General features: G+C 38.7%; 2 protein-coding genes across 2 annotated transcripts; both read left to right on the top strand.

Moving 5' to 3' along the window:
• Nucleotides 1-13,261: 13,261 nt before the first annotated feature.
• On the top strand, nucleotides 13,262-23,103 carry CLEC12A (C-type lectin domain family 12 member A). Its single transcript, XM_016221759.2, has 7 exons — nucleotides 13,262-13,302; nucleotides 13,434-13,553; nucleotides 17,467-17,565; nucleotides 18,104-18,292; nucleotides 19,176-19,327; nucleotides 20,621-20,727; nucleotides 22,857-23,103. Exons 2-7 carry the CDS (start codon nucleotides 13,463-13,465, stop codon nucleotides 23,023-23,025), a joined length of 807 nt encoding a protein of 268 aa, XP_016077245.2. The 5' UTR covers nucleotides 13,262-13,302; nucleotides 13,434-13,462; the 3' UTR covers nucleotides 23,026-23,103.
• A 7,079-nt stretch (nucleotides 23,104-30,182) lies between these two features.
• On the top strand, nucleotides 30,183-55,878 carry LOC107543995 (uncharacterized). Its single transcript, XM_087813789.1, has 7 exons — nucleotides 30,183-30,273; nucleotides 31,517-31,618; nucleotides 36,348-36,446; nucleotides 37,668-37,880; nucleotides 40,459-40,548; nucleotides 53,715-53,829; nucleotides 55,659-55,878. The coding sequence occupies exons 1-7, from the start codon at nucleotides 30,183-30,185 to the stop codon at nucleotides 55,876-55,878; spliced, it is 930 nt and encodes a 309-aa protein (XP_087669915.1).
• The last annotated feature ends 16,211 nt before the right edge of the window (nucleotides 55,879-72,089 follow it).

Here is a 72,089-nt window from a genome sequence, read left to right as displayed (position 1 = left end):
AATGCAAACAATTTTCAATAGTTTCTTTTTACTTTTTAAAATATGGTTTCTAAAATATAAATGACATTTCTGGCTAGCATTATACTTTCACTGGAAAATGTTGCTCTAGAAGGTTAAGGGTGGAAAAGGGAAAAACATTTAGTGGAAAGAGGATATTTTTTCCATTGATTTTTTTTTTTTTTTAGAGAGAGTGGGTGTTGACTAGGAATAGGGTGGTAGCAGTAGAGGTAGTGAAAGTACTCAGATTCTGGTTATATTTTGAAAGACCAGGCAGATTTGCTGATTACATTTGGGTTTGTGGGGGAGGGAGTCAAAGCTTGACTATAAGGATTTGGCTTTCAAAATTGGGAAGATAAAGCTGCTATTTCCTGAGATAAGGCAGACCACAGATAGAAGAGATTATGGGAAATACGTAGATTAAGATTTCATCTTGGACAGCATTAAATTTGAGATTTTTGACAGTCCAGTGGGTAGATTTAAAAATGTGGAATTCAGGGAAGAGACCCAGACTGGAGATGTCTATTTGGAGGTCATCATTGCTTATGTGACATATAAGGTTAAAAAGTCTGGCTCAGATGGCCAAGGCTGCAAGGGTAGATAAAGAGGGAACCTTTTCAGGGATTGACCCCTGGGGTACGCCAAAGTTAAGAGGTCAGGAAGAAAAGAAGGAACAAGCAAAGAAAATCTGGGAAGAGTTACACGCTAGATAGGAAGCAAGCTGCGAGAGAGCAGTGCCTTGGAAGCCAAAGGAAGAAATTATTTCCAGGAAGAGAGAGCACTGATTTCTGCAAACAAATCAGGTAACATGAAGACCGAGAATGGACCACAGGATTTAGCAATATGGAAGTTACTAATGAACTTGAAAAACAAACTGGACAGAAAAAAGGAAGTGGGACCCTGATCAGAATAGATATAACAAAAATGGGGAGATAGAAATTAGAAAAAAACTAGAAAAAATTTTTTTCAAGGCAGTTTTTATAGAGTAGAAAATAAATATATTGGTAGCTTATGTCTAATGATTTTTTTTTTTTTTTAAGGTAGGATATATACCACTATATTGTATTGCTGATGGGATGTTTCTGTTGAACATAAAAAAACACACACAAAAAAAACCCAACAACAACAACAATAAAAACCTGATGATGCAGGAGAGAGAATTATGAAAGTAGTATTACTGATCAGGTGAAAGGCTATAGGATTTAGTGTAGAACATGAATACTTCACCAACAGTCTAAACAGATAAGAGATAGGGGTAAGTAAGTAGGTGTGATGATGAAAGTATTTGAAAGTTTTCTACTAATTGTTATAATTTTTAAAGTAAAAGTGGAAGCAAAGATCTAGATTTGAGAATGAAGATGGGAAAAGAGAAATTAAAAGTTTGGAGAGAAAGGAGAAAGTATAAAATAAGTATCTGTGGGAGTAAGAGAGTTAATGCACTTGGGAAATATAATACAATTTCTAGTCCCCACCTCACTTCTTTTTAACTCTATCATAATTACACCTGGTGTGATTCTCTGACACTCATGTTCTTTCTTTCTTCTCTGAAGTGTTCTGATAAGTGCCTACTTGAACTTAAGATTCAGCACAAATGCTTCTCCCTTCATAAAGCCTTACTTGGCTACCAAAAGCAAACTTACAACCTCGTCTTCAAACTGGTCATATTTCTATTTGCAATTATTTGATTGTGTTACTACTGTTTGCTTATAAGCTTGTTTCTTAGGTATAGATGAGTTCCTTTGAGGCCAGAAATCCCATTTTTCCCTTTGGGTGTCATCACCACCTAGTACGAAGTTCAATCTATATACATTGAAAAAATGATTCTTCTAGAAGGCGGAGCAAGCGACTAAATTTGAAGAGAAATTAGACGCTCTGGGCAGGAGAATATTTTCTGTTCCAATTGTTAACAGTGTAGGGGAAGGAAATTATCATTAATATTTTTTAGCAGAAATTGTTGACTTACATTTTCTAGGAAATCCTAACATTGCCCAAAGAAGAAAGGCGATGCTTACACATATCATACTTGATATGATTAGCATTTTCTTTGTTATTATACCTAGGGAAAAGACACGTCATTGTTTACCTTCTACGGAAAAGCAAACAAAAAGCCCACGTTTTTCTTTTTCTCTGTCTTCTCTATGTTCTGTTCACAGCCCGGTAATTAATCTATTAGGAAGATGAGAAAGGATGCCAAGGTCTGCATTCTCAGCAGCAGCCTCCAAGTGCATTGGCTCCAATTTTGGTGCCCTCTCTGAGAACTATGTTAGCCTCCTGCCCTGCTTCCAGAACAGAAAGCCAAATATCCTCCCAGGACTTTTTAATAGAAGACTGTCTTTTCTAAAGGCGGTAGTGGTGGGAGTACGGGGGTTGTATTTAAGGGCCATATTATGGATGAACTATATGAAAAAATATATATCATATGTATTTATATATATGTCTATATATTAAAATGCGGAGGGTACAAACTGCAATCAAGAAAGGACGCCAGCCCGGCCGCTGTGGCTCAGTGGTGGAGCGTGGACCCGCGAGCCTAGAGGTCGCGGGTTTGATTCCCAGCCGGGGCGCAGGCGGGGCTGCGCTCTGATCCCCAGCGGGGCCGTGCAGGGGGCAGCCCAGCAGGTTTCGCTCTCATCCGTGTTTCCGCCTACCCCACTCCCTTCCTCTCTCTCTAACAATCAACAAACGACATATTTAAAAAAGAAAGGAAGGAAGGAGGCTAGGAGGCTGACCCGGGCGCAGCGCCCGCCCCCAGGCCGAGCTGCTCCCCGCTTACCCGGCCTCTTGGCCTCCTGCTCCGCGGCCTCCTTCCCGTCCCAGTTCTCGGTCCCTTTTCTCTCCATCTCTTTGCGCCCCCGGAGCTGACCCGCGGTCACAGCTGCTGGGGTGACCCTGAGGGTGAGTCGTGACTGCGGACTGGCTGCGTTTGGCGCAGCCCGGGAAGCCGAGCGCCCCCCGGCGTCCCTGCTCGGCCACGGCGGGACTCGGGCCAGATGCCGCGCGGGCGGCGCCCCCCAACTGCCGCTTCCTCTGCCGTTGTTAAGGGGCCGGGCAGTAGGCGCGGGGCCAGCAGCCCTCCCCGTGCCCAGGGCTGGGGCGCCGCCGGGCGGCTGGGGCGGGCGGGGCCCTGCTCCCACGCTGCAGGCCTTGGGGTCGCCGGCGTGAGCTCCAGGCTCAAACCGACACAATGTTCCCACCCGGGGAGGCGGCCTTGCACCCCGTGCAAACCCTCCAGCAGCACGGGGCGGCTCTGCCCATCCCCCACCGGGTAAAAAATCAATGTTCCCGTTCTCGCTTCTGAGTCCCAAGCTTGCCTTCCTGCGGGCGCTCGGGCCTCTGGGGAGGCGCGCGTTGCACTTGCACGATTCTGCAGCGCCCGGTGAGGCTGGTTCGTGGACGGGGAGCCAGTCCTCCCCTGGAGCCGGAACACGGGGCGACTGAAAATGACCGTGCGAGCTACACCCGTGTCATGTTATTTTCATCCAAGGGGAAATCGATGACTGGTCCTTGACCTGTAAAATTTTTTGTCGAAATGGCGAAAACTATCTTCCTCTCCTTCAAAAACATATAGGGGGTAGAAAACCAGTTCGATTAATATGTTTTTAGAACACTGTAATTTAAGACATTGAGAATTTCAAGTGCTTCGTTTTATTTGTAAAGAACAAAACAAAAACACTTATCAAGAGTAGCACTTTGAACAGGCAGACTTCTTGCATAATTACAATACTGAGCAGGCATCTTTTCTACGCTCTCTCAGAATTTGTACTTCTAAGTTTGAGTGGGCTTCCAACAGTGGCTCTTTTACATTTGAAATGTCATGAATTATCTTCAAGGATTCCTCTGATGTAAATATTTTTTGTGGCTGTGACTTCCTTGGGACACCTCCGTCCTCTTCGTGGCAGCCACTTTCCCTGCTTTTTGTTGATGCTGGCCTTCACTAAATTCCTCCGGCTGGTATGTAGCATCTCTCCAAAAGTGAAAGTGTCAATGTACCCATGATCAGCTATTTCCAATTAAGTCCATTTGCTTTCTATTTGATTTGCACTCTTAGCATTATCACTTTTTGTTTCTTTGCCGCATTTTAATCATTGTTGACCAACTCCTTTTTATTATCTGTTTTTGTAAAATGTTACATGAATTTATCACTGCGAGACAAAGAGGTAACAGACTATATTTAACTGTCTATGTGTTAACTGATGACAGGTGCACATTGATGTTTCTATCTCACATTAATGTCTCTCTCTTTCTCTCTTCCTCTTTCTAAAATCAATAAAAACATATCTTCGGGTGAAGATTTTAAAAAGGTGTGTGCGGGGGGCATTATTTACTGATTGAAAAACACAAAAGAAAAGGTAGCACCAATACTCCTCACACACACTATAACAAAGTCATAAAGAGAATCCCATTCTGCTCACTTTCAGCTGAGGTATCAAAGGTTAAGAATAAGTCAGAAGTACTAAGCTCCTTTGTAGCCAGATGCTCTATCACCTATGCAGGAGTTTCTAAGAGTGTAAAATCAAATTTACTTACATAAAACCAGAATTCTCCTTATGTTATGAGTACAAAGATATTTAAGTGAAAATGTACAAAAGGAAAATGTATTTGCAAAGAGTTGCCATTATGCTGTGCATCACCTCAGTGGTCCACGGTGAGGGAGGGAAACTGTTTTCCACTCATCTCCAAACAAGTGAGAAGAGCCCTGAACGGACCACCCAATGGACACAAATGGGTTCCCTGGAGTTTGAATGGAGTAAAGACCATTATCTGACCCTACATGAGGAAGTCTAAAGGCTACTTTAAGGAGTAACTTGAAGCTGGCAGAGAAAAGAGGACTTAACTTACTTCCACCAATCACACAGTGAAACCAAATGTGCATTCCACCCTGAGAAGAGGGGTTGGAGTGATTGTAAAATGTATCCAATACAGATTTAATTCAGTCCTTATCAAAATGCCACCAGTGTTTTGGGCAGAAATATGCATAACCCATGGACATAGACAATAGTGTGATGAAGGCTTGGGGCAGGGAGTGGGTACAGGGTATAAGGGGCAATGGGGAAAAAAGGGGGACATCTGTAATACTTTCAACAATAAAGATAAATTAAAAAAATAATTTTGAATAAGAATAGCAAAGTTGGATGGTTTATAGTTCTTGATTTCAAAAGCTATTACAAAGCTACTGTAATCAAAACAGTATGGTACTGGCATCAAGACAGACATATAGGCCAATAAAATAAGATAGAGAGCCCAGAAATCAATCTTCATCTATATGCTCAAGTGTTTTCAACAAGTGGGCCAAGACCAGTCACCAAGGAAACGAGGCTCTTTTCAACTAATGGTGTTGGGGAAACTGCATGTCTATATGCCAAAACATAAAGTTGAACTCTTACCTTACACCGTACACAAAAATTAATTAAAAATAGATCAAAGACCTAAATGGAAGAACTAAAACTATAAGACACTTGGGGGAAAGCTTTAGGAAGCTGGATTTGGCAATGATTTCTTGGATATGATATCAAAACCACAGGCAATGAAAGAAAAAATAGTTGAGATGAACTATGTCAAAAACTTTTTAAAATCCTGTGCATTAAACAACATAATCAACAGAATAAAAAGGCAACCTACAGAATGAGAGAGAATATTTGCAAACCATATATCTGATAAGGGATTAAAATTAAGAATATATAAAAAAACTCCTACATCTCAAAATAAATAAATAAACCTAATTTTTTTTTTTTTAAATGGTCAAAGGACTTGAACAGAAGTTTCTCCAAAGATGACATATAAGTGACCAAAACTACATGAAAATATTCTCAACATCGGTAATCATTAGGAAAATACAAATCAAAACCACATTGAGGTAAGACACCGTTCCAATAGCCATTAGGGTGGCTACTTTCAAAATATAGAAAAGCAGTGTTATGAGGATGTGGGTCAATTAGAAACCTTGTACACTGTTGATGGGAATGTAAATGGTACGGCTGCTGTGGAAAACAGTATGGTGTTTCGTCAAATAATTAAACACTGAATGTATTATATGATCTAGCAAATCTACTTCTAAGGATATATCCTCAATGAATTAAAGGCAGGGTTTTGAAGAAATATTTGTAAACCTTTGTTCATAACATTTCTGTTCACAATAGTTAAACGATGAAAGCAAACCAAGTTTCCATCAATTGAAAAATGGATAATAAAATATGGCATATACATACAATGGAACATTATTCAGACTTAAAAAGGAAGAAAGTTCTGACACACAACATGATGAACCTGAGGACATTATATTAAGTGAAAAAAAGAGCAAATACTGTATGATTTCATTTGTAGGAGGTACCTAGAGGAGTCAAGTTCATAGAGACAGAAAGTAGCGTGGTGGTTGGCAGGGACTGAGGGTAGTGGGGAAGTCGTTACTTAATGAGTACTGAGTTTCAGTTTGACATGAAAAGAATTCTGCAGATTGGATGCACAACAATGTAAAAGTACTTAACACCACTGAATTGTACACTTAGAAATGCTTAAGATGGGAAATTTCATGTCATGTATATTTTACCACAATTAAAAACAAAAAACATAGCCTAGGGGACTCAAGTCAATGAAACCCTAACAGTGAGTTTTGCTAGAACTCCAAAAGCTGAGAAAGAATCAGATCAAGAGAAGTAGCTCTGACAGGAAGGAGGTAGCAATTACTGAGGCGATCTCTGAAAAACCCACAAAATCATTCAGTAAGGAAGCCAGCAGCAGCACACAGCGGTGCTTCTCTTCCCACAGCTTGCAGCCATGTGGGGTCAGAAACAGTAGCTATTAAATAGATGGCTGGATGAAGCTAAGGAGAAAAGCAGAACAACCCGTCCTCTGACTGCTTTCAGGTCTGAAATTGTTCAAGTCAGAGGAGGGAAGAGGTTTTAAATAGAAGCTTCAGTTTGGATGGAAGAGCTTGCAGTTTTGATATCACACTAGACATAAAATTTCTGAGACGTCGTGTTCTTGTTACTGATAGGGACCACAAGAGTGATGGTACCCCAAGCTATCTAGATGTGTGAAAATATGTCTCAGAGTGAGTTTAATGCGATGAAAGAGTCAAGTTCATTTTCTGTGTGCACATAAAGAGCTGCAATTCTTTCAAAACATCAGATTCACTTGTTCTCTAGGCTCTGAGGCCTGTGTGTCCTGCCCTTTCAACATGGCTGAGGGTTATGGTTAATGGTTCTTCCTTGACCGTAATCTTGGTGATGTCAGCTACCAGGTGAGCAGGAAGGGAGGCAAAACCTTAAGAAATATCCCAATCACACAAATTATTTTAAAATATATACAATGTTTTCTGGAATCTCATGATTGTGTTGAGGTTTTCTTCTATTCATTTCACTAACTGTTTCATAAGGAAGTGTCTCCTCTGATTTCTCAGAATGTACTGCTGCTTCTTTTAAACCTTTAAACGACTGCACATACCTACTCTTTCTCCCCCCCCACATTTTTCCACTATTGGATTTTGAGATGAGTTACTATAGAAGGAGCTTTGAATGTATTGGACACAAAATAGAAAATGAAAAAAATTATATTATTGATAGCTAGATTTTGTGAAATTTGGAATCCAACTGCCTTGAAGTGCAGTAAGCAAGAATATGGAAGATAAGAGCCATCAGAGCCTGCAGTGTCTCCTGGGCAATGATCTGAAGATGGCCTGGGGTTCAGTTGGTTGCCTGGCAACATTCTCTTGATTCACCTCGCCTCCAGTGACTGCTGCACTGAACTTGTGGGTACTGCTCCCCACCAGATCTCCAGTGACCTCCATTCTGTTGTATAAGTACCTCTGCCTCATTTTGTGCTATTTCATTCCACTTGTGGCAGCCTGAGTTTAGAAGTTTGTGCTATGCGGTTTCATTTACTCGCTAACTGACTTTGCAGAAATCTCAGTAGCTACACTCCTGCTTCATTCAGCAAGTTTTCTGTGAGTTGTAAAGGTCAGAGCCTGACAGAGCAGGCAGCCGGTCCATAAAAAACACACAGTGACTTTACTGATGCCTTTCAGTGACTCAGAAAACATTAACTGGGCCCTAACACTTGATAAGTTCTATGCAAAAAGCATGGAATTGGGTAATGGATATATTGATTGATATATGCATGAAGAGGGAGGGAAAGTATACTTTTGGGTAAGTGATCAGAACAAATGTTTCTTCTCATTTAAAGAATTTTTTCTGCCTATACAAATTTGTCTTCATTTTTCTAGCCAATTCACTCACATGTATATATGGTGGACAGATTTAGAAAATTAAAATACAGAATTCCCAGTTAAATTAGAATTTCAGATCAACCAAAAATGTTGTAAATATAATAAATAAAAACATGGCATGAGAAATACACTAAAAATAAACCACTTTTTATCTGAAATTTAACTTTTACTGGATATTTTTTATCTTACCTGACAGCTCAGCTTAGCTCACAAGAGTTTTTCTTATCTTTTAAGTTGTTAAGTGCTCCATGGCTTGGTGTGGGGTTTTTCTCAATTTCCTGCTTATACCTCTCTGTGCAGCCTTAGGCAGTGATACAGCACAGGAACTGGGGACAGGAAGGGATTATACAACAAAGAAAACAGATTGCTGCCTCTGCAAGGGTGGAAAGTACAGGCAGGAAGGGGAAATAGCGAAGGACCACATGAGACACTTGGATGCAGGACCAGAGGCATCCTGTAAAAGCAGTTTATTTGGAAGGTAAAAAAAACACACTCAAGGAATGAAAATGGAGTCAGGGTGCAATATCAAGCCACTGAGGGTAACTAGCACTGAATTTAGCAGAAGCTAGTACAAATATTATCATGGTGGTTTTCTGTCTTTCCCCCAGGAGTATAAAGTTTCTATTTCACTTCCAGCTGTGGCTCAGAGGAGAGTTTGCTGCTCTGCCCCCAGTGGCTTCAGGCTTTCTCTCCTTAGGGAAGAAATTTCCAGGCCAGGCTTTGTGTCTTTTGTACAATGGCTACTGTTCATCTCCCCCAGGCCTGAAACATAAGGGAAACTTTCTTGAGTCTCCTAACTTGCTCTCAAACTTTCACATCCCGTAAAGTCTGTCAAGTGCCTTCAAGCAGGTATGATTTACTAAGTTCTATACTTTCATGTAAAACCACACTCTGCCTTCCGTAACTTCTTCAAAACCTAAGCTGAGTTTTTATAACAGCTTCTATGAGTTGTTATTTATAACCCCAGGTCAGCAAGTTTTCATGCCCTGTCTCTCCTTGAAGGTGCCTTTCCTTAGTTTTCAGTTTAGTTAACTGCCCTGTGGCCTCAGATTTCTGATGAGTTTAAGAAAAGTTATTAGTTTGCAAGTTATCCAGCTTTACTTAGTTGTTGTGAGAGCAGGAATGGCATCCTTTCCAGTTTTCTACATGAACCCGAGTCTTCCCCTCCGGTGGCTGTGCGCTCCAGAGATCCAGCCATGCAGCCCTTACCTGCTGAAATGTTGGCTCAGCCGGAGAGAGATAAATGTCAGCCACTCCTGACAGTCAAGACTAAAATGAGAAGGAAGAGCTAACTCACCCACCACCCATCTGCATCAGAGTTAGCTCCTGTAGGTTTCCAGAGTAACGGGATACCTTTGAGTGCTTACAACGGCCAGTGTGGAGTGTGTGCTTCAGGGAGGTCTCAGCTGACAGTTCTGACACATCCTACAGTTACAGACATAAGAAGTGGGGCTGGTGGTCTCTGTGGTGAAAATAGGAGGCAGCAGAATAGGGGAGATGCAAGATTTTCCCTGTGTTATAATGTCATCACCACAACACTTAGAATGCAACCTTTAATCCTGCCTGCAGAAGCTGCTGGTCCCCCAGCCATGCATCTAAAACACCCACCGCAGCATCAGAATTCCTCCCTGGCGTCTGACATCCTGACCTGCCAGATTGCTGGGCATTGCCCCAGAGTGTGAAAAGTGAGAGGACAGCTAAGCAGCTACTATTACTTCTGCATCTGTGATATTTTCTCCTAGTAAATGCTGTCCCAGAAAAACTGATGTGAATGTATTGTTTGACCATTAGGTCTTATATATGCTCAGTAGGTTTTATACAATGAGCAGTAAAGAGATCTCCAGTTCTGGCCATTGATCTGTGGCTTATATTGCATGAAACTTCCTATAAAGAGATCATTATAAAAGTTGGAAAAAAATTCTAAAATAACTATGAAGACAAAACCTGAGGCACTCCAATTGATCGTGACTTACTGTGTATATTTTACCTGCAAGCAAAAAAAAAAAAAAAAAAATCTCTCTATAGAAAGGTATCATTCATAATCTCCACTATTTTTATATACAATGCCTGGCATTTAATAAAAAATTATGAGGCAGCCTAAAAAAGAAAAAGAAAAAGAGTCCAGCCAGTGTGGCTCAGAGGTTGAACATTGACCTGTGAACCAGGAGGTCACAGTTGGATTCCTAGTCAGGGCACATGCCCGGGGTGCAGGCTCAATCCCCAGTCAGGGGCATGCAGGAGGCAGCCAACCGGATTCTCTTTCATCGTTGATGTTTCTATCTCTCTCCCTTCCTCTCTCTGAAATCAATTTTTTTAAAAAGAAAAGAAAAAGAAAAAGATTAAATGGCAAAGCACCAATTGACAAGCCAAATGTTTCAGACACTGATAATTTCGGACAGAAAATTTAAAATAAAAATGATTTTTGTGTTCAAATAAAGACAGAAAAGTATAAAGAATTTCAACAACATGGAAATAATTCAAGAGTCAAATAAGAATTCTGAACTGAGATAAAAAATGAAATTAAAAATAATTTCATTAAGTGATGGCAAGATGGAATCCAAGAGGTAACACTGTTTAAGAAGGAAGGAGTAGCCACTGGCATCAAATACCTCTGAGCGAGAACAGCTAAGCAGATGCTATTGCTTCTGTATCTGTGTTGCTCTCCCCAACTAAATGTCCCAGAAAAGCTACTTACCTGTAAGTTTAGATAATATACAAGAAATATTCAAATGGATATAGTGAAAACATAGTCTTTCTTGGATTTGGTTAGGCTCATTTTGTTAAATTAGAGAGAAGAATTCCGATTGGACTGCAATGATGATGAGACTCTATCTAGCTAGGGAGACTGTGTGTGTGTGTGTGTGTGTGTGTGTGTGTGTGTGTGTGTGTGTGTGTGTGTGTGATATTTGCAAAACAGGAGAAAATGAAGCTTTAAACAATAATTGGGACACTGATCCAGACACGAATTTGTCTTCTTTACTTACAACGCATCTGACAGCACCCTTAGTCTTGGATTTACAGGGCCATTCGTTCATCTCCATGGTATTCCTTACAGCATGCCTTCTGACAAAGAAATTCATTTCAAGGCAAAGGAAGTGGGGCAATGAATAATTCACTGGACATGCCCCACCACCATCTCTGCTTGGTAGAGCAGAGGAATCACTTGAATGTTTTTTAAGACTCAAATGTGGTATAATCTTGGAGACAGTACTGTAGAAATACATAACATATATAATTTTGTTCAATTTGCCATGGATATTTTTACTGTATTATAGCTTGTCATATAAACAAATTTAGCTTTTATATTGTCAATTGTGTCAGTCTTTTGAATGGCTCTTCTTGTCTTGTTTCTAAGGGTCCTTCCCACTCAAAGGTAATAATAAAAAAATCCACCAATGTGTATTTTCTTCTAAAATGCTAATGTTTTCATTCTTTATATACAAATATCTGATCCACCAAGGAGGATAGAAGGACTAGTCTATTCCCCCAATGAGAGCCTTTTTATTTATTTTTTTATGTGAGGCATCTTGCCAATGGGGGTATTGCGCTAGGCAGCCAGGACGGCTGGGTCAGGTCTCAACACTATCACTTTTCACCTGTGTGATGTTGGGTAAGGACATAACCTCTTGCTCAGTTCCCCATCCGTAAAATAAGGGTAATATTAATGGTAGTTGACAGAGCTGTAAAGATGAAACCAGCCTTAGCAAAGTGCTTAGGATGAGATAGATCACCATTATATATTTTGCATATTCTTTAAATGTGGCTGACAAGATGTTCACTGTTATATTTTTTAGATACATTTTGATAGCTTTTCTTCAAGTACCGGGACAGAGGGTGGGGTTTGGGAGGGGATCTATCAGTATTTTAATTACGTTGACACTGAATATTTAGATGCATTTAGGAGAAGTGACTTTTTTTCTTTCATATTGATACTTTTAACCCAAAAGCATGTTTCCCTATTTTTTATTTTTTGTTCAAGAGTTTTAAAGTTTTGTTCATTTTTGGTTGCACATATTTCTAATTATTTCGTATCTGTGATTTTTTTTTTAATTCTTTAATAGCTCTTGTGAAAGGGACCTAATATTTTATTTTATTTTTACTGTCTATTCCAACATATAATAAAGCAGTTAATTTTTTTATTAAATACTTTAAAAAATCTTCCCATATTCTCTTTAGTAAACACACAAGCACAAACAAACAAAACGCCTATCCATTGTACGGTATGTATGTGTGGCAGGCAGTACCAATACACATTTTAAAGTAAGATTTACTAATGAAATTAGAAAGAACTTACTCAGAAACAATCATTCCACAATCCCCACCTTGCACGCCTGATCAAGAAATGAAAGACCCTCTACCTCTTGGGAATGCTGCATCTAACATCAGAATAACCCTGGTAACTCAGTTCCTTCCTCCTTTTGGTGGCTTAGCTGAGAGCTGGCTCAGGCTGACCGGGCCACTCTGCAGGGAGACAGCAAGGCTGATCTCCGCTTTCCTGGCCTGCAGAGTTGCTTCTAGGGCCTTTACTATACCAGCCTTGGCTATCAGTGTGCAGGCTCCCTAATGAGGTCCCCGGGCCCCAGATCCCTTAGCATATTTCTTGTTACCGGAGAAACTAGGTATTCTATCTCATCTTAGGTAACATGTAACGAGGTGGCCATGTAGAGCTCACACTGTCCCTTTCCCTGGGAGTGCCCTTTGTGCACGTGCAGTCTCCTGACTATGGCAACCCCCCTCCATCAGAACCTTTGCCGTGACATGTGCAGAACATCTTTGCCAGGCCATTTCTGTAGAGGAGCGAGTGTTGGAGAACTGTGTCTTTTTTTATCATTTCTCTGCTTGAAAGTTTGTCTCCAATAAATTCTTTTATATCTGCATCGTGTTGCACTGGTGATTCATACCCCCTTGCACAGCACTGATAATATCCAGGCACAATTTTACAAACTGCTCTGTAGTTGGTAGACATAGAGAAATGGAAAAAAAGGAAGAGAGAAGCGGAAGAAGGGTGTTAAGATATTTCCTCTCATACAAATTCTCTATTCTCGTTTCAGGCCACAGTAGGATTGCAGCTCATTTGTCAACTTGTGGGTGGTTGCCATAGTAGATTTAAAAATAAAAGCTTAACCTTTGGGTTACAAACAGAATTCAAAATCATAGCTTCTGCTTAATATTCAACGGTTAGCTTACCTTCATCTTTTTCTTTTGTTTTTTTAAGTTCGTCAAGCTTTCTTTTCAAAGCCATCAATGTCTGAAGAAGTTACTTATGCAGATCTAAAATTCCAGGACTCCACCAGGATAGAAAATATTCAGGAGTTTGACCAAGTTGGTGTAAAAGGTAAGATTCTAAGCTATGCATGTTTTGTAAGATGGTAGAAATATTGACGGTGATAGAAGTGTAAGTGTAGCAGCCCTGCGCCTTAGATAGTAGTGAACTGACAATGATTTTTCAAATAGAAATTTTAATTAAATCTCCCATTTTCAAAAAAGGTACCAAAAGTGTTCATATACAATTATTACAAAGGGTTTTTAAAGGCATTGATCAGTGTCTTGGATACTCAATCTTTTACAAATTTCCTATTTTTTAATATCACACTGAAGATAATTAAGATAAGATAGTATTTTCCTGTGGCTGGATTGTGAAATGTTTTTCCCCCATGAAAGGAAGCCATGGAACAAGGAACATATGTTGTCCAGAAAAGTCATATTTTTTATGTTCCTTTTTATGAGAAAATGCTTGTGTGTGTGTGTGTAAGAGAGAGACAGAAACAGACACACAGATAGAGATACCTTTAAAGAATTTAATTTGATTTTCTACCAAGTCAGGCATATGTTACCCTACTACTTTTCCAACTTCTCTTGAAGATCTTCTTCCAAGTTATGAAAACACAGAAGAGTTTCAGTTAAATAAAAGGATACGTCAAGGACTAAAGGAAGGAAAGAGACAAGGATATATTGGGGCATAAAACATTCAAAACCACACTTTACCTGGAAGCTTTGTGTTCTTCCAGCCTAATTGAAATCGTAATAGAAACGGACTACCTGTGCGGACCTCCAGCTTATACTTCAGTAAAATATACTTTAATCTCCATCCTACTTATAATCCTACATTCCTCTTATTATATATAGCTCCTACCTCCTGGCTCCTGGCCTTCTGGGTGAAATCTGCCCAAGCGCACCCATGCTTGAACTCAATGTATTTGACTTAAAAACAGCATAAACAGTAGTTATGGAGAACTCAGGAAGTTTATAGAAACAGTGACATTATGAGCGGGGAGTGATAGAAGATTTCTCACGTATTAGTTTTAACTTCTCACTTTCCCCCCAAGTTGGCATGTTCTTTGAAATGCTAACTTTACCACAAATACAATTTTTTGTTAGATCTTGGATGTATTTATCATCATCATGGTGAATCTTGAGAAAGAAAACAGCTCAATTCTGTGAGATTTTCCTTTCATACAGACTTCTTTTAAAGAAGGAGCAACTAAGGGTTTTGCAATATTTTCTGTCTTATTTCCGCGTGTTTCTCTTTCTTTGCAGTGCAACAGGATGAGAACATTCACTTAATATACCTACAATTGTCTTTTTTATGTCCTATCACATTCCAACTCCTCTCCTGTCCTACTAATTCATCTTATCCTAAATTTCAACTTCAGAAATTTTTTGACTCTCTAGAAATCTTGAAACCATGCTTTACTCATGTCTGAATTTTGTGTAATTTTTTTACTATCCAGCTTAAAGTCTGTATTATGTAATGTGAACATTATATTATGTAATATCTGCCCTCACTATCTTGTCTATATCCCTTTGATGCACTGTGTTTTTTCCTTGAAAAACTTCCATTGTGCTTTGAAACCAGACAGTGTGATGTCTCTAGATTTGTTCTTCTTTCTTAAGATTGCTTTGGCTATTTGAGGTCTCCTATGGTTCTATCCAAATTTTAGCATTGTTTGTTCAACTTTTGTGAAAACTGTCATTAGCATTTTGATAAGGATTGCGCTGATTCTGCATCTTGCTTGAGTAGCCTGGACGTTTTGACAATATTCGTTATTTCAATCCATGAACGCAAAACATCTTTCCACTTATTTGTGTTCTCTTCGACTCTTTCTGTAATATCTTGTAGTCCTCAACACACAGGTTTTCACCTCCTTGGTTGAATTTGGTCCTAGGTACTTAGTTCTTTTTTTGCCGTTGTAAATGGGATTGTTATCTTAATATTTCTTCCTGATAGTTCATTATTAGTGTATAGAAATGCAACAGATTTTCGTGTATTGAATTTGTATCCTGGAGCTTTCCTGAATTTGTTTGTCAGTTCTAACAGCTTTTTTAATGGTGAAGGCTTTCTCTATATAATATCACATCTGCAGACAGTGACGGTTGTGCTTCTTCCTTTCCAATTTGGGCAGCTCAGGCTTCCAGTACTATGTCGAATAAGAGTGGCGAGAGTGCACAGCTTTGTCTTGTTCCTGATTTTAAAAGAAAAGTCTTTAGCTTTTCACCATTAAGTGTGATGTTCGCTATGGGCTTATCATATATATATATATATATATATGGTCTTTATTATGTAGGTACATTCCCTCCATACCCACTATGTTGAGTTTTTATCAAAAATCAATGTTGAATTTTGTACTACGCTTGTTCTGCATCTATTGAGATGATCATGTGATTTTCACCCTTTTTTGGTTAATGTGCCTTATCACATTGTCTGATGTGTAGAAGTTGAACGAACCATCTTTGCCTCCTTGGAATAAATCTCACTTGATTGTGGTGTATGTTTTTTTAAATTATTGTTGAATTCAGTTTGCTAATATTTTGTTCAGGATTTTTTGCATCTATGGTCATCAGGAGTATTGGCTTGTAATTTTCTTTTCTTGTAGTATCTTTGTCTGCTTTTGGTATCAGCAGACAAAGTGAGTTTGGAATTGTTCCTCTTGTCTGATTTTTTTTGGAAGAGTCTGAGAAGGATTGGTGTTGACTTTTCATTTTATATTTGGTAAAATTCTCCAGGAAAGTTGTCTGGTCCTGGACTTTTGTTTGTTGGGAGATTTTTTTTTTTATTACTAACTCAATCTCCTTACTAGTAATAAATCTGTTCAAATTTTCTGTTTTGTTATGATTAAGTCTTGGTAGGTTGTATGTTTCTAGGAATTTATCCATTTTTCTAGTTTGTCCAACTTGTTTACATGTAATTGTTCACAGTCGTCACTTACGACTCTTTGTATTTCTGTGGTATTAGTTCTAACATCTCTTTCCTTTCTGATTTTATTGATGTACAATAATTAATTTATAATGTAAAATTCATAAATCATGTTTTCTTAAATGGGGAAATTGTCTGCGTTGGACTTTACTCTTCAGTAAAAAGAAAGCATTCAATGAAAGTCTGTTGCTTTATAAGACATTAAAACACTTTAAGGATGAAATGATGTAGATTTGGCCTAAGATCTGGCTGATGTGAGGACACCCAGAGACATTACAAAGAGACAACCTCTCATTTACATTCCACAGCCATGATTTTCTGGGGAGAGCATGGATACCTGAAATTTTCTTTGATATCCCACAATTGTCCACTCAAGGAAGGAATACCCAGATAGACCTCTCCGTTAACTGCCAGCTTCTCCAATTTTTACAGAAAAAAATATATTGTATCCAGATTAATTGGTTTACTCCCTTCTCTCTTTCAAATTCCATTTTGCCTCTGTCTCTTGAATCAGCCTACCAATTAACAACCTCTCCTCGAAAACTGGTTTGCATGCAAAACAGCTAACAAAATGTTTTTTACTGTTTCTTGACATGTTCTCGTTTTTGTTTTTTTGGTTTTCTTTAATCCTCACCGGAGGATATTTTTTCCAGTGCTTTTCAGAGAGAGTGGAAAGGAGAGAGAGAAACATCGATGTGAGAGAGACACATCAATTGGTTGCCTCCTGCACCCACCCCAACCAGGGCTGGGGACCGAGCCTGCAACCGAGGTACATGCTCTTGGTGGAAATTGAACCCAGGATCCTTCGGCGGGCCGACACTCCAACCACTGAGCCAAACCAGCTAGGGCCTGACATATTCTTTTAAAAAGGTATATAAAAATGTCCTTGAGTTTCATTCCTTTACCAGAGACATGTTAGGAAAAAAAAAAAAAGCAAAATGAATGAATGAATGAATGAATGAATGAATGAATGAATGAATGAATGAATGAATCGATCGATCAAATTAAGATATATACCATTTCCAAGCCTCTTTGCTAATTTTGCTTTCCACAGCACCTCCTAGTCCCTCCAATGTATGGCATCCAAGAACCTTGGCTGTGACTCTTCTGTGTCTTCTGCTGCTGATTGGAATGGGAGTCTTAGGAACAATATGTATGTATTACCCATGGTTTTCTGTTTGTTGGTTTTTTAGTCCTCACCTGAGGGTATGTTTATTGATTTTAGAGAGAGAGGAAGTGAGAGAGATAGAGAGACAGAGGGAGAGACAGAGAAACGTTGATGTGAAAGAGAAACATCGATCGGTCGCCTCCAGCACTCACCCTGACCAGGGATTGAACCCACAAATTAGGTATGTGCCCTGAGTGGGAATTGAACCCGAAACCTTTGGTGTGTAGGACGATGCTCCAGCCGACCCACCCATGTTTTGATTGAATGGAAAGACATCTAGAATTGCATGAGTTTCACAAGGAAATTTACTGTTTGAATTGAGGCTTTGGAATGATTATAAGTGAGATATAAACAAAAAGGGGACTTATAACTAAGTCATTACAGGAAGAAACTTACTCTCCCTCACTCTTGTGAAATGAATGCTTCCCTAGAACTTTAATATTCTTAATACTATTTCAGCAAAAAGGAAGTGATGGATATATCTTGAGATTAAATTTTTTAATCTTTTTTTTTTAATCTGGAGATTACCGAACTTCAAAAATACAAATGGAAAAATTGAAAGAGCTACAAAATTTCAATGATGAACTTCAGAGGAACGTTTCTCTACAACTAACAAATAATGCGGATAGTTTCAAGAAGATCGGGAACCTCTCTGTCACACTGAAAGAAATGGCCACCAAATTATGTTTTGAACTATATAGGAAAAAACCAGGTAATCTTAGATTCCTGTCTGAGTTATTTATTAGATAAACATAGGAATCACTTGAGAATCAGTCTTTCCTTAGGAAGACATTACTTGGAGGAAGGAATTAAATGTGATTGACAGAGTACTTGATATTTCTTGCAGTTAAAAGAAAAACAGAAAAAGTAGTAATAATATAGGCCCCAAAATTACAGAGGATGATAGTAACTTAATGAATATTAAACAATATACAGTTTCTCTAATCTGACATATAGTAGGTTTTTCTGGGTACCAAGTCAATACAAGCTAGGAAGAAAGGATATCTTTTTATAGGTGACCTCATTCCTAAATTTTAGTGAATTTTTAGTGAGTCAAGAGAAAATAAAGTTAGGCCTTACCCTTGGAATTTGGAGGAATTGGCCTTTTAATATCTCTAACATTTTCTATAGCTATTATAACAAAATTATGTTATTTGTGCCCTTGCAAAGTCTCCCAAATATTCAACAAGTCAGAGCTAGAAATAGTGTAGTTGAAAGCAGGATTGATATAGGTTTGTGGGGTTGATTCTTACCACCCAATGCTTCTTGTGATTAGCCTTTATTACCATGTAGTAATACAAAAAATGACAAAGAGAGAAGGAAATAATCAGTCATTATTTAGGGCCCCCGTGGTAGAAAAATATACTGGAATATACACGTTTGATTTGAAATGTGCTGTTCAATGTGATTTGAAATGAAATGTGTGTTTTAGACACATTGTAGTGGTATATGGGGCCCTGGAACACAAGATTCATTTTCTTCACCCTTGATGTACAAAGAAACAGGACAAGTAAATTTGGGTAATTTAACATAGAGGACAATGGGAATGATGAAGATTATCAAACACACCAAATGAAATGACCTCCCTCTTCCAGAACACAAATGTAAACCTTGTCCAAAGGAATGGATGTGGCATGAGAACAGCTGTTATGTGGTACTTCAGAAGTATGAGAATTGGCAAGAGAGTGTCACGACATGTTCTACTTACAATGCCAGCCTGGTGAAAATTAAGAACAAAAGCATATTGGTAAGGTCTTATGGATCTCTGCTTGTGGGGAGGGAAGTCACTTTCTCCAAGATCCAAGATAGAAGTAGGAGTGAGACATGTTAGGGAAGATCTGTGTTCATCCAGATCTGTGTTCATCCATTCTGGAGTATGAGGTGACTGAGACTTGGCGCATTTATCTCAGATAGCCAAGGTAAAGCACATAAAACTTTAGCTTAGGACCTTAGCATCAATAGAATCTGAGAGTCTGGGCAGATGCCGTAGATATGGGGCACTCAGATTTGGGTCCATAAGCTTTTCCAAACTAGGATCAACTTTCAGGACACAATTTATGAACATTTATCTAAAAACAGAAGATCTGGAAATTATTCCTGAGGTTTACCAATTCCAGAAAGTGTACAAAGGAAGAGATTCTTCATTTGCAATATTTTGTATTTTTTTTTTTTTAACTAAGAGAAAAAGCCAGCATACACTAGTATAAGAAGATAGTTTGGACAAAATGTATATAAGAAAGCAGAATTAAGATGGGGTGGCAAAGGCAAGTGCCAAGCAGATGTATTACACAGAGTTCCTGGGTCCAAGAAAAAGTGAGTTTTCCAGATTTGTTTATATATTTATTTTTTCTTAATATCTAAATAGTATCTCCATATTTAATTTATTACTCAACATTTCTGGCCTCTCAAATGGTAATCACATATTTATTTTTGAAGCCAAAAATTCATTTTCCCAAGAGTCTCAGCTTCCCTAGTCAAACACCTTTCTCCTCCATAAAACGGGGAAATCAATCCATAACTCTTCCTCATGTGATCTTCCTCAAACAATCCATTCATGGTTATTTATTCAAAAAATGTCTGGAAAAAAATGCTACGCTGGCTACAAAACTCTGGACTGGTTTTAAGTTCTATCCTATAATCACTCTCATCTGACTTTGCTACATTTTTCTCTTTGCTACATTTTACTTTTTCTGTTTCTATTAACATATGTTTATAGTGATTAGCCACCTCTTTGCCCCTAGGCTGAATATTTACTGCTCAGTACTTGAATCCTGAAGTTTGTGAACTTCATTGACCCGAAATTAAGGTTATGAATGGATTGGCAGATCCTTCTTCATGTGAGACAGTAACTCATGTATAAATGCTGGAAGAAACCTTATCATGGAAAATACTGCCTCAATTTTCTTTAATGACATTGAAAACTAGTAGTATAATGTTAAAAGTGTTACTTTAAGGCAGTTATTTATAAGAAATTATGTTGTGTGGTAATATTCGGAAATAGGAGACCGTTATTTTAACAAACCATCTCTATTTCCTGTAGAAATTTATAAGGTCCCAGGAGTTACATGACTATTGGCTAGGATTATCTCCCGGAAAAGATGGCATGTATTACAAGAAGTTGGATGAAACAATTTTCTCCTCTGACTGGTAAGTCTTTAGGCTTATTGAATGTTTCTAGATGATTTGATTAAGGAGTTTTCCTCAGGAGCATTGTAGGTTACAATTAAAACTGGCTTCAATTGAAATTGCATCCGTAAAGCATTCTTTTCCATAAGTCTTCTTTAATGTATCTAATAATGCAAGAAGTGTCACAAATGTCTTCCCATTATCTTGACGAGTCACTAACAAACTTATAGTAGCCAAATAAGGGAGAATTTCTATGAATAGTGCTTTTATCTAAGAGATTCTAGAAGCCAACAAAATTCAGTGGGCTCTAACATGTACTTAAAATGATGCTAAATGCTGGGATTCATAAATGAATGAACGATTGATTCTGTCCGTAGTTACTTAACCATTAATGGTATGATTAGACTAACTTTTAAAATCTACAGATAAAAAGAATAGGACATGAAAATGCTTCAGTCAGGATAACAGAATATAAATTTTAGCTTTGAAATTTGTGTTATAACTGACATTTGAAATGGCCATTTTTGAATGGAAATTCTAGAGACAGACTAGAAGAGCATTTCTAGTAAAGAGAATAAAATGAACTTGGTCTTGGTATATTGCATACATGCTATATATAAAATATTTTGTTGTGTAATGTATTAAAAATGTGATTATAAATGGATCCATATGTTGTATTTGTTGTGCTTGTAATGGGGGAAAAACTTACATGAAAGTAATGTCAAAATTTTACTTGTAGTTTATAAACCCTTCCATCTGGGAAGCAGACAAGATTAGACTAAAGAAAGAAACCAGAGTCTTAACCTGTTAGCTACTGTTGCAAGCCCAGGAATTTATACACGTATGTTTGTTGAGGACACATCAAGCCGGAGTGAACTCAGGGTGACTGTGCTGCGGTGTTGCTGCTCTGAATCTAAACTGAGATTCCTGCACACTCACTACCTTGTGCCAGACAGCAAATAGAAGTTTTGATTGCTTTTTGTTTTGTTTTGTTTTGGTGGTTTTTTTCCTTCAGGTAGAAATAGTAGGTGTAGGAATGTGGCTCAAAAGGAAAAGGCAGCTCTATCTTTGGTAGTTTGCAGCCATGGGACAGAACAGGGGAGAAGGTAAGTACCAACAGAGGAGGAAAGGGTATGTAGTCCAAATACCCCACTTGGAGTGAAGGACTAGGGGTAAAGGTAGGGTGTGTATCGGGAGAGGATAGATGGGACCTTGTTTTGAAAAAGTAGAATGTCCATGTGTTTATTTGCAATTTTTGCTGATGGGAAGGTAATCTATAACGGGCTGGAAACATAATATATATTTCTAACTATAAAGAAATAATACTGAATTAAAAATTATATAATAACATATGTATATATAATGCATTACATTTGTATATAATAGATAATTACATAGGTATGTATATATGATTCCCTTTTGTTTTTTACTCTCATTGTTATTTTTGAGCTTGTTTCTGGAAAGGGGTGTGGTCAATGACATCTGTATTACGTCACCTCAAATAGGAATTTTTACTTTTGAAAATTTAATTGATGAACTTATTTATTGATTAATGATTATTATTTATCAGCTCAATTATTAATACTACATTTTTTCCAAAGGATAATATTTTCAATTTACAAGTTTATCTTAATGCATAATCCCTGACCAGTAATCTTATATTAGGGGCTGGTAATAAATCAGAACTTCAGAGTAAATATCTCTGAAAAGCTGCTAGAGGGATATGTTACTTGGAGATGATGTCAAGTTTAAGGCATCATACATTACGCTAATTCTTGGTTTTGGTGATTATGAAAAACATTTGAGGAGGATAGTGCCAAAGATTTACTACTTGAGCCAGTTAGACTAGAGAATCTAATGGAATTGCATTATTCTAAGTCATATTAGGTATTAGGGAAGGGAGGTGCTATGTCTGAAAGAGCAGCAAATATTCCAGATGTGAGAAAGAAAATGAGGCCATGTTTGACATTATATATATGTCAATAAAAATGAGTAATCTGGATACTCTCAATATTCTGAATAATAATTAAAATTTATTTTAGACAATGCAGAACCTAGGAGCAATGACATACTGAAAAGTAATTTTTGTGTGTGTGAATATGTTTCAACTGTTTGACTAACCTAGTGTAAATCTTTGTTGTCTCTTTCAGGTTTACAAAAAACACAAGTGCCTTAAGTGGTGGAATGTATTGTGGATATATAAGATATACAGTTCTTTACTTTTCACTCTGCACTCAGCAAAAATATACTATGTGTGAGAAGTTAGCTGATCCAGTGAAGATTGAGAGCTCACTAATGAATGAAGAACCAGATGGATGAATGCAGTTACTGTAATTATTTTGCCTTAGCAACTCTAGGGAACATACATATTTTGGATCACACAAATGGAATAAAGCTTCTGTGAAACTAAATTTCTGCCTCTCTCCTAACAATTCACATTTTCAAATTTCCTCTTTCTCCTCATTTTCTAAGTAAAAGAAACCTAAAGTCATACCTAAAGCCAAACCATATCATTTAGATACAGGCCAGATAATACTAAGCATCGATACAGTGTTCTGGGTGAAAATTGTGAAAATGAAAGTAACCTTTTCTTGTTTTTCCAGACATAAACAAGGTAAATATCAACCTTATGGAAAATCAGAGAAAATCAAATCTAGGACTATATAGAGAGTAATAAATCATGACCAATTGGGGCTTATTCTGGTAACACAGATTGATTTCCATTTTGGAAAAAAGAGGGAGAGAAAGAGAGGGAGAGAGAAGGAATTGCTTGTCCTGTCTACAGGGTGTCAGCCAGGACTAATATCCATGAATTTAGAGAATATTTGACCAACTAGAATGAAACCCTACAAAACCTCATGTTTGACCAGGGACACACATTCTAACGTAGAGGTAGAGAAAGTGGGCAATTGACTGTGAAATGCACTTGTCATATCACAGACTAAAGCAACATAAAGCTGGAGGTAGATTGAGCAATGAAAGGGACTGAGGGCTGTTTGAAAGCACAGATGGAGAGCCAGCTCAAAGTTAATACTTATGACAACATTTTGCCATCTTCCAAGATACAGCATATGCTTTAAATACAGCATATGCTTTAAATAACCTTTATATGGTGCTGTGTCCTTGGTAGGTAGAGTACATGGATTTGGAAACATAGGGCAGAAGCAGGAGTGACCCTGCTTACCATCATTTCCAAAGACCAGTTTGGGAAATGAGTGCCTTCTGTCAGGCTAACCCTGAGTTCTATGGGTTTAGAGAAACTAGTCCCTAAGAAACTAGTCCTTTCACCCAAGGGCACATATCTTGGGATGAATGACTTTTGGAATGAGCAAATGACTGATCAAAAGGAGAAAGCAGGGCTGCTGTTACACAATAGGAACTGGAACAAATATGTTTGACACAGTTTTCCCATTTGAGTATATATTTTTTATTTTTGTCACTTTTTTTTTAATTACAGTTGACATACAATATTATATTAGTTACAGATGTGCACCCCAATGATTAGACATTATATAACTTGCTAAATGATCAGCCTGATATATCCTGTACCCATCTGACACAGAATTATTAGAATATTGACTATATTCTCTATGCTGTGCTTTACATCCCCATGAATATTCTGTGACAACTAATTTGTACTTCTTGACCCCTTCACCTTTTTCATTCATCCCTCAAACCCCTCCCTCTGGCAACTGTCAAAATATTCTTTGTATCTATGAGTCTGTTTCTGTTCTGTTTGTTCATTTATTTTGATTTTTAGATTCAATTGTTGATAGATATTTTTTTTTCCATTTTATTGTTCATGTTTTTTATCTTCTTCTTATAGAAGACCCTTTGACATTTCATATAATACTGCTTTGGTGGTGATGAACTCCTTTAGCTTTTTCTTGTCTGGGAAGCTCTTTATCTGTCCTTCAATTCTAAATGATAGATTTGCAGGGTAGAGTAATCTTGGTTGTAGGACCCTGCTTTTCATCACTTTGAATATTTCCTGCCAATCCCTTCTGCTCTGCAAAGTTTCTGTTGAGAAATCAGCTGACATCCTTATGGGAGCTCCCATGTAGGTAACTAACTGCTTTTCTCTTGCTGCTTTTAAGATTCTCTCTTTGTCTTTAACCTTTGGCATTTTCATTATGATGTGTCTTGCTGTGGGCCTCTTTGGGTTCATCTTGTTTGGGACTCTCTGTGCTTCCTGGACTTGTATGCCTATTTCCTTCACCAGGTTAGGAAAGTTTTCTGTCATTATGCTTTCAAATAGGTTTTAAATTTCTTGCTCTCTCTCTTCTCCTTCTAGAATCCCCATGATGCAAACGTTGGTACCCTTAAAGTTGTTCCAGAGGTTGCTTACACTACCTTTATTTTTTTGAATTTTTTTTTCTTTTTGCTGTTCTGAGTAGGTGTTTTTTGCTTCCTTATATGCCAAATTGCTGATTTGATTCTTGGCTTTATCTGATCTACTTCTGATTCCCTATAAATTATTCTTTATTTCAGTTAGTGTATCCTTCATCACTGATTGGTTCTTTTTTATTCTGTTGAGGTTCTCACTAAGTTCATTGAGCATCTTTATAACCAGTGCCTTGAACTCAGCACCTAGTAGATTGCTTCTCTCTATTTTGTTTAGTTCTTTTTCTGGAGTTTTGTTCTTTTTTTGTTTGAAACATGTTTGTCTCCTCATTTTGGCAGCCTTCCTGTGTTTGTTTCTATGTATCAGATAGAGCTGCTACGTCTCCCAGGCTTGGTAGTGTGGCCTAATGTAGTAGGTATCCTTAGGGTTCCATGGGACAGCCTCCCTGATCACTCAAGCTGGGTACTCAAGGTGTGCCCCCCATGTGGGCTGTACATCTTTCTGTTGTAATTGAGTTTTGATTGCTGTTGGCACATCAGTGGGAGGGATTTACCCAGGCTGGTCAGCTTCAAGGACTGTGTGACCACTGACCACTGACCTCCAACCACCATGGAGGATCAGCTGTGTAGGGGCCCACCGCACTGAGCAGTACTTACTTTAGCAGGGCTCTAGTGCGCACTGAGTCCACCCCTTGAGTATGTAATTTGTGCAGGTGATTGGGTGGTGGTGCTTCAACATGGTCTGAAGCTGTCCACCACATGTGCTGGCTCTGGGGCCTCCTGAGTGTGCAGACTAAGGTCAGCCACCACCTGTGTTCTGCTCAGGGCCACCCGGCATAAGCTACAAAGTGATCTGCAGATGGATGCTTCTTGTGCTGGGTTTGGAGGTGCCCAGCAGAGGCCAAGCTGTGAATCAGCGCTGGCTGCTGTTAGTGCTGGGCTGGGGCCACTCAGTGAGAGGTACAATGCTCACTGTGGCCAGGTGCTGCTTGTTTTAGAGATTTTAGGAATATCTGAAGCATGAGCCTAGACAGGACATTCATATGGAAAAGCCACTAGAAACAGCTTGAGTGGGCCTGAAGGTTGTAATTTAAACTAACTATGTATGAAAAGTTTAATTTAACAGAAAATTTTTCTATAGGTGTTACAGTAATTTTAAATTTATACAGACTAGATCTAATAAATGCAATGTATTCACCAGCCACCAAGAAGAAACAAATGCACAGGGCTGGGGTGTGGCTTAGTGCATCGGGGAACATTAGCTGGCAGGTGTTAAAACTGCTGCAGAAACTCACATCACGTGACAACAGAAAAAATTACCACATTCGATGCAGTGTGATCACATGCTAATCACTCGCCAAACATTATTTATGAGCAGTGACTCTTGGATTTAAATATGTAGACTATAGCTGTAGATATGTTACATGTTTTTATGTAGGCAAAATTACTACAGTGTTTTTTCCAATATATGGCCCATTTGCTAAAATTTGTTAAAAATAACAGTGAATAACAAAAAAACAAAAAAATAGCCTGTTAATTTAATTTTAAGCAAATTTTGGTTAAAGTCATTTTAAAATTAACAGGGTATTAATTTTCACATAAGACATATGAACTGGAAATCCTGTCCATTAAATCCAAAGTCCGTTAAATCGAGGTCCGTAAAGCCAAGGGTTTACTGTACTGAAGTATGTGTATACTCCAGAATTATTTCATGATTTTACCATTGGTTGATTTTAAGAGTAAATTTTAAAATGCATTTATTTATTTACTATATTATTATTGCATAATGATCAATTCCAATGTAGTGATTACAAATGTTTCTCTGCATCTCCAATATGTCATTTACAGGGCAATATCCTCAGCATAAATTTCAAATGCAATTATCTTATTATGCCTCATTAATTTTTCAAAGTCATTTCAAATTTATGTGTTGTTTTCTCTGAGTTCTTCTTAGAGTTCTCAGTCCTCTTACTTCATCCTGGACCAGTGTTTTGCAAGAGCTGTTACAATATTCATCCTGGGACATTTGTCACTGCTCTCCTGGGCATTGTCCACTATTAGCCAGGTCTCACATCTGTCAGTTTTTTGCATTCCTTCCTTATTTTGCTGGATTGGTCTTATTTTTAGCTAGTGCCATGTTTATAAATTAGTCAGTGTGAGTATGGCTAGTAATGAAGACATGATTAGGATTTTGGGGGGGGAGGGGGGAAATCATTGGGAGTGAAATACACCAAAGAGTCAAGTTACTGGGACTGGGCCAGTGACTATAGGGCCTAAGAACATCAGTTAATCCTTCACACAAGATGGGGACACAGAATTTGTCATCTTTCCCACCTTGGTCAGATGTGGCAAGGGTCAGGTTTGGGTCACAGACTCAAAAGAGGGAAATATGATGAAATTGATAAGAAAAGGGGGAATTTACAAGTGACTGAAACCTCTGAAACTAAAGAGCAAATAAATTACTTTAAAAACTTATTCTGATTCTTTAGATTTCAGTAACTAAAAGAGATAAGTAATAAGTTATTGGGTTAGCATATTTTTGTAGGATAATATTTTTGTTGTTGTTCTCTGACCTCCAAACAGCTCCACAGAGGCGTTTCATGAGTAATCTATTTAGAAGAAGCCCCTCTCCTTGCTCTGTCATCCTCTCTTTTACCTGGCATCATTTTTATCCATAGCACTTATCACTTCACATTATATTACTTCTTTCTGAAAAAATATATAAAATATGAATATATAAGTACACATTTACAAACAAATGTATTAAGTGTAAAATGTAAACTACATTAAGGAGATATGTTTCAGTCGTTTGCTTTAGAATAATACAGCGCGTCACAAATATGCCCTCAATTAATTGTTGAGTAAATAAATAAATGCGTAAATAAGTGAAGGTTTCTGAACCCAGAAGCAAACATGTTTATTTTTCTTTTCAAAGTTAAACAGGTAGAATCCACCTATGCAATGAAATGCATTGCACTTATATCAAGGGAGACAAAATTAATTGGGCAAGGGTGGGATGAAAATCTGTGTCTGTGAGAAGGAAGTAGAGCCTTTGAAGATTTAGGAGGTAAACTACTACTCGAGGTTTCAGAAAGAAGATTAGACTACTGAACGACTTTTCCTTGGGTAATTACCTGCTAATAAAGCACCTTTATGAGGATGGTGGAAACGCCCATTGCTCCAGGGCAAATTGAAATCAGTGAAAATTCTGAATTTCATGGTGAAAGTCTTTGGTCTTTTCCATTTCTTCACGGTTTGCAGATCAGAACATGGTAGATCAGAATATATAGGTATTGTCTTTCCCAACACCATGAAATGTTTCTTCTATCCTTGTAGTGCTTTTATTTTACCCCATTTCAATCCAGACATTATCCATCATAAACATAATATTTTCTGTTAAGAAGAGAGGAACGAAACATCAACTTGTCTTCTGATTTCATTATCTGAATAGTCTAGAATTTCAGTTTTTCCTTTTGTTTAATATTTATCTCTTTTTTCATTTCTCAGTCTTATAGTGATGAGGTGACTGTGCAAGTGCATAGACTTTTGTCTATCTCTGTGCCAAACCCAAACAGTCAAATTACTGGCTCAAAGCAAATGCTTTAAGACCTCAAAGAAGCACTGGATAGATTCATCCTTGGAAGAAGAATTTGAGCATCATATAACTTTAGAAAAATAGGTTAAAAGCTTTAGGTCAATCCATTTCATTTTTAATAAACAAGTAAAGTGAGGCGTAGAGGCTTTCCTAAGTTACTTAATATTAGAGAAAGCACTAAAGCTCATGTTATCCACATATTTCCTGCCCCTATCTCTGCCTCCACCCCTAGCCCCCAGTCAGAATACAGTTTCTTCCTCTGTCATAACAAAAAGCTCATTGCATTTGTACTTGGTTGCAATGAATTATGAATATTCCTTACTATCTCTTACCTATTCTGTTTTTAAAATGTTTCCAACTCTATAGTACAAGGTAATGTCTTTTTCCTTGTGTCAATTATCATAACATAATCTTCCTAAATTCACTCCTCATAGTCCTTTGTTTTTAATTCTGTGGGAGGTGGCTCTGTCAGCCTATTGCACAGTGCCCAGTCTTTCTTGAAAGTCAATACAGGTGTTTTTATTAATAATAATATTTAACGGTTGCTTTCCACTGAGCATTACTGTGATTATTTATGAATGCATTAATAATTTATCCATTTACAGATACTGATGGAACATGTGTCATACGGTTGTGACTATGCTAGATATTCAAGACATGGTGAGCATGCTCTTCACTGACTAATCTTGACCATGAGCAAGGCAGTCCTCCCTGTTTCAACTCTGCACTCTTCTGTTGATATAAATACAGACCCTACCTTCCTCCCAGAATTCAAGTAAGTAGAGTTCAGATCCTAACCTGCTGGGTACACTCCAAAGAAAGAATTGTCACTTTCAAGTGTATCCCCCTTTTTTCCAATGGCTGCTTTGTGTGTGTTGTTGGGGGCTGGAGGGAGGGGGTGGGTATCTAATTACCGGAATTCTTAGTAGCCTCCCGTTTTTTTCTCTGCTTTCTCTTAGTACTATTTTTTTCTTGATTTTGTATTGTTCATTAATATCCTGCTTTTAATTTCTCAGGGCTCTCTTCAATCCAAGAAAAAAGGGAAGTAAAAAGGGAGGAAAAAAATTTTGGTGAGCACTAACTCACCTGTGGTTTTCTGGGAGTTAGTAGTAGGTTAAGTAGTAAATGCAATTATGACACTGCTCTCACAGGCACAATGTAATTAACAACTTTACATATGAGAAGTAAATATGCTTGTGTTTGTATTTCTGCAGGGTACTCTCAAGTCTGGAGATCCCTTCGGTTTTCCCACAGATTTAAAAAGGAAGTGATTGTTTATGTTTAAAACCCACATTTTTCTCCTAAAACCATTTCTTCAACTTGGTGTTTTACTGGAGGAAGTTAGAAAAGGGGAGATAAGATGCGTGCAGAAGTAACAGTTCTGTTTTTGACACTATTTTTTTGCTTGGTTTCTAGAGAGGTAGTTCACTCAGCTTAGTCCCTGCGTGCAGAGATCACCCAGAGACAACAGCTCCTGTGAACTTCAGTGGGCAGCACAGCACACGGAGTGACCGGATCGTGCTTTATTTGTCCAGTGATGCCTGAGGAAGTGACTTACGCGACTCTCAAATTTCCAAATCCTTCTAAGTCAGTGCAACTCCAGGAGTGCTGCAGTCTCAAGAGAACAGGTAAGATCCTCCCTCCAGGATCAGACAGACCAGAGGAGATTATCCACCTTACTGGTGGATTCTCCTGTCTTCAACTCAAGGCTGTTAAGATCAGTTATGGAGTGCTGGTTCATAGTGAAGTCGCTATGCCAGAGCCTAGTTTTGTCTGTCGTATTTAGTTTGTAAGATTATTATTGTGTGTAAAAAAAAGGCTGTGTCCTAAGCCTCTGGAAATCCTGGGGTCACCACAATAGCATTTCTTATATTTTTTAGAGATTATAGGCTATTTGGGGAAGGAAAAACAGTAATAGCATGAGAATAACTCTCCAAGATTTGTATTTAACTGCTAAAAGATATAAAATAGACATATGCTATGAGACTCATAGGACCACTTCTCTACTCAGGGATGTTGTAAACCTTTCTTTCCAGGAAGGAATAAGACTGAAGGTTCCTTATCTCAACATAATATAATTCCGGTTCACATAATTGCAGTCTGTTTTATTCAGCAATCCAGTCCCTAGAAAGTTAGAGATAACAATGAAGCAGTAGGAAGATGATTTTGGAAAACATCAAGATCATATTTGTCTTTATTGCTATGGGATACATGGTTTCTTGTGCATTCCTGAGACTATTTTTGTTATTTATAATTTGTTATTTACATATTTTAATACTTTTGCATATTTTAAGTCCTTTTGATCTTAATATAAAATTATATATTCTATAAATATGTGGAATTTTTAATTTACTAATTTAGCCCAAAGTATTTTACATTCAAATGATGAAGAAAAAGCACTCTGTATAAACAAATCTGATTATAGAATTTTAAGTATCAGGTTGATAGATTATGTTTTAGAGACAAATTTCCCAAATAGACTCATCTTCTCTATGATGCTGGATAAAGGCACTGTAAGTATCTAGGGAGAGGTATTAGGGCATCACCATCCAATCAATCTCATAGGCAACTGACTTCAGGAGCTTATAAAAACTAGAGAGGCAACTTGTGTTCCCAATATTATTTCCTAATAATCAACAGCTGTTACTAAAATTATTTTATAAGAATTTTATTCTTTTACACACATCTGGGTAGACAGCTTGAATTTCACTTTTGTGAAGGTTCACAAAAAGTTTGTCTATTTAAAAATAAAAATAAAAAAAATCTATCATCAGAATCAAGCCAGAAACACTGGGACCATCTGGATAGTTAGGAAGAAAAAAGAAGACGAGTGGTTTCTTAAAACACTTTTACTTTTTCCCCCCTGCAAAGAAAACCATGAAGTGCCAGAAGCGGAGCTGGACCAGGGCGCTGGGAGCGAGGCGAGGGACCCCGAGCGCCCCGCTGCGGCGGCGGGGAGCAGGGCGGCCGCAGGTGAGGCGTCAGGGGCCACGGCCGGGCTCGAGCGCGGGCGGAGACGCTGGGCCTGACCGTGAGGGGCTTTCTTCTAAAATAAGAAAAGCTTCAGCAAGTGAGGTACGGAAGATAAACACGTGGCGGTAAACGCATGTCCTTCAGTTACGGGAAACCATCTCTTTTTTTATTATCTTCTCCATCTACCTTTTCTGAATTTTTCTTATTTTTATAATATTAAACTTCATTTTTTTATTCCCTTCCCCCCCTTTTTTTATCATTTTATCCTTTTGTTATAATTCATGGATGATCTTCTTAAATGGCCTTTTAATTTTCCTTTCTAGAAATGGGTTCTTAGTATTATTTTATTTCAACAAATTCTTGTTTTCTAAAAGCTTCTTTTATAACATTCTGTCTTATGTGTGTATGGAAAATTGTATCTCTCTGATAGTTTTTTTAAAAATTTATTTTTAAGTCGACTTTATAGAAGTATAATTTCAGTTACTTTATTGAAGTAATTTAAATCACTTTTAACATATAGTGCATTGTACTTAACAAATATATACCTATATACCACCACCCAAAAGGCACCTGTGTGCTTTCCAAGTTATCCCCACCATCATCATCACCAATCTTAGCAGCAGATAATCAATGACTTACTTTCTGCCTTCCTGGGCTATTCTGCCTGGTCTAGAATTTTATATAAATGGATTCAAAGAACATATAAGCTACGTTACTGTCTTCTTTCATAAGCATAATGTTTTTGAGATTCATCCATGCTATGTGGATCAGTAGTTAATTCCTTTTCATTGCTGAGTAGTAGTCCATTGCATGGATATGCCACAATATTTATCTGTTCACCTGTAGGTAGATATTTTAGTCACTTCCAGTTTGGGGCTCGTATAAATAAAGCTGCTTTAATGTGCCGTCTTTGTGTAGACATTTTCTAGAAATTTTATTAGGTAAATATCAGCCTAGAAGTAAGAATTCTAGCTTGGATTCGGGTATGTTTAACTTTATATGAAACTGTTTTCCACATGTATTTACAGAACGTTTGAAGTTTTCTCATTATGTGATCTTTGCTTCCCTGAAACTCCTCTTGTCTGTGTTTCATTTTTTCTTCAGTCTTTCATGTTGCCAGTTTTCTTCAAATATCTGGTGACTCTTGGTTGCCTGTACCCATTTGAGAATATGACCCCAAATCAAATTTGTGGGACCCCAGTGAATGAGAGATGGGTTTGTTAAATTGTCGCCTTCATGGACTGGGGCAGTTCACTGGAAAACTCATTGTCAATATTTGTAGGGGTTTTTCCCCCTCTTGGCCAGTTAATTGCTCTGGAGATGAATCCTGTAATACACTGCCTCAGGCAGTGTGTTATGAGCATGGATAAGAGAAGGGGTTGACGTGGGGGAGAAAATACAGAATGAGGGGAGTCTACCTGTATCTTACATAGATTTTTAGATACATTTTCAGTGTTCAGGTCACTTATACCTCCACATAGGAAGTACTAGATATCGCCAATTCATGGAACTTTGGTGTGATCTTGAGAATCAGCTTGCTTCTTTTGTTTCCTCAACTCTGACTTTGGTTCATTTTCTAAGGGTCCACAAAATTACTAGTAGCTTTTTTTGTCTTTGATCTTTCCAAAATTCCATTTCCTTGGTTTCCTTTCTCTTATCATGAATCTATGCCTTCTTTCTACATGGTATTAGAGTTTTTAGAGAAAACCAAGGAAAAGGAATGAGATCTATCTATAGCAATTAATTCCAGCTGTTTAATCACCATTTCAGTCCTCCCAAATGCACTGTTATTCTGTCTTTTCCCCTCATTTCCTGTTATCAAATACCTCCCCTGAATGGACTAGCACAGGCAGAACACTGAATGTATGTATGTGTCCAAAACTCTTATGGGGTTCCAATGAGGAGAAGAGATGATGCATTTGCTTACTTCTGTACTAGTTAAGAGATTTATAGAACAGAAACTTTAGGGGAAGATTCAGCTATCTGTAGTTCACGACAAGGGCCAAGTCTCTTGATATTATTGCACTCCACAGAGGAAAGGTGGCGCCATCATTCTTGTGTGGTGTCAGGAGGACTTGTTTATCTTTCTGGCCTCAGAGGATTAGTATCCAAACTAAACATGCATGCAAAACAGGTCCTCTGTAATCCTAAATCATAGAGTGTGATAGACCTTGCATCTGAGAGGACATCGAACCAGGTGTTTTTTTTCATGGGACATGGAATTAACAGCTTGTCATCTGGTATGCCATTGACACAGTGACAGACACGTGCTTTACATCACACATAGGCTTAATGCTTCTTAAAGTACTCCAAAGGTTGATTTCAAACACAAGAGTAAATAAAACTAAGACAAAACAAGTAACAATAGCTGCTGATTTTAGGGGACTCAGAGGCCAGAGGAGGGAGAAAAAGCCAAAGACCCCAAATAGCTCCTGGAAGAGAAAGATAATCAGAGTAAACAAACAACATAACAACATCATTTAAGATATTAAATTATGGCTTTGTAAAGCTTTAAATTGGAATAACATGACTTCCATTGTGATAATTTTAGTGGGTGAGCTGAAAGAAAGGGTGAAGATCATTGACGCCCAAGTTGATTGTCCTGGAAGATTATACAGAAAAAATTATTTAAATTAAAGAGATAAAAATCATGATGGACTTCGATAATAAAGCCAAGTGATCTAATATGTAAATAAGATTCCATAAAGAACAAAAAGAACAGTTATAAACAAAGAAATGATTAAAATACAATTGGATACTCTCTAATACTGAATAAATATGGAGAAAAAAATTGTCATTTATTCATAACAAATTCAGAAAAGATATAATTCATCCACTCTAAATAAAATAAAATAAAAATCACACACTCTATCTGAGAAAAATATTCAACAAAATTTCTAGAAACAAGATTTAATAAAACCTAATAAAATAAGGGAAAGTTTAGAGGCAATTAGAAAGTAGTAGCTGATGATGGGATGATTACAATAAAATTATAATAGTGAGTGCTAAATTACTTTTACAATGGAATAAATATATTACAAGAGACAATCTGTAATAGTCTAGAACAAATTTTACTAAGTTCTCTCATTAAAACCTAAGGTCAGGGAGAGAATAGATGAGGGAATAAAGATATTATAAAGGTTCAGGCTGGACAGTGAGATTGATAATTATATATTAATATTATATTATTATAATTCAGAAGCAGTGAATTATTAGGGCACTGGTGGAAGGAGTAAGGTTGGTGTCTTATTTCATAGCATAAAAGAGAAATATGTGTCTAAGGGCTAGTAACTGGTATTAGAAGAAAAATATATAAGTAAAACTTCTAAATTACTAAGGAAAAAAAATCAAATAAATATCAAGTCTAGATTAAATCAGGAAAAAAGTATGTTAAGTAATAATTAAATATATAATTCATGAAGTCAATATAAAAACCATAAACCTATATGCACCAAAAAATGAGGCAGATATATAAAGCAAACATTATAGGAGATTTTATTAGAAATAAATTTAACTCAGAGTCTTTGATATGCTACTTTTGTTACTATAGAATACCTAGCAAAAAATCTGATAAATTTGAAATAAATGATTTGATAATTAAATTAATACACTTATTTTATAGAGATAAACACATATCTTATATGATTGCAAATTCTTAAGATAGTGTATCTTTAGAACAAAGAGTTGGTAATTTATTTTTAAAAAACCTACCAAATATTAAATTTTTAGAAATTAATAGACCTATATCTTTCTGATTATAATACTATAAAATTAGAAATAATAATATTGGGATAACCCAAATAATCTTAAATACTTAGATAAAGATATATTCCTAATAATATTTTGATCAAAACAAACAAAACAAATGAAATTACAGATATTTATAATGTAATGCAAAAGAAAATATTTCTTTTTGAAAACAGCTAGAGTTATTAAAGAAAAAGGTTTATCACCCGCAATCTTTCATTATCAGAGAAGAAAGACTAACCGAACTTAATACAAATATTAATCAAAATAAATTAAGAGAGAACCAATGAATTTAAAAGCTTAAATTAGAAATAGAAAATTGTTTAAAACAAAATTTAATCTGAAGACTGGTTTCATTAAAAGGAACCCAATAGACAAATTAAGGAAATATGGTGAAAGCAAAATTATGAGATATTAGGAATAAGTGTTAAAATATAGTCATAAACTGGAAGAGTAGATATAAGTTTCATCTATGCAACTTTATGGCAATAAATTTAAAAATCTAAGGGAAATAGGTGATTTTCTAGTAACATATTAAAGAGAATACTTGAAAAGATCAATCACCAGAGAATTGGTAGAAAATTGGATTAAATAATATATTTCAATACTAGTGTGGAAAAGTAAGGAAGAATCTCCAGCAGGTGGTCAATACTGATTACATGGAGTTGGGAAGGTAGACCAATGAAAGCCAGATTAGGAAGGTAGGAGGGGGGAAAACAAAGACTGCTAAAATATAAACCAGGGTCCTGGCCCGTGTGGCTGTCCGTTGCCCCAAGAGGTAGCTAGTTCGATTCCCCATCAGGGCACATAGCTGGGTTACAGTGGCGGGGAGGGGCGGGGGGAGTAGGGGCGTGCATGAGGCGGCCTATCCGTGTTTCTCTATCTCATCAATGTTCTTCTCTCTCTAAAATCAATAAATGACATATTCTTTTTAAAAAAAGAGTTCTTCATGTCATTTTCCTGAATTCATGCTTCTTCATAGGACAGTACGTTCCATCAAAATTATGGGGCCCTGTTGCTTTCGTTTTCCTGATGCTGAACTTGATAGTGCTGGCTGCACTGGGAACCCTGATCTTAATGAGTAAGTTTCCACTTTTCTCTGAGGCTGTTCCTTGGTTTTATCAGGCACATTGCATTATTCTGATATTATATTACTTAATATTTTGAGTATTAATGTTATCTCAAGCTCTTCACAAGCAATCTCTTTTAATCTTTACCACAACCATATCTTATAGTTACGTTTTTCCTCAATTTCCAGGGTCACCATGCCCAAAGTGCTTTTTACATTCTCTGCGGACATTAAGTGACCAGTGAAGAATATTTGGTCATATATCCAACATTTTATTTTACACTTTATGGTTTTAACATCCCTTTGCCTTTCTTTCATGTTTCTATCCTTTACTATATTGATCATGTTTTCTTCTCTTTGAATGCTTTCTCAACCCCTGCAATAATTTATTTCTTTAAATATTCACTAATTATTTATTTGAGAATTAAAAGACTTTTTAAAACACTCCATATTATGGGAGTGTCTCTTCCCAGGCTAGATGCTAGTGGGAAATGTTCTCCCCCCTTCCTTCCCTCCTACAAAAGTGAGTACAAAGACATCCTGAAGAAATAGAGGACAATTATTACAATAATTGCCAACATTTCTTGAATGCTCATTCTTGCTGATTTTGATCTCATTTAATCCTCATAAAACTTAAATTAAAAACTAAAGATTTTATTAATTTGCAGCGCTGCCAGGTAAACTAACATCAGCCTATCAAGAAAAGCTAGATTATACTGTGATAATACACAAAATAAATTATGAAGCTTCCTGGATCTTCTGAAGTTTTTGAAGACATGATCCCCGTCTTCCTATTTTTTTCCTTCAATTCTGAGGCTGGCGTTTAAATTACAGTTATATCTATTCAAGAAACTCAAATTCGTAATATATGGGCTTAGCAATATACTATGATGCCTCCCAGTCTCAAAAGTGTGATCTGCATTTTTATAAACTAAATAATGAATCACACCATCTTTATTTCGAAATCTCTGCTTTACATGGATCCATTTTGTTTTGCATTTAAATGCATCTGGGCATTTCCTTAAACAAGGAACTAGTGCTCCATTGGGTGACTTAAATCATTTTTATCTCAATTAATTTTAATATTAAAAGTATGTAAGGCTGGTGTTCTACATGTATGCAGCTATCATTTTACTATGTTTTCCATTAAGTTGTTAGATAGCTATTATATTAATATAATTTATTGGAAGACTTTGCGTTGAAGTCTAATGGACCTCCTGCCATGAATTATAGATTACCACCAACTCTCCTTCAGCAACAGTACAGCTTATGACGGGCAACCAAGCGCCCTGGAACAGCTGGAGAGAACTATCACCTTATACATGGATATGTATAAAAATGTCTCAAGTGAGCACACTGTTTTCAAAAATATGTTAGAAGACACATTAAAGCAGTGGAACAACTCTATGTCAAAATGCTATAAAGACTTAATGAAGGAGAAGAATGGTAAGTGAAATCATTTATCTGTTTCAGAGTTTCATCAGTAACTTAGGGCGCTCTCATTTTCCCCAGCCTTTTCACTGGGTTTAAAATCTAGAAATGTTTTTGAAATTTAAAAAAATCATGGAAATATGATAACCATTTATAAATTCTTCTGTAAAAAAACCACCTTTTGTCTTTCTTGACTGAGTTTCTTTATATGTTGTTTACTACTTTTATCAAATGGGTTTCTCTCTCTCTTTCTCTCTCTCTCTCTCTCTGATTAGATTCAGTTTTCTTGAATCCTTTCTTCTTCTTCTTTCTTTCACATTCCCATTTATTTACACTCCCATTTTAATGGACTTTAGCTGGTTACATAGGAAATAAATGTTCTGTATACATGTATGTCTGAGAAGGCCTTTATTTGGCTAGGTATAAATTTGAAGGTTAAAAGGAGTCTCTTCAAGAATATGGAAAAAATTGCTCCATTGTCACTAGGAAACAATGTTGTTAATACGAAGTCTGTTCCCAGTGTGATTTTCATTCAGTAAAATAACCTGACCTGACTTTAGCTTTTAAAATATTTTCTTCATTTTGGGTAGCTGAAGTTTTAAGGCATTCTGGGTATAAGTGTTTTCTAATCATTTATTGGCTGTGTACTCTGTGGGCCTTCTCAAAATGAAAGTTTATGTCTTTCAAATTTAGGGAAAATGTGTGCTATTACTAAATATGTGCTATTTAATAAAATAAATATATGCTAAAAATAAAATAAGTTTATGTTTTTCTCTTTCATTTCCTCTGTTCTGCTCATGACTTCTTTGCTTTAGATGTTAAGATTTGTTGATTGTCTCTTCTTTTTTGTATTTTCTATCTTTATTTTTTTTACTATAGATTTTCTAAACTCTATTTTTCAATCTTTCTATTGATTATTATTTTGTCAATCATATTTTTCAACCTGATAAAACCTTATGTGATTCTTGAGAGTTGTTTTTTATAGCACCCTGTTTTTACTTTTAGAGTTGCGTAGGTATATTAATCAGAGGAGTCTTAAAAGATGACTCTTGTCTTTCCTAATTTTTTTATGGCGGGGGGGGGGGGTGTGTGGACAGGTTTGTGTTTTGTTTTTCTTCTTTTCTTTTATCGTGAGAATTCTCTCTCATATGCTGGTGCTCTAACATGCCTTATAGTTCTTGCTTCTCTGTTCAGACTTAAGAAGGAAAGGGATGGCTGATTTGAGTTGGCTCTACTGCTATTAAAAGATGATGGGTTCTCCGTTAGACCTCTCTGGAGGTGAGAAATCTATCTGGACATTTAAGGGTGGATGACCAAGGAGGAAAGTATGAACAGACAACTTTTCTTTTCAAATGAAGCTGGATATAAAGGGTGGCACTAATAGTCATAGCAGAAACCTAGGCTTTGCTGGAAGGTGTTTTCAATTTCTTCAGAGAGGAACCATGTTCTTTCCTCTGCTGAAAATCCTTTACCCTCTCACTGATTTCTCTTCTTTCCATTCTTCAGTCTTTCCTTTCTTCCCTTTCATTTAAAAAAAAAAAAGCCTAGTACTTGGGAAGAGACCCTGAGAATACCAACTGTTCTGAAAAAGTTTAACAATTCTTCATCTTGAATAACTAGCAATACAAGAGGAAAAACAGACGAGTAAAAAGATAATTATACCTCAGTGTAATAAGTGCACACAAACATAAATATATAATGTGAGAAACAATATAATTGGAGGAAATAGTCCCGACTGGATAGGGGTTCAATATTCAATGCTGGGAGGGAAGGCATATTGAAATAAAATTGATGAGCAATAACATGACAATCTCAGGAGAAATTCAAGGTATTCAAAATAAGGCTAATAAGAAATAAAATTGGAGTGTCATTGGGGTTCCTGTAGATAATGGAGAGGGTTTGAATTTTAACCTGAAAGCAATGGAAAAACATTGGATAATTTAAAGCAAGTTCTTATAGAAACATCACTGGAAACAGTGAGGTGATGAGGTTTCTGTAGAAAATATAGCAGATTAGAGATGGCCTAGGGTCTCATTGCAGCAATCCAAAACTACTGAAGTTTTCTCTGAGTGCTTTTAATAATCCCTTCATCATTTTTCTTCCTCTATATCTATGATTCTTTTTCTAAGACTGTTTCAGATTCAAATCCCATTTTATTTCAGATCACATTCTCTTCCTTCTCTCATATTTTAAGCAATCATCTCATTCAATCTATAACCTCTGTTAATCACTTCGATATATAATGTAGATGTTTGGAAATTCTGATATATATGCTTATTGATTGCATATCTGTACATACATTTAAAAAATATTAAAAAATATATATCTTTATTGATTTCAGAGATAGGAAGGGAGAGGGAGAGAGAGATAGAAACATCAATGATGAGAGAGAGTCATTGATCGGCTGCCTCCTGCACGCCCCCACCTGGGGATCGAGCCCGCAACCCAGGCATGTGCCCTGACGGGGATTTGAACTGCGATCTCCTGGATCCTAGGTCGATGCTCAACCTCTGAGCCACACTGGCCAGGCTGTAAGTACATTTTATGCATATGTGTGTACCAATATCAAAGACTTTCCTCATTTGTTTTTCAGACCTCAGATGTTGCTCATGTACAAAGTCATGCACACAACATGAAAATAAGGAAAGGAGTCTCTTCCCCCTGAGATGTGAAGTGAAAAATTGTAACTTAACTCAGGTCTGTGTTACGATTTCTGGCATGTCCACAGAAATTTATTGGTATTGTTAAGGTACAGATAAGAAGAATTTAAGTGACAGCATTAATCTTGGCTGTTCCTAATAAATGGCCTTTATACCTTTTATGTGTGCCACCTCCCTCTGAGTGGAGTCACTGGAGAATTCCTATACCATAGGTTCAAATAGCAAGGATATACAATTATTATAGTTACCAGTCCATGAAACACATCACAACAGGTAAGTTATGAATATATATTTCTTGTTCCCTATGATTGTTGGTTCTTGTAGAACAAGAAAGGAGAGAATAATGACTTATTTTCAGTTGTGAGGCATATTTTAAGGGAACATTGATGCAAGTTAAATCATGGGATTCTCTTCCCCCTAAGAGTTGTTGTACACTGATGAAAAATTATAGTCTTGACTATAATCCACTTGGTATAATCATATAAATAATCTACAGTGTATCTTATTTTCACCTGTTACAACCCTACTTAGTGTTATTAATGATAAAATACAGAGAAATCAGATAAAGTTACTGTAATGCTCATGATTATTTTGCTATTGTTTTTATTAATCTTTGAGAGTAGGAAAAAAAGCCAAACTCCTAATTGTGGAATGCTAAAACCCTTACTATCCAACACAATCTATTTTTTTAATTTGCTGCAGCATGCTCCAACCCAATAGATCTTGTTATCAGCATTAACTTGAATGAGGTTCATGTCTCTGGGATTTTTGCCCTTTATGATTTTATTACTCGAATTATTATTTTGTCCCTTTTGAACTTTATTAATTCAACTCAGTTTTCAAGTTTCAACTTTATTGCTTCTTTGGAAATTTTTCTTCCATCACAGCAAGCTCACTTTGTGGCTTTCTTTTTCATATTCTCGCATCATTACATCAACAGCTATAAATATATCTGTTCTGCTAGACTTTTAGCTCCTTAAGGTAGAAAGTGTGTCTTACACATTATATATCCATTTGTGATATAGAGAACACTTTAAGCCTGGCTGAAATACAAGGTTTCTTCAATAGCTTGATTTTAAAAAATTATGCTCTTTTTTTCTATAAGGAAAGGTTGTACTTAGAATGTCAAAGGGGAGACATTTCATTGTTTTAACATATTATTTTGATAATTTACTGTATTAAGGGAACATCTCAATCAGGTAAAAAATTAAGAAATAGTTAAGGAATTAAGAAAAATTAAGGGATAAAATTATTTTATATGTTTTTTTATTGATATCAGAGAGAGGAAGGGAGAGGTAGAGAGAGAGATGTTTGATCGGCTGCCTCCTGCTCAGCTCCCACTGGGGATCAAGCCCATAACCCAGGCATGTGCCCTGACCGGGAATCAAACTATGACCTCCTGGTTCATGGGTTGATGCTCAACTACTGGGCCACACTGGCCGGGCAAAATAAAATTGTTTTAGACTAAACCAAATTAGATATGAGGTATGAAGGAAAGGGAGCAAACTCTGATAATTTTAAGTTTTCTATCTTGAATTTATACACAAGAAAATAATTTTTATGTTTGGAACCGATATTGAGTGTAAACTTTAATATGTCAAGTTTATGGTGCTTGTGAGAATCACATGAACATAAAATGTAATTGAGCTTGGAGGTGAATGGGAGTTGAACATAATGGAGAATTAAAAAAAAAAATTATCCACTTGTAATTTTACTAAACATTAATGACTTATCAAACATTTATCAGTGATTACCATGTTCTTTTCATTGAGAATACCAGATGAATAAAGTTCTGATCCCCACCATCAAGGGTAATTTGAGCCTGGTAAGGAAGAATTTTGGTTAATTAAAAAACCAATAGACTGGGTGACAACATCCAAAATGAACTGGTATATTGAGAAAAGGAGGTGCCACAGGATAGAACCCTACATATCCACACCATGGAAAATAGGAAAACTAGCACAAGTGTTTAAGAATAAGTGATTGAAGAAATAGGGAGTGAAAAGAAGGCATGACCCAATAGGGGCTGATGATTAAATTAAAAAAAGGAGGAGTTTCAAAAATAATGTAGTCAACAGTGGAAACACCTCAAAAAGATTATATAATGCACAAATGGTGACAAGTACTGTGTATTATATACCTATAGTGAGCCACAAAAACTGGAAAAGACCTTTTAACCTAATGTTTTATTTAACCTTAAAACAGTCTGTGATATACGTACTATGACCCATAAGTTTCAGACCAGGAAACTAAAGTTCATAGAGAATTAAGTAAATTTCTTAAGGCCACATGAGTGACAAGCACCACAATGCAGGCTCAAATTTGAGTCTGCTTATTTTCAAAGCCCAGGATATATCTAAAAACAAAAGTGTTAGTTAACAATTAAAGGGCAACTCTGGCAACAGTATTATAAATGAAACTGTGTGGGCTAAAGATTGATAACATTTTATTATTTTTCAAACAAATGTTTCTTGTGCTTACGAAGCTCTGCAACATAGACTAAATTCTAGGGATGTAATAATAAGCCCTGCCTTCATACATCTTACAGAAGCTTTTCTCTAAGGTGACTCCCACTAAATCAAGAATCCTGCAAATGGTTAGTTTACTGTAATTGTGATGTTTCATAGATTAAAAAATGAAAGGTACAGTTCAAAGAGAATAGAGGTGGCTTAAAATCTGAATGAGGGAGAAGCAATAAAATAAAGCTTAAGCTCCAGGTTTTCTCTTTAGAATCTTTGAGGTTAATGGAAGATGTTGCCTTTTATATCACTAAAGAAAATTCATGATGTCAGGAGAGTTTTAAAGACATTATTACTTACTTCAGGGTAGGGCCCAATGAAGAGGGAAAGATTAAAAGAGTAGGAGAGAGGGAGGTAGTAAGTTGGAAAAGAGCAGAGGTTCTCATTGGAGAGGCCAGTCTTGAATGGATGGGAACCCATTCCACAGTGAATGCAGAGAAGAAAATTAGAACCCCTACTGATGTAGGTAGATATGGTAGTATTTGGGGGACTTCATCTGATACCTTCTGTTTTTGCTTATCCTCTGATGAATGTTAAGACTGTGATGGTGTTAAGTAGGAAACCTGAGAATAAAGAAGGTTTTAAATTCTCACTGTGGGAAAGGGGACAGGGAACCAAGAAGTGAAATCACTGTTGAGTGGAATTTTGATGACATGAGCCTAGTTCTGTTGTACTTGAATTAGCTCTCAGTGGTACAAAGGAGCAGCAACTAATGTTTCTTTTGTATATAGCTGTTCATTACATGTCTTCCTTCACCTGTCTCTGGGATGAAGCGGAATCCTATGCCCACCATGACAACTAAGGCAGAGAATGTTTCAGAATTTTGCATTTTGACCTGTGAGTTAATCTGTCTCTTCTATCTTGTCAATAATAAAGAAATGTCTGATATGTTAATTTTGGATATACTTATCTGACAGTCATCCTTCGTATATGATCAAAGATGAAAAATAGAAGGCAAAAAATTCTGGGAGCACTTGTCTGTACCTCAAGCAACTATTATTTGTTAGCAAAAAATCTATTCCATATAAAGGAGACTCTTGGAGTAAAGAGCCTAGGAGGTAGAAATTCAAAAGATTGCCTGTACTTCTCTGCCCTTCCTTTCACATTACTGTTCCTTGCTTTCCTAGGGCACTAAGGAATGGAAAGTATAAAGGCAAAATCAAATCGCTGTCAAGGGTATTGCCCTGTGCGATATACAATGACTTATCCCTTTGGAGCCAAGAAAATTCTGCTGTGTTTCTACTACTTTACATGACATTTAAGTAGATAATATAAGCTGACATACTTTATTAAAGGATGATTGTGCAAGTGTTTTAAGAGACTTATAATCAGAGTAACCATATGTTTTATTTTCTGAACCAGAACACTTTTGAGAGTGAGAGCAGACACTGTTGACAATTACATCAAGACACTGGGCATAAATCCAAAGTATCCTAGGCAAGCCAAGATTACTCAATGACCTCTTAGGGTGAAACTGAGAACAGGAGACCAAGAGGTAATTTGGGAGTCCTAGACAGTTGAGGGCTCTTGTGAATTCTCACAGTGGTATAAGGAATTGCCACAGCTATTGTCACTTTCTTCTCTTTTAACTGAAATAATCTAACAAGGAAAGGAAAATAAGTTTTGGATATAACAGATTGGATTTATGAAGTAACTGTCTCATTTTTAAGATAAATAAAGCATACAACTCATTTTTATTTATTTATTTTTTTAAAGGTCTGGACCCTTTATGAATGTTTCAAGTGCTGAAACAGTGAAGTATGCAATGGAAATGAAATAATTGGAAAAATCTAATGACTCTAGTAGTTAATATCTGTGATGACAAAGTAGATATGCCACATTTTTAATCCTAGGTAAATGCAAACTTATAGCTTATTATACCACAGGACATAAAAATCACCATGTAAGCTGAAACTATGTAAAAGCAATCTCAGAATCAAAGGAAAAATTTTGTGACCTTAAAACCTTTGTCTCCAAACATTAAAAACTCTTTTTCTGTTGAGTATATATACATATATATAGTGAAATTAACATTACTTATTACATTATCATTTGAAATATTAGCAACATTGAGAATTAAAGTGATTTCATTTTTTAAGAGTAGCATGAACAGTGGTACAACTTCTTCTGTAGTCCAACTTACTAAACAGATTGAGCATCTTTTCCATGCAAATTGTCTTAGCAAATTGTCATACTCCTTTCTAAGTCGGGACCAGCTTCTAACATTTTATCTTTTGTGCTCTCAAAGACATGAAATATTTTTAACAGCTCCTTTCATGTGAAGTTTTTGGCTGGCATCCCTTCCTTTAAGTGCCTTAACCTTCTTTATCACAACTACTTTTCTTACTTATGTCAATAAATTTCCTTCAGTAAATTCTTCTGAATGCATATCAAAACTCTGAAATGATGGCAGTGTCAACATTTCTACGGTCAGCTATTCCTTCTTGAACTGAATTTAGATTATTCTTTTCACAGTGAGGTAAAAGTTCTTGTCATACTTCCTTTTGCTGTTACTTCCTGTCAGGATGCTTGGATATGTTCAGTGGTATGCTTGATATCTTTTTTTTTTTTTAACTCAACTAAAGAAATTGCATGACTGTAGTGTCAAGAGCTTGTCCAATATTCCATCAAAGACACATGATTTTAAAAGTTTAAATAATGCTTTGGTTCATTGACTGGATTGATGAAGTTGTGTTTGGTGGTAAAAAGCATATTATCACTCGAGGCCCTCAGAGAATCAGTGTGACATTTTTGTTTTGTCTTGTGGAGGCAGCAAAATTAGGCTCCAGAAATTGATTTTGCCTTTGCCCGCAAGTTATTCAGTACAGGTTCACTGTGAGAATTATAATAATTATGTAAGTCAAAGCATACAGGATAATATCTCTTAATAAGCCAAATAAAGAAAGAACATACTCCCAACCAATGACAGATTAATCACACCATTGTTCTAGGCAAAGGGAGATGAGAGGAATAAAGTGTGAACTGTGAGGTGAGGTGTGCCTCTTTATTCCAGGAGGAGGCACACTTGAGAGAGTAGGGGGCCAACCAACAGCTGACTTCCAGCTGCCAGCACAAAGTGGAAGTCTCCTGTTGCTGGAGCACGTTGCCCGGGAGCGAAGATGCCAGTGTTAGCAGGCAGTCTGAGCCGCTCCAAGGGTTACCACTCCAGACCCCTGCTTGGCTTCAACACCACCACCGCCCAAGGAGTTGCCTCAGCCACAGTGGGAGCAAATGTCTAAAGGGTCTTCAGAGAGTTCTTCGGTGAGCCGTCACCTCACCCAAACGGAAATTCAGACAGACTTTCAGTGTTTATAGTCTAAATGTTCCCTTGTTGGCAACCAGACCCCACCCCTTTAGGGGATGTCCAAAAGTCACCTTATTAGCATTAACTCAGCCTAGCAGTTGTGGCTGAAAAGGGCTTGCTATGAATAACTACACTCATTTCACCTTTCCCGCGGACTCTAAAGCAATCGCTCTTTTAGTTCTACCAGTTTTTGCCTCTCATCATTTGATGTTATATTGATAGGTACAGACACATTTAAATTGTTTTAGCTTCTTAGAGAACTGACCGCTTTATCATTATGCAATACCCCTCTTTATCCCTGATAATTTTTCTTGTTCTAAAATCTGCTTTGTCTGAAATTAATATAGCCACTCCAGGTTTCTTTTGATTGGTGTTAGAATGATGCATCATCTTTCTCTACTCTTTACATTTAACCTGTGTCTTTACAATTAAAGTGGTTTCTTGTAGGCAACATATAGTTGTATTTTTTTTTTTAATTCACTCTGAAAAGCTCTGGCCTTAATTAAGGTATTTAGGCCATTTACATTTAAAGTATTTATTGATATAGTTGGATTAATATCTGCCATACTTATATCTTTTTTTTTTTTTTTTTTTTACTCTTTGAACCAGTTAGGTTTTTTCCTCTCTTTTTTTCTGCCTTTTCTGGTTCTATTTGAGCATTTTATATAATTTTATTTTTGTCCTTTCTTAGAATACCTATAACTCCTCCTTTTAAATTTTTGTAGTGGTTGCTCTAGAGTTTGCAATGTGTATATATAAGTCTCTGAGCATGTATTCTGACTCTAAAACCCTGTCAAAGTCTAAAAATCTAGCTGTTCTGCCTTCTGAAAACCATTGTTATTCACCACCAAAAGCTTTATAAATTCAAATACTCACTAAGCATTTCCTTTACCTTCTTGCTTTAATTAAAATCTGCTTCCCCTTTTAGGTTCCCTGCAGATATCTCAAGTGTTGGTGGCTTTGTTTACCACATCCCTCATACTAGTGAACCTGAAAGTTCTCTTTTTTTCTCTTTTCAGTTTCCAGACCACCTTTCCTCCCTCCATCTCTAAAATTTCTAGCATTGACTCTTGACTTCAGACAACTACAACCATTACTCAACACTCACTATTTCAGTCATCTTCCAGTCCTTGGTCATTTCCCTCATTTCTTGAAGAAATTAGCTCACTGTTAATCTCTCTAGCACTAATACTCCCTTAATGTTTAGTGGTTTGTCTATATAGACCAGCCTTCCAACATTCTAGACACTTAATTCTTTGACCTTAGATAATCTTGCATTTCTTCTCATATATTCTACTAACCCTTTTGTTCATTATCTAAAATTCATTATTTTTAATACCAGGAACCCCTCCATAATCTTAATTTGAAGTGACCCATGCTCTAAATTCAGCCTCCTACATTTTCAAATCGTTTCCTCCATTGTTCTGACTCCATGAAATGTTTGCTTTGCCAGATCCTATTATTCAGCCGCCCTTTACCCTTTTGTTACTTGCTGCCTCATATTCTCACTCTCCTCATTACCCATTTAAATTAGTAAACAGTTTATAATCATCCCCTTACATATACTCTCAACTCCCTTGCTTCTATTTCACTTCCTTGTACTGGAAACACACCAACAAGAATTACCGTGAATCTTAGACTAGCCCACACCTACACCCATGCAGTTGATAGTGACTAGACAAATCCATATCCGCTAACCTCAAATAGGTCTTAATGCTGCTCAAAATCTATAATCTCACTAGCTTATTCACTCATCAGCTCACCTATCCAATTATTTCATACAGTTTCCCTTCAAAACTCAAATACTTCATTCCTTATCCTCACTTTCAGTTAATAACCTTGTTTCTTTTCTCACTGAAAAAAATACAAAAATTAAAACTTCCACGAACTCCCAGCACTATAGCTCTTAAAGTATGTGCATCATTGTCCACATATTCTGCCCTCGTGTATCTGCTATGGGCACACCATCCATGACCCTGACAAACATTTCACTTTCTTACTGTATGCCATCCCCATCCACCTTTACCTACTCAGGGCATCATTATAGCAGTTTTCTTCTCTCTCTCCTTACATCATCAAATTTCCTTTTCTACTAAATCATTCCCAGGTACATAAAAACATGTATTAGTACTTCTATAGTATTGCATCATTTCTTTTCTGCCCTTCACAGGAAAATTCTAGAGTTGAAAATACATGCTGCCTTTCATTCTTCTCTTCCTGTCCTCTCCTGAACTTCCATTAACAAAGTTTTCTATCACAACACCAAGATTTTTTTCAACACCTCTGACAACAACAAAAATGAGGTTAACATCGGCATCAAGGAGATGTATTAAGAGGCAGTTGTGCCATGTCAAAAAATATGGAGTGAATTCAGTGACTCAGATATAACTTTAATTTATAGAGCTTATCAGTGAATGATATAGAACTTCTAAAGTCACTATCAGGAAAGACAAATATGACATAGTAAACTTCTTGCTTAGAAATTTCTTTTATCTCTCAATTACTTAAAGATTTTAGTCCAATCTGCTTGCCATAGTAAAAAAGTGCCTTCACTAGCTGTTTTTTATCCTACCCTACCCTACCGTACCCTACCCTACCCTACCCTATCCTTCTACTCTACTATATTCTATTCTATTCTATTCTATTCTATTCTATTCTATTCTATTCTATTCTATTCTATTCTATTCTATTCTATTCTATTCTATTCTATTCTATTCTATTCTATTCTATTCTATTCTATTCTATTCTATTCTATTCTATTCTATTCTCCTATCCTATCAATTCTATTCGGTTGTACTCTATTCTATTCTTTTCATCACATCTAATTCCTTTTTCTATTATACACACCATGCTCTAGAAGTAATCTTTTCACCATTCTTGTCATTTTTGTTGTTTTTCTTTGCAAATTGGCCTGTCATAGTACAATGTGCATTCTTCCCTTCTCAATCTGATATACTCCAGTTTTATCAGAGGTGGTAGGAAAAGAAATTCAAAATAGAGTCAACTTTATATTTAAATGACTGGATGGTAATATATTTCATAAAAAAAGAAACACATGAGAGATGAATTTGTGTTAGAAATTCTATTGAGTTTAGTTTTTTACCACATGAATGTAAACATAAGATTAAAGCTCAGAAAATAGAGAATGACAGGAGACACACACACACACACACACACACACAGAGAGAGAAGAGAGAAGTCTAAAGATATAAATTTTGAACCATCAGTATGTATGTTCATTAAATATTTATTTGACAAAATATACTAAACAGTAATTCTGTGGAAGCCACTTTGAATACAAAGATAAAGACGTTATAGCCTCCCTTTAAAAGATGCTAGAATTATTATAGAACAATAGGTGCTGGTTAAAATAGTAAGAGTGGAGAATTAAAAAAGAAAACAGCCAAGAATATAGGAGCATACAAGTTATTAATGGTGAGTAGATAAGATCTGTGTTAGGGTTTTGCTGAGAAACAAAAGCAATAAGATATATGTAGATAAGAGATTTGCTATGGGGATTGGCTGAGATATGCCACAATCTGCTGCAAACTGGAGACTCAGGAAGGCAGTGGTGTAATTTGGTCCAAATCTGAAAACCAGAGAAGTCAATAGTATAAGTCCCAGTCACAGGAGAAAGGCCTGAGAACAGGGGTACAGGCCATTGGTATCAGTCGCAGATTCTGAAGGCCCAAGAATCAGTAGGTCTGATGTGCAAGGGCAGAAGATGGATGTCCCAGCTCAAGAAGAGAGAAAAATGCCATTCCTCTGTCTGTTCCTTTGGTCTGTTGGGGCCCTCAACGGATTGGACGATGCTTGCCCCCATTGGTGAAGGTAGATTTTCTTTCTTCATTCTACTGACTCAAGTGCTAATTTCTTCCGGAAATACTTTCACAGGTATATCCAGAAATAATTTTTTTTTAATCCTCAACTGAGGCTATGTTTTTATTGATTTTAGAGAGAGATGAAGGGAGAAGAAGAGAGAGAAAGAGAAACATCAATCAGTTGCTACCCATATGCAACCAGACTGGGAATCGAACCCCCAGCATAGATATGTGCCCTGGCAGGGAATCGAACACATGACCTTTTGGTGTACAGATGTCACTCCAACCAACTGAACCACACTGGCCAGGGCCAGAAATAATTTTTTCTAGCTATCTGGACATCCCTTAGCCCAGGCAAGTTGACACATAAGATTAACCATCACAATCAGTCTAGTACAGAATAAGAGATATGTCTAGAAAGTTGCATTGTCAAAGAGAATGAATGATATAAGTGAAAGCAGAGGAAGAAAAAAAACTTAGACAATAAGTTAATACTTTCTTTAGCAGCTTCAGTCATAGCAGTGGATAAAATGACACTGAATAACATATTCTGGGAGTCATAATGTGAAGCACACAGGCAATTACATATTTTCTTATCACAATAAGAAAATTTTCATTATAAGAGAAGCTTCTTAATGGTAATTTTATTTATTATATGTACTTTCTCACCTTCAAATTACTTTTCAACGCACTCTAGAGAACTTGAGTCATATTTAAGATCTCTGTTGATCATAAAATTGCCAGTTAAATAGACAGTTTTCAGTTCTAGAACATTTCACACTTAGGTGAGGAATGCCTCTGAAATTCCCTCATTCTTAACCTCACTTGTGGTGGCCCTATAACTTCTTTGACTACTTTTCTACCTCTATGGGCTCGTTCTCTCCACTTGTTTTCTTGAAGCTCTATTTCAGACCTCTTTTCCCTCACACATGCCATTTTCTTCAAATGCGCAGACATTAACCCTTACCCACATGTAGATAAAGCTCACATCATTATTTCAAGCAGTCCCCTCCCAACTCCAGAGCAAATTTTCATCTTCCCAACTGGGCAATTTTTTCTGATTAATCCAAAACAACAGCAAACTCAATACAGACAAGTTTATTATACAACAGCTCATTTTTCAGTGGAGGAATATGGGAAACATTTCCTACCCTAATTTCACCCTCCTCCTACCAAAGTCAAATAATTTCTAATAAGGAAACTTTATTCTTCTATGTCTGTCACATTCTCCACTTTAGCTCCTTCTGTGTCCCAATCATTTCTCACCACTAATAATGCAGTTTTCCATGTCTCCTCCATCTTAATGTCCATTTATTAGGTTAATCTTTCTTTTAAAAAGTCAGAAAATATCCAATCCCTAATTCATGCATTTCATTGGATATAGCCAAATTTTTAACACATTTCTATAAGGTCTTTAATTATGCACCATGACATCAATACATAGAAGTTATGCCCAATTATGTATGTTATGCACCATGACATCAATACATAGAAGTTATGCCCAAATGTGCATGATCTAAATGCGTGATCCTTTTACTCTTAATCTGTTTATGTTATTTGTCTAGTAAACTATCAGTTTAAGATAACCCACACCTCTATAACTTTTTTCAGTTATTCCCTACTTTCCATACAACTCTAGTGTAAAATAATTTTAGTATCTTCCATGCCTTTTTCTCCTCTCCCAGAACATTATGTGTCTATCTGCCATATAAAACTCTCAATCATATGGGGAAAAAGACATATCTCCAATGTTGTTTATTATGTACCACATACATAATATTCTGTGTACAAATATTTTATGTACTTCATAAAATAAGTATCTATAATGCTTACTTTCCTTAAACCCACAAAATATATATCTTTCATCAGAGCCTTTGCCTGTGCTTCTCCTTGCAACTTTAATATTATATTTTATATTTGCCAGATTAATTCCTAATCATTCTTCACACCTAGTATGGGTGATTTAATGGTAGTGGAACATATCAAAATCATGTAACCAATTAAAATAAACTTCAGTCACATTATTACTTGGCCAATGCTTGAGAGAAGATACAGAGTGGTGATCTCTTAAAGTAGTAGCAGCAGAAAGAAAAAACACAAAAAACCTTATTCTTAATTTCTAAATAAACAAGAAAAAAAAGATTTTTTTTTTTGGTATTTTAATTTTACCTATCTATCATCTAACCAGTTTAGGCAAGCTGTTTATTGATTATGAACAAGCATCTAGGCATAATCTGGATTGCTACTATTGAGTTCTTAGAAATGGGAAGTGTAGAGCATGGGTTTCAGCTCAGTCCAGAACTATGTCTGCTGTATGCTTGCCTCACTCAGACCTAGTAGAATCCTTTGGAAATACTTCCGGTTTCTCATAGAATGATGTTTTGAAGACGGAGGAAACACTTGCTCAAACTGTTGTAATCTTTGGTGAGATTAGCACAGAGAATGTCTTTGATGACTCAATTGCTTTTTTCACACCAAGTGTTTTTCAAAGAAATTTCCCCCTTAGAATATGCATGCAGTTTAGAATAGAGTGGGAAAAAAAGAATACTTCAAACTAAATTAAAGGGGCCTATGCAAACAAATTTTTGCAAATAAATTTGTATTGCTTTCAAATATAGTAAGTGAAAAAAATTAATTTTCTTTTGGTCATGAAAAACACAAAATTTTAACATAAGAGACTGCAAAACAGTTAGTTCCCTTTTCTTTTTTGTGGTTTAGAGAGGTGTGCACTTAAATTTCCCATTGAACATCTTATTGTCAATAGGTCAAATATTATACTATGGATATGCTTTACAGAAAAAAATTGCATTTTTTTCACTGAAAACTATATCTGTAATTTTCATTTCTTCGTTTACAACTATTGCAATTCACAAATTTTACTCTAAAATTCTTGAGTTATCTGCTTTACACCTTTTAGTCCTATGTTGGGGTTTATGGGTTTCACATAGACATAAATCTAAATATTCTGTTGTATTCATGACTTCTCTACTGGAGCTTGGAAGAACTGTTCAGCATGAGGATCTTTTTCTAAGGAATTGAGTGATAACAGATTTTTTCAAAATGATGCCAAGTTTTAGTGAACTGGCAAAACAACATGGCTCTGGGAGAATGTAGAAAAAATATATTTTCCATTGTTAGCTTTGATTTTAAAGCCTAGTCTTTTGTCCTTAAATCAAGATACCCTTCCTACTTTCATAAGGCAGAGAATAATAGAAAAAGGTAGAAGACAAAGTGTGAAGAATTACTGATGAGAAAGAAGATTACAAGGCCAATCTAAAGTTTATACCAGAACTAAGGATGGAAGCTTAAAAGTCAAGTTTATAAACTTTGCTAAGGACCTGCCGAGACAAGAAATAAGACCTGAAAAACTTCCATAGCACAATAGTGAATTCACTAAACAAAAGTTTTCATTCTCTGTATGTTTAGACATTAACCGTGATTCTCCAGTTTGTTTATCATGTATTATGTTGTAATGTGTTCTTTGAAATAAAATGCTAATGTTGCATCTTTTCTCAGAGTATTGCTATTTTTATTTTTACATTTAGATTTGAATCTGAAGTTTAACTTCATGTATAATGTGAAACCAGGATCTACCTCTAATTTTACACCTTTATTGCTGGAATTCTACCATGTTGCCCTTTTGAAACAGTACACCAAAAGGTAGAGAAGAAAGTGATGCTGATGAAAAATTTTCATTTGTATAGCACTTGACATTAAAAACAAATGATCATATATTTTCTTTTTGTCTCACATATACCTTGTGATTTGCATAGATTATCATTTTAAGTCTCATAGTTGAAAAGAAATTGAACTTTACAATTTAAGTTTTATGCCTAAGGTTGTATTTAACACGTTGTGAAACCAAGACATTATTGTAATTCAATTATTATTATGCTCAATGTTCTGTCTTTTCCACTTTAGTACATTACCATATAGAACTTACAGAATGGGAATAAATGGAGCACTATGACTCTATGTAATTTCATGATTCCATTTATTTAATAGAAGTAGATACTATTATGAAATTTTTAAAAAGCATTAAGGAAATATTTGATTAGAAAGTTCTAGGACTCACTTGGTTGAGGTCCCTAGTCAGTAAATTAATTTATCTCCTGGCTTTTTATCAATTGGTTACAACTGTTTTTATTTAGAGTAAAGAAGAGAATTATGATAATAGTGGTTAACATAAGATTAAAAAGCCTCAGCAATTTAATACAAGTTCATTACATGGGGATACAGGATTAGTTGCAAGGATATTACAAATAAAGGGAGGTAAAGCCTTAGAGTAAAAGAACCTGGAAAGCACCTATATGCTTTCTCTATTTCTCAATAGTATTTCAGTCATTCACACAATAGTATTCACTCATATTTTATATTCATTCTTTACCATTACACTGAAACTATATTTTCAAAGAGCATCAATAATTTCCAGATTGGCAAACCCACATTGTTTGTACAGAAAATAATACAATACTTAATAAATAATAATACAAAGCTAAACTGTGTTTCACGTACTCACTACTTTGTCTCACCCTCTATTTTCTCTTTTTGTTATATATTTACGCTTGAAAGTTTCAACTTTGTACATGGCTTTAAGTAGAAAATATAGACAATACTAAAATTTTTATTTCTAGCTAAAAATAAATACACCTGAGTAACACAGGGATGAGATATATGTTGCCTCCAAAATCCAAAGAGCCTCACTAGGCATGGTGCCTCATTTTAGGTTGTAGGAGTGCCCAGATACAATAAATAATCTTATCATCAATTTCTTGATAAGCCCTGTAGCAATGGACCCCTAGAAATTTCACTGAGCAAGAATGCCCCTAATTGTAAAATTTATTCCCCACCCTCTGACACACAAATGTATTACCAATAAATTGAGAGTGGTTGTTACATCTTAGTCATTAGGTTCAATCTGCATAAAGTCATCAATGTAATGGACCAGTGTGATATCTGTGGAAGGAAAAGGTGACCACAATTCCTGTGAACTAAATAATGACATAGTCTCTGAGAGTTGAAATGCCCCTGGAGTAAAACAGTAAAGGCCTGTTATTGGCCTTGACAGCTGAAAGTAACTGCTTCTGATTGGCTTTATTCACATAAATGAAGAAAAAGGCATTTGCCAGATTAACACATTGTATGTGGGAAACGTATTTATACATTTTACGTTGACTGGTTGTAGAGCGCGCGATAAAAACTACCCACAAACAATGTGTTAATAGCTTTATACCAGCTACCAGGAAAGGTATAAATTTGCTCAAGCAATGCAACCAAGCTAGTAGAGCAGCCACACTTAGAATAACCCTCCAGTTAAACTTACAATAAACTATTTTCATTCTCCAAGATGCATGTGTCTTCTTCACAAACCAAATAGGCAAGATAAATGAAGGTTGATGGTACTCACCACCCCTAACTTCCTCAAAGGATGAATAAACTCTAAATTCCCTCTAGGAATGCGGTGTTGCTTTTCATTTACTATTTCCTAGATACAGGCAGTTCATAGGGTTTGAGTGGAACCAAATGCGCGGCTCATTAAAAGGCAAGAAGTATGAGAGCGTTATGACAATGAACCTCATCCTGAGAACCAAGAAACCCGGGATGGAGGTCTGTGCCATCATGGTAAAGCCCTTCCTTTCCCCTCAACCCAGCACTCACAGTCCTTCCCCATCCAAAGAGGTTCAGCCAGAATTATCTGCCCCTCAATGAAAGGAAGCTGTAGTGGGTCTGCTGTTTCCACCTGGATCCCCAAGATAGATCAGCAAAGTAGCTTGGACTTGGACTTTCCCACCACAGTAGCACTCACTGCACAGCTCAGGGAACCTAGGTGGGGATTCTGCCAGCTGCTGAGCATATTTTTTCCAATTGTGCATTCTAGATAAGGAAAGTAACAGGATGGGTTTGGAGGCCAACTGGACCCACTGTGAGAGTAGTCAGAGCTAAAACTCTATTGATCACCTGATCTGCATAAGCACCTGCTCTGACTGGGCAGCCACAGTGATATTTTGGGTCTCCTGGAATTCGTGTCAGTTCAGACCCAGGAGGCCTAATAGAATCAGCTAATGCCTCTGTTGCCACTGGCTCTTATGAATGGATAACTTCTCACTTTACCCAATGTTGTTTCCCTCACACTCAAATAAGTGATCCATTGTAATCAGCTATTTATTAATAAAAGGAAAGGTGCAAAGGGAAGGCCAGACATTATAAGCATGGACATTTGGACAGCTTAACCAGGAAGCTACAATTTCACACTCCACAGGGAACCACTGGCTCATTCCCTGCAAAACACTGGTGGAAAGGGTCCAACAAAGGGAAGATAGATGCATACACAGTGAGTTGTGGTGGTGAGGGAAGGTGCTTGTCAGTCAAGCCTGGGGAACCATGGATTGGCTAGAACAGGCAGAGCCATTACAAGCCAGTGAAAATTTTGGAATACATAATCCCCTAAACAAAGGAGTTCTCTCTCTTGACTCTCCTGTTGTGATTGGCTCTTGGCTCTTGGCTCTCTTGCATTCGCCCACATGGCCAATGGCCATGCTGACCTCGGTTGCAATGGACAGATGACCTGGAGCAGGAAACACTAACTAAGCTAGCCTGATGCCGGGCTGGAGTGTGCAGACATGGAATGGAAACTCTGGACACTGGTTCCGATTTTAGCTCTGCTAAAGCCCCAGTTAAGCTTCTTCTATGACTGGACTAAAGGACATGGGACATTGGAAACTCAGGAATGTAATTCTACAAAAATAAAAAGAACTCATTCTTCTGTGCAAGTCTTGGAAAATTCTTTCTCTTGAGATATAGCAAGAATTCCACTCCCAAAAAACAACAGATGGGGGTGAGGACCATAGAAACTATCCTTCCATCCAAACAACAACAAAAAAGGGGGACATAGATAGTTGGGCAGATACCTGCATCTTGTCTCATTTTCTACTGTTGATAGACTAGGAAAGGTTCCACACTTTCAGGGCTGGCCCAGGTTTATCTGCTTGTAAAAACTGTACTGGAGGTTGTAGAAGCAAGGGGGGCTCTGTTTAAAATAATAATTCACGACTTTTTTGAACAAATGCGCATCTTTTTTATATTAAAATTGCGAATGATAAATACAAAAGATGCATACAAAATATATATGCATACTTATGATTTACCCTGATAAAATTATTTAAGGTATTGCCACCAAAACAAACATTGTTCCTCGTTATGGAGCATGTGAATGGAGAGGACATGAAGATAATTTACAGGACAATTGCTGCCTTACCTAGAGTGAGGCCTGAGGCAAATTCCAGCAGCTGGTATTCACTGTGCTGACTGCCAGCAGAAGGGCTCTGTCCACAGGGACCTGAAGCCAGGGAATGTGCCCTGTCATGAGGCAATGAATATACACAGACAGACTTTGGCCACAGCTATGAGTTGACCAGCCATAAGCTGAGCATGTGCTGTGGCAGCCCCTCTTATTCCACCCCAGAACTCTTCCTAGGGCCATACCTATGACTGCCCTGCAATAGGTGTGTGGAGCTTGGATGTGGCTCTATATAAGATGCTCCCTGGGAACCTGCCTTTTATGGGAGAGGACCACTGGGAGCTTCTGCAGTGGACACTGTGCTAACAAGATGATATCTGATTTTTATATCTTCCAAATGAGACCAGCTATGAAAAATATTGATGGCTATTGACCCCCCAACAGCAGAGAAACTTTAAAAGAAATCATGAAGGACCCATGGATAAACATGGGTTTAGCCATATAGTGAACTGCTCTGTGACAACGTGGACCCCTCATGAAAAAGATCACGATGAACATGGGGTTTGAATGAAATTACACCAAGTTACTAAAAGGTAAAATTTATAACAATATTATGGGAGAGTACATGATCCTAAGTACCAAGAAACACAAGGTGGAGGTTTGTGCCATCATGGTAATGCTTCTCCCTTCCCCTCCACCCAGCAGCTATAGTCCTTCCCCAATTAGTGCACTGAAGCTAGAGGTCCCCGCCCCTCAAGAAAGGGTTCTTGTATTGAGTATTTTCTTCACACCTGGATCAGCAAGACAGATAAGCAAAGGAGTTTCCACTTGGACTTTCCCACCATAATAGCACTCACTGCGTAGATCACAGAACCTATGTGGGGATATATCCAACTGCCTAGTATATCTATTCAAATTGTGCTTCCCAGAAAAGAATTACAGGATGGGTTTGGAGACCCACTAAACCCATTGTGAAGGAGGTCTGAGCTAAAACTCTATTGATCATCTGACCTCCATTAGCCCCTATCCTTACTGCCTGGCCACAGTGACCTTTTGGGACTCCTGAAGTTAGTGTCAGTTCAGAGCCAGTAGTCCCCAAAAAGTCAGCTGAGGTCTCTGTTGCAACTGCCCCTTAAGAATGGATAGCTTCCCACTTTACCCAATGTTTCTTCCCTCACCCTAAAATAAGGACCTTGGAAACTACCACTCCCATCCAGACATAAATCAAAATGGGTGGTAGGGTTTTGAGCAGTTACCTGCCTCTTTTCTCATTTGCTAGTCTCCATAGCATGGGGAAGGTTGGGCACTGCCAGGGGAGGCCCTGGTTCATCTGCCTGTCACAACAAGGCTAGAGGTTGGAGGAACAAAGTGAGTGCTTTGTCTCTCTTTATAAAACAATAATTCATTACCTTGTTAAACAAACATGCATCCTTTCCATTTTAAAATTGTGGCTGATACACACAGAAGATGCATACAAAGTATATAGGCATACCTATGAATTACCTTGATATTATAAAGTTATTCAAAGTGATCATCACCCAAGAAATAATGTTCCTCATTTTGGAGTATGTGAATGAAGGAGGCATACAGGTCATTTACAGGACAATTGCTGCCTTACCTAGAGTGAGGCCTGAGGCAAGTTCTAGCAGCTGGTATTCACTGTGCTGACTGTCAGCAGAAGGGCTCTGTCCACAGGGACCTGGAGCCAGGGAATGGATTCTGTCATAAGGCAATGAATATACACATGACAGACTTTGGTTTTAGTAATGAGTTTACCAGCCATAAGCTAAACATGTGCTGTGGCAGCCCCTCTTATTTCACCCCAGAACTCTTCCTGGGGCCAAAACTATGACTGCCCAGAAGTAGATGTGTGGAGCTTGGAAGTTGTACTCTAGAAGAGGATCACTGGGAACTTGTCTTTTATGGGAGAGGACCTCTGGGAGCTTCTGCAGTGGACACTGTGCTAACAAGATGATATCTGATTTTTATACCTTTCAAATGAGATTATCTGCTTTAAAATACTGATGACCATTGACCCCAACAGCAGAGAAACTTTAAAAGAAATCATGAGCGACTCATGGCTAAACATGGGCCAAGAGGAAGCCCTCAAGCCATATATAGTGAGCTACTCTGTGACAATATGGACTCCTGTATGACAGAGATTATGATGAACATGGGGTTTAAATGAAATCAGACTCTCAAATCACTAAAAGGCAAGTGTTATAACAAAATTATGGGCACATACATGATCCTAAGTACCAAGAAACACAAGGTGGAGGTTTGTGCCATCATGGTAATGCTTCTCCCTTCCCCTCCACCCAGCAGCTATAGTCCTTCCCCAATTAGTGCACTGAAGCTAGAGGTCCCTGCCCCTCAATAAAGGGTTGTTGTATTGAGTATTTTCTTCACACCTGGATCTGCAAGACAGATAAGCAAAGGAGTTTCCACTTGGACTTTCTCACCATAATAGCACTCACTGCGTAGATCACAGAACCTATGTGGGGATTTGTCCAACTGCCTAGTATATCTACTCAAAGATGATAATAACAGGATGGGTTTGAAGACCCACTGGACCCTGAGGGAGGTCTGAGCTAAAACTCTATTGATCATCTGACCTCCATTAGCCCCTATCCTTACTGCCTGGCCACAGTGACCTTTTGGGACTCCTGAAGTTAGTGTCAGTTCAGAGCCAGTAGTCCCCAAAAAGTCAGCTGAGGTCTCTGTTGCAACTGCCCCTTAAGAATGGCTAGCTTCTCACTTTACCCAGTGACTCTCCCCTTGCCCACAAATAAGGAATTTGGAAATGATGGCTCCCATCCAGGCATTATTATTAAAATAATAATAATTCATACATGCAGCCTTTCCATTTTTAAATTGTGGCTGATACACACAGAAGATGCATACAAAGTATATAGGCATACCTATGAATCACCCTGATAGTATAAAGTTATTTAAAGGGATTAGCACCCCAAAAGATATTGTTCCTCATTATGGAGCATGTGAATGGAGAGGACATGAAGATAATTTACAGGACAATTGCTGCCTTACCTAGAGTGAGGCCTGAGGCAAATTCCAGCAGCTGGTATTCACTGTGCTGACTGTCAGCAGAAGGGCTCTGTCCACAGGGACCTGAAGCCAGGGAAAGCGCCCTGTCGTGAGGTAATGAGTATACACATGACAGACTTTGGCCACAGCTATGAGTTGACCAGCCATAAGCTGAGCATGTGCTGTGGCAGCCCCTCTTATTCCACCCCAGAATTCCTGGGGCCATACCTATGACTGCCCTGCAATAGGTGTGTGGAGCTTGGATGTGGCTCTATATAAGATGCTCCCTGGGAACCTGCCTTTTATGGGAGAGGACCACTGGGAGCTTCTGCAGTGGACACTGTGCTAACAAGATGATATCTGATTTTTATATCTTCCAAATGAGACCAGCTATTAAAAATATTGATGGCTATTGACCCCCCAACAGTAGAGAAACTTTAAAAGGAATTATGAGGGACCCATGGGTAAACAAGGACCAAGAGGAAGCGCTCAATCCATAGAGTGAGCGGCTTTGTGACAACCTAGATCTCTCAACACATAGGTCATGATGAACACAGGGTTTGAATGAAATCAAACCCACAAGTTACTAAATGGCATCATTTATAGCAACATTATGGGAATATACATGATCCTAAGTACCAAGAAACACAAGGTGGTTTGTGCCATCATGGTAATGCTTCTCCCTTCCTCTCAACCCAACAGCTATAGTCCTTCCCCAGTTAGTATGGGGGGGGGGGGGAGTAGAGGTCCCTGCCCCTCAATGGCAGGAAGCTGTAGTGGGTCTGCTATTCACACCTGGATCTGCAAAACAGATCAGCAAAGTAGCTTCCACTTAGACTTTCCCACCATAATAGCACTGGTTGGACAGATCAGAGAATCTATGTTGTGATTCATCCATCTGCTAGTGTATCTGCTCAGATTGTGGCTTCCAGAAAAGAAAAATAACAGGGTAGTTTTGGAGACCCACTGGAGCCACTGTGACAGGGATCTGAGCTAAAACCTTATTGATCATCTGACCTCCATTAGCCCCTATCCTTACTGCCTGGCCACAGTGACCTTTTGGGACTCCTGAAGTTAGTGTCAGTTCAGAGCCAGTAGTTCCCAAAGAATCAGCTGAGGTCTCTGTTGCAAATGCCCCTTAAGAATGGATAACTTCTTACTTTACCCAGTGGCTCTCTCCTTACCCTCAAATAAGGACCTTGGAAACTACCACTCCCATCCAGACATAAATCAAAATGGGTGGTAGGGTTTTGTGCAGTTACCTGCCTCTTTTCTCATTTGCTAGTCTCCATAGCATGGGAAAGGTTGGGCACTGCCAGGGAAGGCCCTGGTTCATCTGCCTGTCACAACAAGGCTAGAGGTTGGAGGGACAAAGTGAACACTTTATCTCCCTTTATAAAATAATAATTCATTACCTTGTTGAACAAACGTGCACCCTTTCCATTTTAAAATTGTGGCTGATACACACAGAAGATGCATACAAAGTATATAGGCATACCTATGAATCACCCTGATAGTATGAAGTTATTCAAAGTGATTAGCACCCAAGAAACATTGTACCTCATTATGGAGCATGTGAATGGAGAGGACATGAAGATAATTTACAGGACAATTGCTGCCTTACCTAGAGTGAGGCCTGAGGCAAGTTCTAGCAGCTGGTATTCACTGTGCTGACTGCCAGCAGAAGGGCTCTGTCCACAGGGACCTGAAGCCAGGGAATGTGCCCTGTCATGAGGCAATGAATATACACAGACAGACTTTGGCCTCAGTAATAAGTTTACTGGACAAAGGCTGAGCATGTGCTGTGGCAGCCCCTCTTATTTCACCCCAGAACTCTTCCTGGGGCCTAATCTATGACTGCCCTGAAGTAGGTGTGTGGAACTTAGAAGTGGTTCTATATAAGATGCTAACTGGGAACCTACCTTTAACAGGAGAGTCCCTCTGGGAGATTTGACAGTGGACAGTTAACTAACAATACAGCATTTCATTTTTGTATCTTTCTAATATGATAAGTTGTTGAAAAATTGATGCTCTTAGACTCCCAACGGCAGAGAAATTTTAAAGAAACCATGAGGGACCCATGGCTAAACATGAGCCAAGAGGAAGTGCTCAAGCCATGTAGTGAGTGGCTCTGTGACAACATGGACCCCATGTAACAGAGGTCATGATGAACATGGGATTTGAGTGGAACCAGATGCACAATTCATTAACAAGCAAGAGTTATAACAGAATGATGGCCACATACCTTATCATAAATACCAAGAAACCCAAGGTGGAGGTCTATACCATCATGGCAAGGCCCTTCCCTTTCCCTCACACCAACATTCACAGTTCTTATCCAACTATGGCAGTTCAACTGGAGCTCTCTGCCACCTTTCCCCACCAATAGCAGGAAGCTGTAGTAAATCAGCTAGTTACTTGAGTCTGCAAGACAGATTACCAACCTGAGCATGAGAAGCCAGGGCAGATTAGTTAGACTGCCACTGCTCCAACCAGTTCCGAGTCTAGGACCGCCACACCTAGCCCAGCTCCCCTGCTTGGGCCTGGGGTTCCCCAAAGGGCTTCAAGTGCCCCTAGGTTATGTCCTACAAGGAAATCTGCTTCTACACTGGGTAGCCTAATGGTGTGACTTCAGCTTTTCACCCTGGTTACAGCCAGGTTTGTGCAGACAGGGAGCAGGGAGGGGGTATCACTGGGAGGTTCTTAAACTTGATGTTTAAAAAATTCTGCTTTAGGCCACCCAGCAACAAGAAGCATGGGGGAAAAGCACACAAAATAACAAAACAAAAAACACACACAGGTAGAGCCAATGTAATTTGTGGACTGACAAGGCAGAACCACAAAGACTCTGGGGAAGTCAAGCTGGCCTCCTTGTGTTTTAAATGCAGAACTTCAAGATGTTGAGCTCCTGGGATGCCAGTCACAGCTATCTGGTGTGAGAGAGCCTGGACCCAAACAGACTTGGAGAGGTGCAAGTAGTGCACACTGTGGGTGCAAGAAGTGCACACTGTGTGTGCAAAGACCCGGGAAGAGAGGACTTGATCCAGCGGATGATGGAGGTATGCAAACTGTGACAATGTTCTCTGCATGAGATTAAAATCAAGAGGGTATCTGGGACCTTCATGGCCTTCAGAAACATTATATCCAAATACCTGGTGAGCTTGGAGGATGGCCTGGAGCCCGTGGACAAAAGGAGAGACCACTCTCACAGCAGGCCTGTCACTCAGCCCCAACCTGAGTGAAACCTCGGAGTCTGGACTGTTTTTCCTGGGGTCCTTCTCATCCCCCCTGCTCTTTTGTTCTTCCATGTTTGTGGGAGGGAGACGGTACTTGGCTTTTCCAAATCTCGTAATAAACTTGATGCTTCAGAAGGTTGTCTTAGGTGCTCTGTTTTGCATCCTTCCTGCACAGAATTGGGCCTGTGGAGCCTCCAGTTTGAGAAGCACATAGTGATGTAGTACTTGGACTTAATCAGAGCAACTAAATGGGGGGAAAAAAGAGAATTATCATGGTACCTCCCAGCAGCAACAAATGTGGGAAAAGGCTGTGAGCCACACTGCAGGGCAAGAAATGCAAAATTGCTCCCTTTTTACTCTCACGTGACCTAATACTTGCAGAAGGGCCGAGGGGAGGCTTTGGTCAGGCGTCCTGGGTTAATTATGACCAAGAGGCCTAAATAAGATAGCAAAGCCCTGTGGCCCAGCCTACTCGGGGACCAGAGAGTGGCAGGAGTGTGGGCCCCCAAGCCTTAGGGGTCACCTGCCTGTGCCGCTGCGTTTCCCGACTAGAATGCAGGAGCTGGGCCTCTTCCCCTTTCCCACTGGGAAGGGGCCCTGCAACATGGGTTTGACCGCAGGAAAGAGAGGAGGCTTGGGGTCGGGAGGAAGCTGGAATCTTAGTGACATACAGGGCAGAGGTGGGAAGTAAGGCCGGGGAGTAAGGGGTTCGATCAGCACCCCTTGCTTCCAGGGCCACCCCCACTAGTGCATTTTGCTCTGTGTCTCCATATTTAAACATCCGCCAGCTCAGAGCCTGGAAAGCAGTCAGCTCCGAGGACTGAATGCCCTGCTGAGGGGACTTTCTCCTTCTGTGAGCTCTGACCTTGGCTGGCTGGGCTAGTTGCTGCCTCTCATCTCCCTCATTAGTCCCAGCTCAGTTCCACAAGAAGGGCTTTGGGTTTTGTTCTAAAGAGCAGGGGATCCATGAGCAGGGAGTGACATGATCAGCTTCCACTGGACCAGACACCTCTGGCTGCATGTTCACAGTGGGCTTGAGTGAGAGAGGGCCTCAGAATCAGTAATGGAACCCCACCAGCAATTTTCCAGAAAAATCTAATGAAAGTACCAACTAGCTCATGATTTTCAGCTGGTTCCTGAGTTATGAACAACTTAATGCAATTTGTTTGATGTACAGCCTTTCATAAAACATTAACCAAAGGTAGGGAGTGGTCAGGTGGTGGAAGGGGATAGCTTTGTTCACATCTCTCTCAGAGAAACCAAATACCTGACTTATACAGTGGACCACATGATGCTTAAGACTCCAGAGTTCTGCCCTAGGTGGTGTGTCTCAGTGGTTAGAGCATCAGCCGGTGAACCGAAGGTTTGATTCCCAGTCAAGGGTACATAACTAGGTTGCAGGTTTGATTACCAGCCCTGGTCGGGGAGAGTGCAGGAGGCAACCAATCAATGTGTCTCTCTCACATCGATGTGTTTTTTTTTCTCTCTCTCTCTCCCCTTCCACTCTCTTAAAAAAAAACAACAAAAAAAAAACAATGGAAAAAATATCCTTAGGTAAGGATTAACAAAAAAGAAAAATGACTACAGAGTTCCCAGCCTCCTCTGCAGCTAGTCTGGATGAGTGACCAAGCTCTCCCTCTAGGATGGGAAGGGAAACGTTTGTGCAACTTCTAGGCCCTTATCTCTGCTGCTTCTTCTGCCCTGCTGCTGGAAAAGTGAGCTTTGTCCTGGCCCTTGTGAATGAGGGAAAGTCATGTAGGGTGACAAGACACTGAGGGAGAGAACTTCCTGGGGCAGGCCAGCCAGACTAAGCAGGAGAGAGATGCAATCGTCTATTTTCACTCTTGTGTGGGTGCCCTTTCTTACAACAGATAAACCTTATCCTAAGCAGGACCAGGCTACTCTGGAGGATCAGGCTGTGTGAAATTTTCAGAGCTGTGTGAAATTTTCAGCCTTCCCTTCCATGGGGAAAGCAGCCAAGCTCAGCTCCAGCTTACTCTCCTCTCCTGGTTCTTCTCTGGGTATCTAACCTATGAAGATCAATGCTCCTAACTAAACCAGTCTGGAGGGAGTCTCTTCCAGGGGCATCGTCTTGTTCTTTCCTCCCACACTAGCACACCACCTGCTCTCTCCCAAAGATGCAGCTGGTTTTGAAATATGCTATGCTGACCCTCCTCTTGCTAATATCTGCAGATTCTAATGAAATAACTCAGGGAACAGGCTGTCTCACGCCTGGTATAGCTTGATTATTGCTGGAAAGATGAGTTTGGAACTGAAAAGTCCCCTGCTAAACTAACAAGTTTAAAATCTTAATTTGAAAAACCAACCAAATCCCACTTGCACTATGAAGGTAGAGACTGAGCTTAGTCAAGCCTTGACCTGAGCACTCCATTTGGAGAGACAGATATTTTGGAATTGTCTGGTATCTGGTTTTGTCCATGTAATTTCCTATATTCTCTCCACTCTTTTGGAGCCTGAGATTTTATAGGTAAAAGGGATCCTAATATATATTAAATGAGGATATTGTCAAAAAGTATATACTGCATTTGTTCTTCATTTGTTTAAGTGTCTTGTACGGCTGGTTTAAAATAGAATGCATTATTAGTATATGTGAGGTTAAATGAGGCCAACAGATCAGGAGGTGACAGCCTTTGAGAAGACAGCTTGTTACTCACAGTTCCAGAGGCGAGGACAAGCCACGCCAGGCAAGGCCACACGGGGAAGTAGCCGGGGCAGAAGGAGCAGAGGGAACTGCGGGCAGGAGTTGTTCCTGCAGGAGGAGTAGGTGGGGTAGGGTACGCAGGTTTAGGACTGGCTGGCTTGAGTTAATTTCATGGACTCTACAGCATAGGGGCTGTCCCCAAGTTGTCTGGTGCTTGTCCTTTGGTGGTTAGGGCAGGGGGATAGCGTCAGGAGTATGATAGTCCAAAGAGGAGGTGGTTGGGGTTTGGACACTGGGTTGGTTGTTTGTATTGGAAAAGTGGGCTCTTAGGAGGAGAATTTCTCGTGGGGGAAGGGAGGTGGTGGCCAACTAGAGGCACCAGGCAAGTCAAGATGACTTAGAACAAGGTGTGTCCAGCAGATGATTTTACAGAAACTAGAAACCTGGTCCATGCAAGGGCTCAGCTCGTATGTCACCCCCTTAGAGGAGCCTTCCCTGCCTACACGATCTGCTGAGAGCCTCCCCACTCAGCCATTACCCACTTTATTTCCTTCATAGCATTCAGGGTTCTGCCCCCTGCTCAGCACCCAGCAGCAGCTCCCCCAAGCCAGAGGAAAAGTCCTCACAGGGGCCACCAAGCCCTGCATGATCTGAGCCCCCCGACCTCTCTCGTCCCTTCTGCGAGCCCTCCTCCCCTCCTGGCCCACTCCAGCACCCACCCTTGCCCTCCAGATCTCCTTGAGCTCTGCTTTTCTCCATAGCACATATCCCTTCTAACTGTCTCCCCTTCACAACGTCAGGTCCAGCAGGTTTTGTTTTTTTTCTTTCACTCCTGTGCCTGTAGCCTGAGTGCCGGACATGCACCCGGTCTCAGTAAACAGTGAATGAATAGCTTAACACGGCCCGAAACATTCTTATCTGTGTTCACTCACCCGGTGTTCACTCACCCAGCACCCATTCACCAAAGCCCTACTGTGTGCTGGGCCAGTTTCTGACCCTGGGGCACAGCAGTGGGTGATGGAGGCAGAAGTCTCTGTTTTCATGAAGTTGACAGCCTAGTTGGGGAGACAGAGAAAAAATAAGTAAAATATATGCAAGCTCAGGCAGTAAATATGTACCATGAAAAAAAACAAGGTCAGGAAGAACATTTGAGGAAATTTCTGAAGGTGTTTAGGGACCAAGAAATGTTCCAGTGTGAGAACAGCAAGTGCAAAGGCCCTGAGGTCATGGTGGGCTACACGTGGAGACTCTTAGTTATTAGTGTGAATTCTTAGTTTTGTATCAAGTCTGTATTTCGCTTTTATTTGTAATTCTTAGTTTTACCTTTCTAGCTAATTAACTTAAGCCTGGGTCATTAGTCTATTAAATTCAGCAAATTCTATCCCAGTGATTTTAAGTGAAAAGGGGTGAATTTGGGTCAAGTCAGCACACATTTATTGAGTGTTGGGCACTGCAGGCTGTGAAATGAACACATCAGTCCACCCTGACAAGCCTAGTTAATGAACATCTAGATGCACTCAAGCCTTTTCCACCCCTGCCCCATCTTGTCTGGGTCTCAAGCTTACCTTGCACTTGACCCTTTGTCACACCTCTTTGTCTCTTATGTCCAGCTCCTCATTCTGGGGGATTTGTTCCTGACGCTTCTGTCTGGTGCTCCTGCCCCAACCATGGCACACTCAACCCTCTCTACTTATCTCATCTGCTTGTAATTGCTGCGAATGACCTGACTCCTGGGAATGTGGGCTGCTGAAAACTAGGTCCCCAGCAGACTTGGGTCTCTGACCTCTGTCCCCCAGCCCTTCACCCTTAAAAGCAGCTCATGAGTTATTGTGCTCTGCCTGGCTGGTGTGTCCATATTTGGCCTGTGAACACCCCTGGGGCAGGCCACCACCTTCTCTTCTTTGTGCACTGTGAGCCTGCACACAGTGGGCCTTTAGGACCTCAGAGACCTCACCACCTGCTCTCCCACAGATCCACTTTGGCCCAAGCACTGCTTCCAGAACCTGGGGCTTCTATAGCCTCTTCATCTGAAGTGTGATCTGAAGCTGTCAGATCTCACCTCAAGCACGCCTTCAGGTGTTGAGCTGTTGACTTTTTGTCAGGTCACTCTCTTTGCAGCAGCCATGGGAGGCCACAGTGCAGAGAAAGGCGTGCATCAGCTGAGTTTTAAGGAAGGCATGGAAAGGCCAGTGATGGACACGTCCCATTCCAAACTGAGTTCGGTTCTCTGCATATTCTGGAAAAGACTTCTGGTATGCAAGTGGGGAGTAGGGTCTGCCAAGGTCCAAATGAAGGAGATGTCCCCAGGTATGGCGGGGCTGGGTGGTGAAGGCTACTGGCCTTCCCTGTAGCATCTCCAGGCGCCAGCCTGTGAATGGGGAATTGCCTAGGGAGTCACCGGAGCATGATTCTGTAACTGCCGAGCAGTGTGAGAAAGGGAAGCTGAATGTCAGGGAGCTGGGAGGGTGCGAATTGCTTCTGTGAGTCTCCTAATGGCCACATGGCGGTTGCCAAGCCTCAGGAGCCCACAGCACGCGGGGAGTGGGATTGGGCGCCTCAGCTCCCATCACGTGGACAAGCCACGGCTTGTGACTTTCCAGAGTGCAAGCAGCAGGTCTGGGTTTGCAGGCTGGCTCCACACTGCCTCGCTACGGTCCAGGCACTGCCCTTCTCTGAGCCCCAGTCTTGCCCCCTACAAGGAGGACATCAGTTGCTACTTTATCAGGGTTAATCCCACGAGGATTAATTTGGGTAACATGAGTGGCCCAACCTGTAGCCTGCCCTCAACAGATATTATTTGAATTCTTTTGGATTTTCCAGATTGGACTAGAGCCTTGCAGTGCTATCTGGAAATTCTTCCTTGAAGGTAGCCCAAATCCATAGTGTTGCAAGTTCAAGGTATTCAATTTAGCAAGCTAGAAGGAGCTGTCAGAACTTCTTTGGTAGCCAGTGACCAAAATCCTGAAGTGGCTTAAACAAACAATCGAAGCAGGGGGAAATCATTTCTGTAACTAAGGAGTCTAAAGGCAGATAGCTTTAGGCAAAGCTGTACCTGGGTGCTTGAGGACCTCAGCAGGAATCAGCTCTTTGCTTACTCCCCTCTCTGCTGGCGTCATTCTCATTTGGACTTTCCTTTTATGAAAGCAGGATGGCCACCAACAGCCGCAGGCGGATGTCCCCTCAGCACCCCAACGGAAATAGAGCTTCTCTCCCCCAGGGTTCCAGCACTAACTGCTGACCCCTGGGAGCTGATTGGTCACGTGCCCAGCCCTGGCCCAGTCGCTGCGGGGAGACGGGATGTGTGGATTGGTCGGCTGCAGGGCCTGTTACCACCTCTGCAAGGAAACCTGTGAGACAAAACCTGAGCTGCAAGGAATTTCCAACATCAAGATCGCCCACAGAGAGTGACTTTTCTCAGAAACAGATTCTGTCTAGAATCAAAGAAAGGTGGAGAGCTGAAAAAATGATGGTCTTTTCATTTGGTAACTGTTACAATAAAAATGAGGTTTCCCTACAACTTCAGTGTTAATCTAAAAGATGAAAGGGCCTGGACCCTCCCCTTGCCTACCTCATTTCTGACCCCAACATTACAGAGGGCACAGAAAGCACAAAAATAGGACATAGCACCTGTCTCGGGTCATTACTTAGGGCTATCTTCCACCTATCGTTTGCCCTGTTGCTTCATGCTTATTTTACTCTGATGAACTGATGTTTGGTTGCATGCACCAGCTTTTCATTATATTGGTAAATAAAAGGTTGTCTTTCTGTTACACCAAGATCCATTTCTTTAAAACCCTGCAGGTACAGAAGTAGAGATTCAGCACCTGCATGCAAAAACAGGCTCTGGCGCCAAGAATCAGAGAACTCCCTGCAGCAGTGTGCACCGGGCTGGAAGGGTCACAGGAAAGCACTCCCCAAATGGAAGCTGCAACAGTAATAACAGCCACACTCCACTGGCTGCTCCCTGCGCCACATGCTTTTTATTGCATATTTTTGTCTCCACAAAATTCACACCGAATAGGTACTATTTCGGTTACCTGTGCTGTTGAGAGTTTAAGAATCCTATCTAAGATTATGCAACTCTTAAATGGAGATTAAGAACAGAAACCCACATCTGTCTGACTTCAAAATTACATTGTCTTGTAATGCGACACCCCAGTAAGAGGCTAGGACACATCTGTATCGTGGAAGCTAAGACAAAGTTTGAGAAAACTCAGGGGAGATGCAGCTTCATCGTGTTTATATTATGATATATCTTGAAGGAGAGTGAAACACTCATGTTATTACCTGAAGTTAGACTTGTGCAGCAAGACTAGCCTAGCTGAGGAATAAAGAGTTACATTTGCTTCAGGGCCACCTTGTTAATTTTGGCCATCTGTTCACAATCTGACTCTCACTTTCAGTCCTCGACTTCAGAATGAATTCTCAATTTACAAAGTTAATCACTTCCTTGTCCTGTCTCATTTTGCTACCATCATAGCTACTCTGAGGAAAACAGAGTTAATCATATGTCCATCACATCTTTCTCCATACACAGTCAAACACATACAAGCACAATTACACATAAATCGGTCAGCATGCAGCCTTGAATATATCATCAACCTTAGCTTCAGGTAACAGTCACTATGCTCACTGTCCCAACCCCATAGAATCCTCACCAATGGCACTAGCTCACCTGCTTTCTTTATAGGTAATGGAAGGCTGGCTATTTTGCCTACATGTTACCCCTGCACCAACATAAGGGTCCCTGGAATGACCTCAGTGAAGTGGTTTTCAACCTGAGCTACGTATTAGAATCACATAGGAAGCTTTACATCTTTTTCAATAACCGAGCCACACCCCTGATCAATCAAATCAGAATCACAAGAGGTGGGATCATCTCAGGCATCAGTGCTTCTTCGAAGCTCCTCAGCACAATTTCAGTGTGTAGATACACTGAGAACTACTCCTACAGAGCCAGGGAGATCAAACTGTGTATCGTCTGTCTGTTCTGATCCTCCAGTTCCATCCTTTCATTAAGGACTTGTTGGTTAAAGTTACAACAATGAAATAGCTGAGACTGGTAGTTACTTCTGTCCCAATTTTGACCTGTCGTGACCTTCACGAACTAAACTAATTTTGCTAACATTGCAAAAAGCCATTCCAGTGAGGTGATGGATGTGTTAACTAAACTCATTATGGCAATCATTTCACAATAGGCACATATATCAAATTATTATGCTGTATACCTTAAGCTTATACATTACTTGTCAATTATCTCAATAAATCTGGAAAAAATAAAGTAAAATAAATAAAATAACAAAACAAAAAAAGGAGAGGAAACAAAGCCATCCACTGTAAGGATGATTCCAAAGACTTTGCCTCTGCATGTTGGCTCAGGAAGTTGAGGTCATTTATCCAAACACTGCCCTGGCTGACTTAATAAGATTCACCTGTGGAGTTTGTGAAATTCACAGGTTTTCCAGTCCTGCCTCCCAGTCATTCTGACTCTGTAAATCTTAGATGTGAACTTTTTAAAAAATTTATCTTTATTGTTGAAAGTATTACAGGTGTCCAATTTTTCCCCCCAATTGACCCCCTCCACCTCGCTCCCACCCCCTCCCCAGGCCTTCACCCCATGGACTGTGTCCATGGGTTCTGCATATATGCATAGAACTTCTTTGGTTAATCTCTTCCCACCCTCCACCCCCTTCCCTCTTTCCTCTGAAATACGATCCTCTGTTGCATACGTCAATGTATC

This window comes from Miniopterus natalensis, chromosome 2 (genome assembly GCF_054644295.1).
Source record: "Miniopterus natalensis isolate mMinNat1 chromosome 2, mMinNat1.hap1, whole genome shotgun sequence".
Taxonomy (NCBI): Eukaryota; Metazoa; Chordata; class Mammalia; order Chiroptera; family Miniopteridae; genus Miniopterus; species Miniopterus natalensis.
Note: the sequence above shows the minus strand (reverse complement) of the source record. Positions and strands in the feature narration are given on the sequence as shown.

Coding starts and splice junctions, on each gene's coding strand:
- CLEC12A (XM_016221759.2), top strand. CDS start 13,463: ATGTCTGAAGAAGTTACTTATGCAGATCTAAAATTCCAGGACTCCACC. Junction 17,566..18,103: donor GGGAGTCTTAGGAACAATAT/GTATGTATTACC, acceptor TTTAATCTGGAG/ATTACCGAACTTCAAAAATA. Junction 18,293..19,175: donor ACTATATAGGAAAAAACCAG/GTAATCTTAGAT, acceptor TCCCTCTTCCAG/AACACAAATGTAAACCTTGT.
- LOC107543995 (XM_087813789.1), top strand. CDS start 30,183: ATGCCTGAGGAAGTGACTTACGCGACTCTCAAATTTCCAAATCCTTCT. Junction 30,274..31,516: donor CTGCAGTCTCAAGAGAACAG/GTAAGATCCTCC, acceptor CCCCCTGCAAAG/AAAACCATGAAGTGCCAGAA. Junction 31,619..36,347: donor GGGGAGCAGGGCGGCCGCAG/GTGAGGCGTCAG, acceptor GCTTCTTCATAG/GACAGTACGTTCCATCAAAA.